At 44.1% G+C, this 72,089-nt stretch overlaps 1 protein-coding gene across 1 annotated transcript; it reads right to left on the reverse strand.

Moving 5' to 3' along the window:
• Window positions 1-10,836: 10,836 nt before the first annotated feature.
• Window positions 10,837-53,539, reverse strand: SPOPL (speckle type BTB/POZ protein like). The gene is made up of 10 exons (XM_040358046.1): window positions 53,144-53,539; window positions 43,628-43,749; window positions 43,373-43,524; window positions 41,369-41,496; window positions 28,353-28,530; window positions 28,205-28,260; window positions 25,517-25,639; window positions 22,742-22,884; window positions 17,157-17,210; window positions 10,837-11,666 (listed from the first exon to the last, which is right to left on the reverse strand). The coding sequence occupies exons 1-10, from the start codon at window positions 53,222-53,224 to the stop codon at window positions 11,522-11,524; spliced, it is 1,182 nt and encodes a 393-aa protein (XP_040213980.1). The 5' UTR covers window positions 53,225-53,539; the 3' UTR covers window positions 10,837-11,521.
• Between the last annotated feature and the right edge of the window lie 18,550 nt (window positions 53,540-72,089).

A 72,089-nucleotide genomic window follows, 5' to 3' on the forward strand; every position in this document is an offset into this window, starting at 1 on the left:
ACACTCCTGTGATCCACAAGAGAAGTATAGCCAAAAAAGCTTTGGCCATACTTCTATTTTAAAGGAAGAGACCTCATGAACAGGAATTCCACGCTTCTTGTTAAGGTAACAAATAACAGGATCTACAGCCTAAATGGACCACTTTGTAACAACTCCTCATTACAAGGGTAGAGTGACAACAAGCGTTTGGGGGACGCAAAAACCTTATCAGGGGACCTCCAATCTTCATACAGAATCAAAATGAAAAATAGGGTGCTAGTGGGAGGCTTTGGAGGTCTTAGGGGGCATGTAGGATGCAGGGCCAAATAGTACTGAAAAAATATTAAACCTCTTGAGGCTGGGTTCACAATAGAGAACGCAGCAGCTCCAAGCGGGAGTCCAGTGCGTTTTCATTCACCATTCCAGGTCAGAATTCAGGCCAAATTTTGAGCTGAATTGGGATCTGAAAAGGACCAAAAGATGCACAGAACTCCTGCGCTATTTGCACCGAAGCAGCTGTGGAGGTGTGAGCCGGTCAAAATCTCCTGCCAAGCGAATTGGATGCGTGGAAACTAGGTAGGACCAAAACAATCCCTTTTAATTTAGAAATTATAGCAAAAGGCTGCACCTCCTCATAGGAAAGCTTATTGATCAGCGATTTGGTATAAAAACTTCCATAGCCAAAGGCCCAAAAGCAGCCAGGGCTGAAAGCCGATCGGGCACCAAGTCTGCAGGGGAAACTGCAGAAGTGTGTCTGAAGCCTCTGTGGTCAGCATCACAGAAAACCTCATCAATCTGTGACAAAATCTTTCATAACTACAGTAGAAACTTCCTTCGAGAGGGGAGAAGGCCCAGCAACAACTGACAGAGCCAAAGAGCACTCCAACAATAATGGGCAACTTGATTCTACGCTACAAGTGTTGGCATCATCAAGGGGTACACTGCAGGCAGACCCTGACTTGTTAGTGAAGATGGGGACACCAGATACAGCTGGGACTATACCCCATGTGTCTAGAACCAGGCATTCTACTGCCGTAAGTGCTGTAACCTATATAAAGGCTTATGGTAGAAGGCAGGACTCAAATACTTAGGGAACTTGGGTAGCAGGTAAACCCTCCTGGAGGAAAACCAGAGGTGACCAAACATCACTGCAGGTTGGCGGTAGGAACAGATGAGATTGAAGTTCCATGCAGCACTTTTGGGCGCAGCAGTGGTGAAATGCTTCCTTAATCCTGTTTGATTGGAAAAAGACTGCCAATAACGTGACATGCCACCCAATGGAATGACATCAGCAATAATTAGTTAACCCCTTTTCTCAACAAGCCAGTAGGAAAAGGGCAAAACCAAAATAGGTACCAGGCAACTAATAAAAACAAGGGAACTCTTCAGAGACAGAGCAGAGCAAGTACGTAGGCAATCCTAACAGCTTTAGACTTGTAAAGTTAAGAATGAGGACAACTGTGCTGGTTAGCTGAGAGGAATCAAAGAAACCTCCTGCAGCTACACCGAGATTAACCTCAAGTGCAGATGAGGGGCCAGATTCATGTATCTGGCTGTATCTTTGTGCGGGCGTAGCGTATCCGATTTACGCTACGCCTCTGCAACTTGGACAGGCAAGTGCAGGATTCACAAAGCACTTGCTCCGCAAGTTGCGGCGGCGTAGCGTAAATTGGCCGGCGTAAGCCCGCCTAATTCAAAATAGGCTGGTAGGGGGAGTGTTGTATGTAAATGAATCGTGACCCCACGTAAATGACGCACCTAACGAACGGCGCATGTTCAGTATCACGTTGAATTTACTCCATAAGATACGCCAGGCCCAATGCCTGTAACGTGAACGTAACCTACGCACAGCCCCATTCACGTAAACAACGTAAAAAGATATGCTTGCCGACGTCCATACTTTGCGTTGGCTGCGCCTCATATAGCAGGGGTAACTTTACGCCGGACGTAAGCCTAACATAAACGGCGTAGCGGGCGCAAGTACGTTCGTGAATCGGCGCATCTACCTAATTTACATATTTGACTCGTAATTCTACGGAAGCGCCCCTTGCGGCCAGCGTAAATATGCACCCAAGATACGACGGCGTAGAAGACTTACGCCGCTCATATCTTGGCCAAATCTATGCGTAACTGATTCTAAGAATCAGGCGCATAGATACGACGGCGTACGTGGAGATACGCCGTCGTAAGTCCACTGTGAATCTGGCCCCTAGAGATTAAGAAGGTTAAGTCTTAAAATCAGAGCCAAGAAAAGATATTCATCCTCCTAGAACATTTACAAGAAACAGAAGCATGCTGGTCGTAAATGTATCAGGGTAGGTCAAAAGTATTTTTGTTTGCCAGCGTTTAATCCTCCTGTGGGTAGCAGTATAACCAGATGTTTTTAGATTTTGTGTCCCTAAATGAACAAGAAAGAAAAATAGTGATTAACACAAATAACTGAATGACGTTATGTTGGTTAGTCCCCATATTGACCTTGCAGAAGTATACTTAAAATATGCTAAGAGCACGGGGGGGGGGGGGGGAATCGACACACTAACATCCCAAATTACGGGGACTTCACATTTTGTTTTCGTTCAGCCTTCTGGGTTGAACTGAAAAAAAAAAAACATGTATCCAGGCTTTAAGGTCAGTCTTCATTTCACTTACCATCGCGAAGAGGTGGGATGGCTTAAATTTGGTCTCGAGTTTAACAGACAAATCTTTTTTTTTTTTTTTTTTAGTTCTGGATAGAGTGGCAAAAAGGTAAATCATTGACCCAAGCCAAGTTTTTGAGGCAAACTTCCAAATGGGGATATTTCCACTTTTGTTGTCTCCTGGGCCTATGAAACGAAGGAAAACATTCTTTTAACTGGAAAATTTAGCTGCTTACTGTGGGAGCACTCAGCAGGAGGGAGGGACCTGGAGCACCGGTGAGGAACCCAAGGAGGATCTGGGTTGCTCTGTGCAAGACCACTACACAGAGCAGTTAAGTACAAAAAAACAAGACTTTAATATCAATTTAAGTGAAAAAAAAAAACATGAAAACAAGAAACCAAAAGCAGTCACCACATCTAAGAATCAGTAAACTGACATATATTAAATGTGTGTTCTTAAGTATAGATACACTTTAAACATAATACTTAAATAACTGGAAGAACCAGTTGCAGTAGCTATCCGCTCCTACTCTTTTTCAAAGCATTTCTTTACTACTTTAGTAAAAGGTTCACTGTAACCACCGGTAAGAACAGTTTTGCAGTAATGCACAAAATAGTGTTCACCTGCTTGCAGCATAAAGTTGTAGCTTGTCACATATGGTCATTCTATCAGACTGAGAACACTTCATGTCATTTGAAATGCTGCACACAAGCTAAAACAATGTCACAAAATGCAGAAAATTCAATACCATCCAACAAGCCATATATGTACATATGCCTCGTACAGCACATATTAACATCATATTGCACCAAAAAGCAAGTATATTTTTAATATCAATAAAAAGCTCAATTTATTTTATTTAAAGTGCTTCAAGTAGAACTTCAGCCAGGCTACGGACATTCAAGTGGTTACACATTCTTCACAAGCAGAAAAACTTTAGAACAAGTCCTTATTGACTTCTGTAGCTGCATCCTCAAAATTTCTCAGGTTAACTTTCACTTTCTCTCTATAGACCAGATCCCTGCTGCCAGCAGCGAGTTGGTAATTTGTCAACACAGAGCAGAGAAAAAGTGATCCAACCTGGACAACTTCATTGCTTCTGTTGTGAATTTTAAACATGAATTGCTTAACAGTAGCTGTAATTACAGAGGTTAGTGAAAGATTACTTTAAAGCGGGGGTTCACCCTAAAAACGATTTTCTAACATTACATCCAGCTCACTCTCTACATTGACAGTATGCCGTTGTTTTTTTTTTCTGTACATACTTCGTACAGCTATTTTCTTCCCCGGCTTCCGGGTAGGGCCTCCCGCGGGAGTGGGCGTTCCTATCCAGCAGGTGATTGACGTGATGACAAAAACGACCTCCACCCATCGCATAAGGAGCGTCACGGGTTGCCAAAAGAAGCCGAACGGCGAGTCAGCGCTATACGGCGCCTGCGCACCGATGTTCGGCAACCGTGATGCTCCTTATGCGACGGGTGGAGGTCGTTTTTGTCATCACGTCAATCACCTGCTGGATAGGAATGCCCACTCCCGCGGGAGGCCCTACCCGGAAGCCGGGGAAGAAAATAGCTGTACAAAGTATGTACAGCAAAAAAAAAAAAAACTAACGGCATACTGTCAATGTAGAGAGTGAGCTGGATGTAATGTTAGAAAATCGTTTTTAGGGTGAACCCCCGCTTTAAAAAGACAACTGTACCTTTGTTACAAGATGTAAGGCATGGCACCACCGCTACCTGCTGCACTCCACCTGGTCTGATACCTACCTCTATCTCTGTGCCAGGCGGTATTGCTTTTCTTCACAAAGCATCTTTGCCAGATTCTCTTCATCCTGCTCATGCATGTTGCAGCCCCATATATTCTTACGGAAAAGCAAGGCTGCTGACAGCAGGAGGCAAACACAAGCATTGCTTCCCATAGGAATAAATAGGGCAGTAGGATGCAAGTGCAGAAAGTAGAGGAACAGGCCATTCAGGAGAAAGTACTGTGCAGCTCTTAAAACATAGGTGCTCAACCTGTGGCCCTCCAACTGTTGTGGAACCAAAAGTCCCATGAGGCATTGCAGGGCTAGTAGTTACAAGCATGATTCCCAAAGACAGAGGCATGATGAGACATGTAGTTCTGCAACAGCTGGAGGGACACAGATTGAGCACTCACATCTTAAAAGGATATGTTCACTTTTTGCAGGTAAAGAAAAAAAAAAAGTGCATTTAAGTTTTTAAATTATTATTTAAAAGCCTGTAAAGCAGTGGTTATCAACCCTGTCCTGCAGGGCCCACTAACAGGCCAGGTTTTATGTATTACCTTGGGGAGATGCAGTATAGAATACTACAACCACTGAGGAGCAAATGATATCAGCTGTGATGTATTTCAGTTATCTTGCAAACCTGGCCTGTTAGTGGGCCCTGCAGGACAAGGTTGATGACCACTGCTGTAAAGCATTGTACCTGTGATCAGTAGATTGCAGGTGCAATTTCAGACTCCTGCACAGTCAGTGTAGCTGTCTGAGGTACAGGAAAGCAGCTAATGAATGACAGGAAGGATCAATGAACTACCTAGAATGCTCATCGGCGCTCTGGTAGTTCATCGAGAACCAAGTCATCAGCCGCAATGGCTGACGGTAGTGGTAGTACTCCTATTCACAGAACTTGGTGAATGAATGACACGGCCAGGTGGGCAGAGCCCCGCACGGCTGTGCCATTTTAGAATTGTGACAGCGGGTGCAGGGACTCGGGGGCTGCTCAGTTAGTAACAGGTTAGATCCTAACAACATGTGCCTAAAAACATGAACAAATCCTTAAACAGGGCTGCACACTGAATAGGGGCAGAGGTAAGTACCAGACCAGGAAGGCTGCACTCACGGGGGTGTAGCCATGCCTTTTAAATGACAACCTGCACCAAATCTACAGTTGCCCTGTTAAGCTCATTTAGACTCGATTCACACCAATGCGTTTTTTGGTGCATTTTGCAGAAAATCAGGGACATTTTTTAACATGGGTTCCTATGGAACATGTTCACATCAATGCTTTTTTGTGCCTCTGCGTTTTTGGAAAGGGTCGGGGACTTTTTTTCCCCCAGCAAAAAGCAGCGTTTTGCATGTAATAGAAGTCAATGTACCCGCATCCAAAACGCAAGTATCGTGTTTTTGACGCGATTTGCGTTTTTATTTTTTTAACCTGGTTTTTAAATGAAATGTAAAAAAATTAAAAACTCAAAACGCGGCAAAATGCACTGCAAAAACGCTCAAAAACAACATGCATAGGTGTGAATCGAGCCTTACTACTGATTACAACAAAATATTGTAAGATTCTGTAAATAATTGAATGTCCATAGCCTGGCCAGAGTTCTACATTAATGTTGCCTGGCCTTGGGGGGGAAAAAAAAATGTGACTTGGTAGTTTTGAGACTACAGAAAAGAATGAATAAAATGAAACACTGGTATAAAGCTCAGTTTGTAAACAAAACAAACAAAAAAAATAACAATTTTATTGTGTTTCTTTTAAAGATTTAAAACAACTTGTACACAAACAATCGTGCTATAAATAATATAACGAGTGACCATCAGGAAGAAAACAAACAACGCTGGCCTACTCATTGCGCTTTGGACCAGGGTCTTGTGCGTTTTCACCTTCTAGGCCATCAGCAACACTTGTGCACAGATTTTCTCTCTATGACAAAAAGGTTTCAAGTGCTCTCTTACATCTTAGATCAAGCCTTCAAATGTTAATGTACTTGGGTACCGCAGGCTTAACAAAAAAGGAATACAACTGCATGACCCAATAGCAACCCTTAAAGCAGAACGAAACTTGGTTTGTTAAAAAGTGCATTATTCTTCTGTCAGCTATTTTTACCTGTCTGCACTTTTTTCTGTTACTGTACACTGAGCTGTGCATGTGCAGTTAGGGGACATTCCAGTTAAGTCACATGGTCCAGGGCAATCAGGATGGCTGAAGACTCCGAACCCAGAAAAAGACCGGGTCAAGATAGAAGCACCAGCCATGGAGGGAAGTGTTGCTGAAGGGGTCAGTGTTGCTAGGCAAGTCTGCTATAATATGCAAATATGACGTACATACTTGCATATTATGTCAAAGGGCTCCTGCAGGCCCCAAATTTTTTAAATTTGGTTTGAAAGTTTAGTTCAGCTTTTAAAATGGTTCTCATGACATCAGAGGCAATAAATCTTCTTGCTGGCTGTAACATACCCAAGGTCCCAAGTGACTCCACAGATGTTGCCCCACTATTATCCCAGTGTGCATTGCCTCCCAGGGCCTCTGTTCACCAACCATGTTTTAGAAACCATGGGCCAGATTCACATATCTTTGCGGCGGCGTAACGTATGTCCTTTACGTTACTCCGCCGCAAGTTTTCATCGCAAGTGCTTGATTCACAAAGCACTTGCGGCGGCGTAGCGTACAGCCGTCCGGCGCAAGCCCGCCTAATTCAAATGGGCCGGGACCATTTCAATTAGGCGCGTTCCCGCACCGAACGTACTGCGCATGCTCAGTTTTGAAATTTCCCACCGTGCTTTGTACGAAATGACGTCGCCCCGACGTCATGTTTTGAATGGCAACGTGCGTAACGTACTTTCGTATTCCCAGACGACTTGCGCAAAAAAAAATTGAAATTCGACGCGGGAACGACGGCCATACTTTAACATGGGCTGTCTATTGTTACACCACCTAAATAGCAGCCGTAACTTTGCGACGCAAAAAGCCGACTAGCGACGACGTAAGAGAATGCGACGAACGCGCGTACCTTCGTGGATCGCCGTAAACAGCTAATTAGCATACCCGACGCGGAAAACAACGCGATCTCCACCCAGCGGCAGCCGAAGTATTGCATCCTAAGATCTGAAGGCGTACGAAGCCGTATCCCTGTCGGATCTTAGCCAAATGCCGTCGTATCTTGTTTGTGAATTACAAATTAAGATACGGCGCGGCAAATTTGAAAGTACGCCGGAGTATCAGCAGATACTCCGGCGTACTTATTCTGTGAATCTGGCCCCATGTTTCTAGTGCAGACTGCAGAATCAAAGGGGAATCTACTTGCTATGGCAACACTGAATAGGCTTCTGTAAGGCCTACTGGAATGGAGCCAAAAGTAAGCAGTTATTCATGACAACCAGAATACTACGCATTTTGTAGAGGAAGTCTTTCAACTTTGGTAGGGCCAAAAGCAGTCCAACTGAAAGGTGTGCAACAAATGCTATCAGGCCAAAGAAAAAAACAGAACTGCACATTCCACCTGTTGTGAACAAAACACCAGATGGTAGCCTTTCAAATGTGAGGTATAGTTGCTTGATGCCAAAGAGCCTATGAAGCACCCACAGATCCATTAGGGTGCACCTGGTTGATGGAAAAGAATGGATGGAAACAAATCCTTGGTTATAGTTTAGATAGTGGTCAGTCTAAATCATCTAGGGAAGAAAACCATCAGGTTTTTAGGAAAAAACTGAAGACCCGCCTCTTCTGAAAGACCTGTACAACTCTGGATGCCAGCGCCTTGAGGCGATTAAGTTCACATTTGTTTGCGCTATACAAGTTTCTCACTCACTCACTAGGAGCTGGTGTACCTTTACGGAGACCATCCGCTATAACAAGGGAATCAGTCTTCCTGAAAAGAAGTAGTGGCTAAGAGATAGACTCTTAAAGCCCAAACCAAACCCAAAGAAGTGAAAATTTACTTTTGTCGAACTGGAGCCGGATAGAGGGACAGAGTAAAAATTTCCTGGTTTAGGTGAAAGGCAGAAACTAGATGGATAAGGCAAGAAGGAAGTCATGGGTCTAAACACCACCTTGTCCCTATGCAACCGAAAAGGTGTTTTTTTTTGGTTCTACCAGCAGGCTGAAGGGAAAAAAATGAAATAAAAATAGCCGACCCGATTTCCCCATCCACACATTCAAAGTAATGGGGGAATCCTCTCAGCTGTGTGTTTATATTCTCACATTGGGGAAGAGTTCCTGCCCTCAGAATACACTGATCAGTGTGACAGCTTGAGACACTTATGAGGGTCTTCTACAAGTACTCCCTGATTTCAAAGATGGATTTGTTTTGAGCCACCTGATCAGGGACAACCTGGGCCTCCTTGTCAAATAAATCTGCCTGTCCAGGGACTTGACTGACTTGGCCATGACAGAATAATGGGTTGGGGAGGTCTGAAGAAAAACTGCCTAAATGGGACTGCCTTGAAAGAGAACACAATCAGGCCCAAGACTATCATGCAAAAGCAGAGTTGTCCCAACTCCTGGTCTGGGGATCTTGAATCTGAGGAATGTCTGAAGTTTCTGAAAAGCCTCCAGCAGGCGATTTCTGTGCACTGCATCTATAAGAACTGAAAACAAACAGTCTCTATTTGGAAGTGATCGCAGTGGACTGACTCCTCATGGGCAAGCTCATAAGCCAAAGACTCATGATCAAACAGTTTAAGTGCCTGATGGCTCAGAAGCTGCCAAGGCCACAAGTAAATGAGAAACCTTTTAAATGGATGGCACAGGAGAGCACTTGTGGCTTCTGCTGTCAGAGTCCACAAATTACTGAGTGATCTACTCAAAGCCTTGCATGATTGTAGAGTAAAAGCCTCAGTTGACAGGGCAGAGGGAACAGCCACACCTGACAGAGCCATTGAGGATTTTGATACAATAAACTATAGGAGCAGATGGCAAAAAGATTCCAGGTTGCAAATGTTGGCATCCCCAATAGGCATGCTGCAAGCAGCCCTAGAGCCTTTAGTAGAGCGTGACCTGAGGCACCTATTACAGCTGTGACTGTGCGGCAATAAGACAAAGGAAGGCTCAGAGCAAGAGGCAAGACCTTGGGTACCCACAAAACCCAGGCTCGGTTAGCAGCTGGGGGTAGGTTGGTCAAAGGTGACCATAGACACTCTACATGGGCAACAGGAATGGATCAAAGCTCCACGTAGCTTTTTTGCAAGCAAGAGCAGCAGTGGGGCGGGGGGGGGGGGGGGGATGTTGCTTCCTTGAAGCTGCATAGTGGGAAAAAGAGTAAAAAAAAAACACATAGGGAAAAATGTGAAAAGAAAAAAGTCCACTGGTTTACTTACAAAGTCTTCAGGAGGCACCGCAAGAGCCGAGACAATGCCTGGGGCTCTGGACCTGGAAGATGCTCTGCAGTTAATTTTACCAAAATGAAGTCTCCTTCACAGAAACCCAGTGCCTGAGGGTCATTTCCATACAATGTCAAGTCAGGTCCTGAAGCAGCATTTCAAAAGCCAGATTGAGGATGGCCACGCCGGATAAAGAGACAAGCTCTAGAAACATTGTAGAGAATAGTCTTGATTGACCAAGAAATGAAAGGTGCAGCAAAAAATATATCTACACATCGTAGTTGATCCTCTTAGGACACTAAGTACAAAAAAAAAAAAAAAACACTGAGGCATTCTGATAGTAAATTGGGTAATCCTGGGCTGGCCTGCATGATCCAATCCTTCAGTAGGGAGTATAACCTAAAAAAGGTGAAATTTTTCTGTGCCCCTCAAGGGACAAGGAAGAAAATTAATTTTTGTTTTTTGGCTCCAGTTTTATTAAAAGCCCATCACTACAACCCAACTCCAACATGTTTATTGCCCTGCAGTTTAAATTAAAAAAAAAGGGGGGGGGGAAGGAGCTTTAACCGCAGTACTCAACTTCTAACCAGCGTCATCCCTCAAAGACTCGCTACTCTATGGTTTATCGTTGGACTAATTGTTGGCCAGCATCAATCAGCCCACTTCCTGTGAGCCACTGGGAAGGGAGTTATCCCATCACCCTGCAGAAACCAGTGCAGATTTAGGTCAGTGCTGCACTCTGCCTCATTGAGGAACATATGTCCCTAGTCAAAAAGATAGGCGAAAGAGGACCCTACGTGTCTTTTGACCGGCCAAAAGACATCCAAAAAAGGCAGGATTATGACCATCAAAAAAATATATATACACATTATTAAATTTTCCTTTCTATCTTGACAAAATTGCTTCTGCATACTTTCAAGATCTACCAAACCTGGGTGTAAGCTATACATAAACCACAACGTCTGGACAGAGCTGCAACCAGGTTCCCCATCCACAGAAGGATGTACATCGTAGCTCTCTGCTTAGGCCAAAATAAAATTCAAGAGATTAACACGCTCCCCGAAAAGGTCTCAGGTATACAGAAGCCCCTTTGTCAAAAAAAGAAAAAAGGATATGTGCAAACAGCCTGAAGTGTGCTAGACTAATGACCAAGTATGAGAGGTGGTGACGTGTTTACTTTAACCAGTAATAGGTCCAATTAAATAATTGTCTAAGACATTCTGTGCTGACCCACGGCTCTAATCAGATTCTTTCAAAGCTCAAGTCACATTTTCAGCCTCCCCTTTTCTTAGTGCAGTATGGGAGTGCAATATAAAAGCAACCCACTGATGGCTAAAGGCAACGCAACATGCTGGTTTTTGTAGTCTCACAACATCTGGAGAGCCAAAAAGGTTTCCATCTATGACACGGAACATGGACAAAGCAAAACAAATTTTTTTCCACAGAACAAAAAAAAACAACAACTATCCTTCTGAAAAACCAGAATTCAGTTATTACCGTATTATAGAGTTAGTGCAATCCTGCATAGCCTGGTCACACGACAAGGCACAGTTTATTTATAAAAACAAAGAAAAAAAAAAAAAACACGTAAACTGCCGTACGTAACACAGTATAGATGGGATCTGCTGAGGGTAATTTAAGGCCATTCAGTGAGTCGGAGATCAACCAGTCCAATTTAAAGCTGTGGATCACATCATCCATCCGCAATGCTAGCGATGTCCTCAGTCCCCCGTGGGCACGTGAAGTGGGAGAGAACGGATGCCTCAGCTTGTGTGGTACTCAGTTTGGAACACTGAGTGTCCTATCCTTTATTGGTGGAAATACGCAGTTCATGAGCATGTTTCAGGACTGTTTTAGTCGCTTTCTGGGAATTCCAAAGGGCGGACATTGTGCGGACGCCAGTGCTCGGAAGGCCTCTGCCACTAAATGTGGGTGGGACTGGATCATGGATTTCCAGCCTGCAGTCTCCATTATGTCGGTTGCTTGACTGAAAATAGAATACACCAAAAGAGCTTAGTGCGGGCATTGTGAACAATGTAGCTGCACTGCATGTACCATAAAAAAAGCATTTGTTCCCAGGACTTCATGCTTTCCTAGTCACACATGAATAATGATGTAATTTAATATAAACCCAGCCCCCTCACGGGGCACCAGATATTGCTAATGCTAGAATGCACTGCAGGGGGTTCAACACAGATCTACTCTTAAAGGGGTTATAAAGGTTAGTTTTTTATTTTCTACATAGGTTCCTTTAACCACTTCAGCCCCGGACCATATTGCTGGTCAAAGACCAGAGCACTTTTTTCGATTCGGCACTGCGTCGCTTTAACGCACAGTCGTGCGACGTGGCTCTCAAACAAAATTGGCGTCTTTTTTTCCCCACAAATAGAGCATTCTTTTGGTGGTATTTGATCACCTCTGCGGTTTTTAGTTTTTGCTCTATAAACAAAAATAGAGCGACAATTTTGAAAAAAAAAATGAATATTTTGTTTTTGCTATAATAAATATCCCCCAAAAATATATCAAAGCATTTTTTTTCCTTCTACATTTTTTTTTTTTTTTAACGAAAAATAAGGCAATAAGCATTTGATTGGTTTGCGCAAAAGTTACAGTGTTTACAAAATAGGGGGTATTTTTATAAAAATTTTTTTTACTAGTAATGGTGGCAATCAACGATTTTTTTCGGTACTGCCACATTATGGCGGACACTTGACACATTTTTGAGACCATTGGCATTTTTATAGCGATCACTGCTATAAAAATGCATTGGATTACTATAAAAATGCCACTGGCAGGGAAGGAGTTAACACTAGGGGGCGGGGAAGGGGTCAAGTATGTTCCCTGGGTGTGCTCTAACTGTACGGGGGGGGGGGGGGGGGGGTGGCCTCACTAGGGGAAATGACTGATCGCTGTTCATACATTGTATGAACAGACGGTCAGGCATTTCTCCCCTGACAGGACCAGGAGCTGTGTGTTTACACACACAGCTCCCGGTTCTCGCTCTGTAATGAGCGATCACGGGTGCCCGGCGGTGATCGCGATCGCGGGTGCCCGGCGGTGATCGCCTCCGGCGGCGCACCCCTATTGGCTGCTTGGTGAGATCACGTATAGCCATCGTATAGCTATGTGATCTCGCCCAGCAGAGCCGACCTGCCGTCGTATAACTGCGGCTGCTGGTCGGCAAGCAGTTAAGCTAGAGCATTGTTAGTTCACTTACCTTTTTCTTAAATTTCCCTTTATCTTAGTCTGAATTTCTCACTTTCTTTTCCTTCTCAGTAAGCTGTTCTGGCTGACTAACCCCCAGCCAGAAAAGCTTGGATGGGGGCAAGCTTACTGAGGAGAAACAGGAAGTGAGAAATTCAGACAAAGAAAAAAAACATTTAGAAAGGAAAAAAAAAGAAGAAGTGAACCAACAATGCACTAGCTTAAAAGGAACCCATTTAGAAAATAAAAAAAACAAACCTTTACAACCCCTTTAAACTGTACAGACCAGTAGACCAAAAGCAATGATGGTTTCAGGTTTCCCAAAATACAGTGCCTTGAAAAAGAATTCAAACCCCTTGAAATTTTCCACATTTTGTGAGGTTACAACCAAAAATGTAAATTTTATATGGATTTTATGTGATCAGTGGCAAATAATTGCCAAGTGGAAGGAAAATGATAAATTGTTCAATTTGTTTTACAAATGAATATCTAAAAAAGTGTTGCATGCATTTGTATTCAGTCCTTGGGGTACTATTCTGTCTGATATGAGCCACTATTCCTGCCACTGACAGCTACAGTGGGGCATAATTCCTGCCACTGATATTAATGATGGTGCACTATTCCTCCCGCTGACACCAACAATGGAGCATTATTCCTCCCACTGACACAGATGATGGGATACTATACCTCCTCCTACTGATCACCAACCCGTAGGCCATGTTTTTCAACGATATTGGGCCCAGAACATTTTCGGCTCCCCTAAAGCTTGAAGGACAGTAAACTGGCCATTTGTTTTAGTTTGGAGACCCCCTGCTCTAGACACAGTTCTGCTTGTTCCTGTCACACTATAAAGACAGCACTAGGAAATGACAAACAAGATTCATTTCAGTTACCCCAAGAGAACCAGTAGGTGGAATACTGAAGAAGCATCCAAAGCAGCTAAGGACTTGTACAAAAAATAGCATTTGATATACCCTTTTGCTCCAAAACATAATCTGCAGTTCCAAACAGAATGGCACAACAATCCTAAAAAGGAAGAAAAGCTTGATCGTACTAAAAGAGTATCATGCTGAAACAAGGCTTGTAGGATTTGCTGGAGCCGGTGCTGTGGCCCCTGCTCCCGAAATGTCCAAGCCTCAGTGCAGCAGTCTTGCCAATAAAGAAGCTGCATTATTTTTGCCTACAGAATACTGTGAAGGAAAAGCTCCGAGTCCACTAGCCAACTGTGCAAAAGAAAAAACGTTCTGGATTCTGGTGTACAAGATGACCCATGCCCAAAAATTTAGAGTAAGACACTTTTTTTTTTTTTTTTTACAGAGTCTGAGCACTGCACACAGAGAGGAGCGGACTGAGACAGCTTGAATTTCCCAACAGCATCCACACTGACCTGCATTGTGTGTAGCTGCAGCCTTTTCTCTTTTGGGTCACACTATGGAGAAGGAATAGTCTGATATGTGAAACTGAGATAAGGTGAAAATATACCCTGGAATCCTGGATCTGGCAGTTACGGTTACATGCTTGATTAACTTATCATTTTGGTAAGCAGTTAGGATTTAACGGTGGAGGATACTTTCATCTGCTATACAGATTCACTGGATATTATCTGGATACCTTTCACACATTCGGAGAACTTTGTCATCTTGATTTTCCCTGAGATACATCCATTCATATGGACTCTGCACCTTTCACTTGTTTATTTTAGATTGCACTGATTTGTGTGCATCACACACACACACACACATTATAATTTGACTGTTATATTGATCTTTTTACATTGCAGCGCAGCTTTTACCAATTATTACTTTTTTTTTACAAGCTGCTTGAGATGACATGCGAATGTCCGATGTTGCTTTGGGTCTTTTTTCTTGTTTTGTTATTTGAAATACACACAATTAGAATCAAGCAAATAAGCTAAGCTTTTTCAAAATAAGAAATCAGTATTGGCACCCTCCAGGAAAAAAAATTCTTCTAGATTGTTAAAGTGGATGTAAAGCCACTCTCATCCTTTCTAAACTACTGCCATAGTGCTGATCTATAAGGATATAGATGCCTCTTGCATGTATCCTCACCTGTCATATATCTCCCCTCTGTCTGTTATAAGAACCGAAAAACTACAGATTCTGTGGGTGGGTCTGTTGTCTGGAGCTCTGTGGGTGGAATAGTGATGTCAGTAGACTCTCCTCCTCTATATCTATCTATCCATCTAAATTTATACCCAACATGTCATGCTTCGAAATTGACCCCGTTCGCAGAATGGCAACAAACTTTGGCACTTAAAAATCTCCATAGGCGACGTTTAAAAATGTCTACAGGTTACCAGTTTTGAGTTACAGAGCAGGTTCTGTACTAAAATCAATGATCGCAGCAATACCTCACATGTGTAGTTTGAACACCGTTTTCATATGTGGGCGTGAGCTCGGAAGGACAGTGCGCTTTAATCTTTGAATTTTTCTTCATATTTTTTTTTATTATTATTTTTTTTATTTTTATTTTTTAAGGCCAGTGTTAACCACTTCCCACCCTGTGGCCAACTATATACGGCCGCAAGGTGGCTCTGATCTGCCGGGAGGCAGTCTATATACGGCCGCGCGCAACCGGGGGAGCGTGCACGTGCCTGCCGCCCGCGATGTCCGCCAGGCAACCGCGATCGGCAGTCACATAGCCAGGGACGTGGAGCTCTGTGTGTAAAGACCAATGGTGTGTCCCTGGTACATAGGGACACCCATCGGTCAACTCCCCCAGTCAGTCCCCCTCCCCCCACAGAAAGAATCACTCCCAGGGTACATATTTAACCCCTTGATGCCCCCTTGTGTTAACCCCTTGCTTGCCAGTCACATTTATACAGTAACCAGTGCATTTTTATAGCACTGTTCTCTGTATAAATGTGAATGGTCCCAAAAATGTGTCAAAAGTGTCCGATGTGTCAAAAAAAAAAAAAAAAATATATATAATAATAATAATAATAATAATAATAATAATAATAATAATAATACAATAATACGATAAAAATAAAAAATTTATAATTCTATCCCCTATTTTGTAGGCGTTATAACGTTTGCGCAAACCAATCACTATACGCTTAGTGTGATTTTTTTTTTTTTTACCAAAAATATGTAGAACACGTATCGGACTAAACTGAAAAAAATATATATTTTTAAAATAGGATATTTATTATAGCAAAAACTAAAAAAATAGTGTTTTTTTCAAAATTGCTCTATTTTTGTTTATAGCGCAAAAAATAAAAAAACCGCAGAGGTGATCAAATACCACCAAAAGAAAGCTCCATTTGTGGAAAAAAAAAAAAAAAAAAAAAAGACGTAAATTTTGTCATTCAAAGCGGGACAGTGCCGAAAGCTGAAATTTCGCCTGGGCAGGAAGGGGGTATATGTTCCCAGTAAGCAAGTGGTTAAAATAAGAATTTGGATCACTTGTAAACATCCCTTGCAACAGAAAAAAAAAACATGACAGGACCTCTTTAATGTGAGATCTGGGGTGAGATCAGATCTTACATTTACACTTAAAAAAGGAAAAAAAAAAAAAAAAAAACACTAAAAAAATATGTTTTGTCCCTTTAAGGCCGTTGGGCAGACGTGACATTTGACTTCCCTGCTGTCATCCAATGGCATAGAGTCGAATGGGGGATATCATTCCCTCACTCAAGGTTGCGATTTCTTAATCCCACTCATGCGCAGACAAGTTTTTAGGAACTGACAGAGCCTTGTGGTGCAGACATGCCACAGGGCACTCCGCCAGGTCCTAAATAATGCAATTCTTGCGCAGAAGAGAGAAGTACAGTTTGTTGGTGAAGGTCCGCTTTGAACATTACCTTCGGAGAACTTTACAATTATCAGCTTTGAGTACACCATAATTTCCTAACCAAGATGCTAAATGTATCAGCACAGGGTGTCTGGGGGAGTCAGGGCTACCAGTTCACAATAAACTGAACCTATTCACACAGACACAAAAAATGTGTTATCGCAACCAATAGTAGTTACACTTAACTCTGGATTACCAGGGGCTGGCTGTTCAAGCATGACCAGAGTGACGCTAGGCAGAAATCATTCAAGTAAATGCATCACTCTGCTTTGTACAGTATATACAGACCCACCCTCAGTGTTTAATGCCAAGTACTCCGCTTCATCTACGTGACATTTTCTTATTTTTAATGACGCTCCTAAACGCACACAGGCGCAGCTGCTTTGTTTACTTTTCAGACGGAAGCAGATTTCTGTACTGGATGGAGACACCATGGAATAAAATTACAAGCACTTACCTGCCATTCCAGTTTTTGCCGTCCTTGCAACCTAGTTGCCTGAGAAGACTACATCTGTAAATAAAGAGCGTTTAGAAGCAATGTCAACAGGATAATGCACAACATATATGTAGATAAACCTGAAAACCATCTTCATAAGGGAATGCTGAATCCCAATAAAATATGGAGGGGTCTTCAAAAAGTTTTCCCACTTTTATAATTTTCGGTGCAAATGGCCAGGGCAGGAAAAGTTTTGCTTGTGGCATTAAAAGTTGGCACGACACTTGGAAAAAACGCATAGCAAAAGAAATAATTTGTTTTTGAAATTAATGAACCGTTTAGAAACGAGAAAAAAAAAAAAAGGAAAGAGAAAAAAAAAAAAAAAAAAGAAAAGAAAGAAGAGAAAAGGAAAGAGAAAGAAAAAAAGAAAAGGAAAGAGAAAGACGAGAAAGAAAGGATGAAGAAGAGTATGATGAAGAAAACACAACACATTTTGAAGACCCCTCATATAAAAGTGACATCTCGTCTTAAAAGAAACGTCTATTTCCTTGAAGAGATTCTTGTCAAGCTTTCCTTGCATACACACTGTCGAGACAAAATCTCGTCGTTCTCAAACGCGGTGACGTACGACGGCACTATAAAAAGGAGAAGTTCGATTCCACTGGCGCCACCCTTGGGGCTGCTTTTGCTAATCTCATGTTACTGCGTGTTAAGGAAAAGTTTGGTGAGAGACGATTTGCGCTTTTAGTCTGTTACAGCGTGACAAATGTGCCATCTCCATTCCGAACGCTACTTTTACCGAAGGTGCGCTCCCATCTCATACTTTATTCTGAGCATGCGCGGGTTTCTAAGCATACACACAAACGTATTTCTAGTCGTAAACCAGCCCGACGAGAACCACAATTAAAAAATTAATGTGAAAGGTCTACAGCGCTACTAAAGTGAAAGTAATTATATTACTTAATCAATGAATAAATGATAAAGCAGCAATTAAAAACGGTGAACTAAACCAGACAAAATAAGTGAAAAGGATAATGCGCTAAAATCAACTGATTAAATAAGGTGTCAACACATCAAAGTTACTGGAGAAAAAAGAGAAAATGATACAAAGAATAGAGTTCCAAATTCCATGTATATCGTCCCTAGTTGCTGTGATCCTGAAAACAACTCAGAGGCACTTTGCCAGACCACACACACACAATGTGTGAGAGATATAATCAGCTTGATGATGTAGTGATCAGACCTGTCAGGTCAAAGTGCTTTTCACCAGGTATTCACATGTTCATATATACAAAGAAAGGGAGAAAAAAGAGACCAATAGTGTGATACTGTAAATGAAACACCAACGTCTCACAACACTCAGAACATCACTCACGAATCCCCGATATTAAATAGGCTTCAGCGTGTATGCATGTAAACTGCTCAGCTTGTCAGGCTCCTCATCCGGCACCTCCGTGCGTCCCGTCACTCAAGCTCCTCCCCTCAGGGGAGGAGCTTGAGTGACGGGACGCACGGAGGTGCCGGATGAGGAGCCTGACAAGCTGAGCAGTTTACATGCATACACGCTGAAGCCTATTTAATATCGGGGATTCGTGAGTGATGTTCTGAGTGTTGTGAGACGTTGGTGTTTCATTTACAGTATCACACTATTGGTCTCTTTTTTCTCCCTTTCTTTGTATATATGAACATGTGAATACCTGGTGAAAAGCACTTTGACCTGACAGGTCTGATCACTACATCATCAAGCTGATTATATCTCTCACACATTGTGTGTGTGTGGTCTGGCAAAGTGCCTCTGAGTTGTTTTCAGGATCACAGCAACTAGGGACGATATACATGGAATTTGGAACTCTATTCTTTGTATCATTTTCTCTTTTTTCTCCAGTAACTTTGATGTGTTGACACCTTATTTAATCAGTTGATTTTAGCGCATTATCCTTTTCACTTAATTAAAAAATTAAGACTCCCCCCCAAAAAAAAAGAGCATGTTCTCTTTTTTCTCGTCGAGATCCATGACAGTTTTCTCACCGAAAAACATACACACGACCGTTTTTCCTCGGCAAAAAAGCTCTGCCAGCATTTTTCTTGATGGTTTTTGCCAAGGAAAACGGTCGCGTGTACGAGGCATTACTGTAAGATGGTGAAGGTGGAAAATGACCCTTGGAGAGCCAGGTCTGGCACAGATTCCTCTGTGGATATGGCAATTGCCAGGAAAGTCTAACACCAGATAGGAGGGTCAGGTAAGTAAAACTGTTTGTACTATTCCCTAGACAAAATGAGGTATACAAGGTTGGTACCTTATACACTACGGTTTTCCCCTTGTAAACAGTTGCTCGTGAGTAAGCCATTGCTGTGGAGGTACAAGCTTGAGGACACAGGTAGTGCATGTCCAGACCCGTCAGCGGAGGGATAAAGAGGAGACCCTATCAGACCGTTGTCCGAGCGGTGCAGCACTGTCGAGAGACAGAAGTCTGTATGGACAGAGGGACGGAGCCTGAGGCTCAGCCAACAATCCAGACTTCGGCTGGAACCAGAGCTGTGTAATGAATAGTCAGAAGGCTGATAAAATTCTATATGGTGTTGAAATAACCACTTGCAAGGGTAGATCTTTGTATTGTCCTTCATTGATAAACATAAATGAACATAAAGCCCTTAAAAAAATAAAAACCCGGACAACTGGATATAACTGTACAATACTCCTGAAATTATATCCACATGTATACAAAGGATAATTCCGGATTATCTTCCTTTTCCTTACGCCCTGTACAGTACATATTGCTAAGCAAACAATGCTGTAAGGTGATATATGACCTATTTTTTGGAGTTTATAACTTACCGTACCTGCTGCCATTCTCATTATGATCCTTTCTAAAAGGTACCAATAGGACTTTAACCACTTGCCGACCTCCTCATGTACATATACGTCAGCAGAATGGCACAGACAGGCACATGAACGTACCTGTACGTCCTCTGCTAGACGTGGGTCGGGGGTCCGATCGGGACCCCCCCCCCCCCCCCCTACATGCGGCGGTCGGTAAGCCTCGGGGAGCGATCCGGGACGACGGCGCGGCTATTCGTTTATAGCCGCCCCGTCGCGATCGCTCCCCGGAGCTGAAGAACGGGAAGAGCCGTATGTAAACACGGCTTCCCCGTGCTTCACTATGGCGGCGCATCGATCAAGTGATCCCTTATATAAGGGAGACTCGATCGATCACGTCAGTCCTACAGCCACACCCCCCTACAGTTGTAAACACACACTAAGTGAACACTAAATGTTACAGCGCCCCCTGTGTTTAACTCCCAAACTGCAACTGTCATTTTCACAATAAACAATGCAATTTAAATGCATTTTTTGCTGTGAAAATGACAATGGTCCCAAAAATGTGTCAAAATTGTCCGAAGTGTCCGCCATAATGTCGCAGTCACGAAAAAAAATCGCTGATCGCCGCCAATAGTAGTAAAAAAAATAAATGCAATAAAACTATCCCCTATTTTGTAAACGCTATAAATTTTGCGCAAACCAACCGATAAACGATTATTGCGATTTTTTTTACCAAAAATAGGTAGAAGAATACGTATCGGCCTAAACTGAGGAAATTTTTTTTTTATATATATGTTTTTGGCGGATATTTATTATAGCAAAAAGTAAATATTGAATTTTTTTCAAAATTGTCGCTCTATTTTTGTTTATAGCGCAAAAAATAAAAACCGCAGAGGTGATCAAATACCACCAAAAGAAAGCTCTATTTGTGGGGGGAAAAAAAAGACGCCAATTTTGTTTGGGAGCCACGTCGCACAACCGTCTGTTAAAGCGACGCAGTCCCGAACTGTAAAAACCCCTTGGGTCTTTAGGCAGCATATTGGTCCGGGGCTTAAGTGGTTAAATGTAGTGCTTATTCCAGTTGTTTTCACTCTGAGAATATAAGAACAGCTGATCGGATAGATAGCCAATGCGCTCACCTTAAAGTGGTTGTAATCCTCAGACATGAAATATGAAGAAAGCCCATCACTCTATAATGTAAACTTGCCTCAGCGATTTTTATTGTGACTGCGACATTATGGTGCACACTTCGGCGGTGATCGCACACGCCCCTAGTGGCTGAAATGCAAAATCATGTAGTGTTTACGTGATTTTGTGCAGCCGAGCCGACCTGCCGCCGTGAAACGGCGGCGGCTGGTCGGCAAGAAGTTAAACAATAATGTAAAGCACAATTTTTACTTGTTCAAAAGAAGTCAGTGGTACACAACCCCCTTGAGGCACTTCCACAAGCTAAACACACACACACACACACACACACACACACACAGCCATAACATTGAAGGGGTTGTAAAAGGTAAAAAAAAAAAAAAAAAAATCCTAAATAGCTTCCTTTACCTTAGTGCAGTTCTCCTTCACTTACCTCATCCTTCCATTTTGCTTTTAAATGTCCTTACTTCCTGTTCTTTGGACTGTAACTCCACACAGTAATGTGAGGCGTGTCATGCTCGCCCCCTCCCTTGGACTACAGGAGAGTCAGGACGCCCACTACCAACACACAGCTCCTTTCTCTATCTGCAACGTAGAGATCGTCCTGACTCTCCTGTAGTCCAAGGGAAAATCTAAACTACAAACACGCATTCTCAGAAGCAATGCTAACCATAACACAACATTAGCAGAAAGTGCCCAAAGGGTGGCGCTGAAGAGCTGAAAATCATGTAGTTTCGTATTTGTTGGCTGACAAAGTTCTGCCGTCTGTATGCAGAACAAGTTCACGGCCAAAAGACCTTCAGACAAAAATTCCACGGCTTTGTCCGATGGAAATCCGATCGTGTGTGCGAGGTTTCAAAGTAAAACTCAGCCAAGAAATTCTTCCACTAAAGCTAGTAACCAGAAAACCAAGGCAATCCTCAGTAATCAGCCACTTTTTCCACCGGAAAACCAGTTACTGTTGCATTCCCACTGCTACCAGTCAGACACACAATCAGGGCCGCCATCAGGAATTATGGGGCCCCTTACACAGCTTCAGGCATGGGCCCTCCTGGAGCAAAGAACTGGGGGGGGGGGGGGGGGAGATGGGTGCTGCCGCCTGAAATTGAGAAGGAGGGGGCCTTTACAAAAAAAAATATATATATATAAAAATAAAAAAAAGGGGGGTTGCCATCTGGGTCTCCAGGCCCCTGGGAACCTCTGGAACCCTAAAAAAAAATAAAATAAAAAAAAGGGGGTTGCCATCCGGGCCCCTGGGGACCTCCCGGCCCCTTACAGGTGTACTGCCTGTACCCCCCCTGATGGCGGCCCTGCATATAATAACATTTCATAAATGTGGAGCGATTAGCTCTTTACCAGCATGGACACAAGACTCCTCTCACCGACTTCCGAAAATGTAATTACTGTAGGGGGGGGGGGGGGGGGGTTTAGGAAATGATCTACTTTACATCATGTGTCACATCTCCCCAGCTTGTGGAACAAAAATTTACATTTGTAATCATTTTTCATCTGTAGATCTCGGCCAAGAGGCTCCAGGGAAAGAATAAAGGTTTTGTTTTAAGCCGGGTGTTGGACTCGGGTCGTGTCTCAGAAGCACCGAAGCCGCATGGTGTGGTGAACGCGGCACAATTGTACTTGCCTGTTAATAAAGTCTATTGCTTGTGCTTTCAGCTGCTCGGCACTGTGCAAATCTGCCAAGATAAGGACATCAGCAACATTTTCCGCTGAAAGGCTACTGCATAAAGCTTCTTCACACAGGATTTTTAATCGCTCTAATGCATACTGTCAAAAGAAAGACAATATCAATGACAAAGTGTTAGGGGGGGGGGGAAAAATGTAATAAAAAAAAATAAAAAATAAAAAGCACTGAACATGGTACAAAAAATGGAGAACAGTGACAAGGACAAAACCCACAGCAATCGGGAGTCATTTTTCATCCATTAAAGGCTGGTTCACACCACAAAAACGCACTCCAGATTCACGCGGCATGCGTTCCTGCATCCATGTCCAATCGCCCACACCAGCCTGACCTGCGTCTGTTTTACCCTTTCACACTGGGGCGTTTTTCCAGGCAAGTTGGGGTTAAAAAAAGCGCCTGAAAGAAGCTGCATCTGCAATCCCAATGTGAAAGCCTGAGTGCTTTCACGCTGGCAGGGCATCAAAAAAAAGTCCTGCAAGCAGCTTCTTTGCAGCGCTTTAGGAGCGTTGAATACACCGCTCCTAAAGCCCCCTTCCCATTGAGGGAGCTTTTTTTTTAAAGCCAAATCGCCTGAAAAAGCCCCCAGTGAGAAAGGGGGCTTAGCGGCGCTTTACCAGCGTTTTTCCAGGCGCTGGCAGTGTGAAAGGGCTTTCACATTGGGATTGCAGATGAGGCTTCTTTCAGGCGCTTTACAGGCTTTTTAAAAGCCAAAGCGCCTGAAAAACGCCCCAGTGTGAAAGGGGTTTTGGCACTGTCATATTCCCCTACACATAGTTCCTCATACACACACCGATTTGGTCATCTCACTAAATTTGCTGTCACATATTCATTATAGGACTGTTCTGTGCGCCCGGGTCCTGCCTGGGTTGCTGCCTGTGATGTGTGCCGTCGCTGGACATGCCTCCTCGGCTCCCGTCCCTGGTGATTTCTGGGTAGCCAGTGATCTGATACCACTCCTACGACTGCACATTCACTTGTAAGTGATTTATAGGTGGGTTTTTCTAATCTCCTTCCCCCTTTTTGATACAAGTTAATTAAATTAGATATAAAATGTCCTACTTCTAGATAAACCATGTGCTTGCTCCTGATGAGTGGCACCAAGCCGCAAAATGCGTTGAGCCACCAGATGCTGTGTACCCCAATATTTCAGTTCTAATACATGCTTTTTATCCATATGACTAGACTTTGTGATAGGATCAGAAGGGTCATAGGCCATGCAGTCGTTTGTGTAATATACACACACATATATATACATACACACCCCATCAAAATCAACTGGTAAACAGTCTGATAGTTTCTTAATACCGTATGTCACCATATATGCTCCGTTTACCGTTAAAAATTGTGAAATGCAAAACGTTGGTGCGTTTAACAAGATGTCCGCTTGCCCCCTTCTTGGTGCATCATTACTGTGGAGGAGTGGGGGGTGTAGCAAGATGGCGGCGATGGAACATCACTTCCGTTACAAATTCCGACGAGTCGCCAAACCTGACGAAACACCGGCTATTTACCGTATTTAACTGCATATACCGCACACTTTTTTCCCCCTTAAAATAAGGGGAAAATCGTGGGTGCTCGATATACGCCGATACCCGCACTCAGTTTGAATGCCTGCGCCGACATATACAGAGTGCAGTACACTCGGCTACATTCGGCCAGGCTCGGCTTCGCTCGTGCTCACGCTCTGCGACGTTTATGCGTGAGCACGAGCGAAGCCGAGCCTGGCCGAATGTAGACGAGTGTATTGCACTCGGTATAGGTCGGCGCAGGCATTCAAACTGAGTGTGGGAAGCGGCGATTCGACGGAGAGACAGCGCGGGAGAAGCCGGGAGGACACCACCGAAGCCGCAGACGGACGCCGGACCCGACGAGGCCGCCGCGCAAGACAAAACTAAGTACTAAAATGATTTTTTTTTTTACAGGAATTGCAGGTCCACATTAGGGGTGCGCGCTATACGCCGGAGCGCGCAATACCCTGATAAATACGGTAATTTAAAACAGCTACAGGACCTACGGCTGTCTGGAAATCCGCACAGTGACTGCATGCGATAGGATGAAGTCATTGTTGAGCCGACAATTTTATCTCCTCCTGCAGACCAGACATTGTCAATTATCAGCTCAATTATCAGCTCTGCACTCAGACAAGACAGCATTTATAAGGGGTCTTACATCCTGACCTCATTACCTTTTTTTATTAGTGGCCACCAGTGCATAGGAGGAGTCCCTTCAGTTCTCCCACATTAGAGGAGTTTGGCTCCCATGGTTAAGACGCAGGCTCTCTCATTCTATTACTAGTGTAGGACCCGCTAATTCGGGGTACTTTGTCGCAGTTAGTGGGCTTAGCACTATATGAACATATAGTGCGACCAAACCCCCGTATTTTTGAATATGTTCAGGTGTTTTAAACTAGCCTTGCAGGATAAATGTCATTTTTGCATGTTTGCACTGTAATCTGTTTTGTTACATCCTGACCGTTCTGCCCCGATATGGAAATAATACAACAGCACACAATTCTAGGCCTGAGAGGCAAGACAAATAATAATCATAACAATCACCATGTAACCCCTTGCTGCTTCCTCTTTAATATGAGATTGTGGTGTTGGGAAGACTTTCTTGGAAATGACACTATATAAAAGGCTGTCACAGGCAGTTCAACCATTTTAGTAAAAGGTGTAAAAAAAAAATGGAAATACTTTAAATTGGCGAAGGACTTACTTTATCTGCTGCTGCCATCAAGTTATCAGCCATCTTGTCTAGATTGGGGGCTTTTCCCGTATACATAAATCTCAGTATTTCTTTAAATACTTCAGGTTCCACATCATGAATGTCTACTCTATTCTGTACAAGAAAAAAAAAAGTAAATACACAAAACAGTGCAAGCTTAGCAAATAACTAAGACCTTAAATAAAAAAGGAAAAAACAAATAATAATTAGTCCAGCCAAGCATAGTTTAAATTCTCTCCTGGCTTTGAGTGACAGGTTATTTACATATCTAGCTTGGACATGTTTATCATATGTTATGTTAATCATAATATGAGGTGATCCACAGGTCATTGTATATTACCAGGATGTGATGTGGGGGAGGGGTGGATTTCTCACTTTTTATACTGTGGATCACCTCATATTATGATCAACATAACACAGGGGTTGACAAATTTGCTTGGAATCTAGGAGCCAGCTAAAAAAGTTAGGAGCCAGAAAACGCACCCCGTCCCGACGAGCTTGCGCGCAGAAGCGAACACATACGTGATCAGCGCCCGCATATGTAAACGGTGTTCAAATGCAATTTTGAAGCGTGACATGTTGGGTATGAATTTACTTGGCATAACATTATCTTTCATAATATAAAAAAAAAAAAAAAATGGGGATAACTTTACTGTTGTCTTATTTTTTAATTAAAAAAAAAAAGTGTAAAAAGCGCAAATACGGCGTGACAGAAAGTATTGCAACGATCGCCATTTTATTCTCTAGGGTGTTGGGATAAAAAAATACATATAATGTTTGGGGGTTCTAATTAGAGGGAAGAAGATGGCAGTGAAAATAGTGAAAAATTACGACATTAGAATTGCCGTTTAACTTGTAATACCAACGGCCACCACCAGATGGCACCAGCTCACAAAAAAAAAAAAAAAAAAAAAGAAGAAGTTTTTATTTTTTTTGCCCACCTTCCAAGCCAAGTCGCCAGGACACTATTTCTAGTCGCCATGGCGACCTGGCGCCCGGGATTTGTCGATCCCTGACATAACATATGATAAACATGTCCAAGCTAGATATGTAAATAACCTGTCACTCAAAGCAAGGAGAGAGGCTTTCAGACTTTGTATTTAGACAGGGTTTCGTCTGGAAGTCTTAATTTTCACTGAATAAAAAGAGGATTGCTCAGAGCTGGATTAACTCTGTGTGGCAAGACTGGGCACAGAGCATAGGGAATCGTATTCTCTACATTGTAAACCCCCCAAAAACTTGGGGGGTTTACATCCACTTTAAGGTGAATCTCCGTCATGCAATTGTCTATTAAAGTGAGGCATTTTTCTAGAACGAGGTATTGGTCCTTTTTGTAGTTTATACGAAAGTATAGTTGAGTGTCGTCAGCGTAGGAATGGTATCGTAGGTCCTGGTTACTGATAATTTTGAAGAGTGGGCGAAGATAAATATTGAATAGCACGGGCGACAGGGGTGACCCTTGAGGGACTGCACATATCACGGTACGTGCTTCAGAAGTGAAGGGTCCTAGTTTCACTGTCTGGGATCGATTTTCCAGGAATGCCGAGAACCAGGGTAGATCCGAGTCAGCGAGCCTACGGTGGGTAGAAACGTTACACACATATTCTGTATCTACGACTGTTGGGCTGCATTCACACCTGAACGCGGCGTATTGTACCGCGATTTGCCGCGACAAAACGCTGCGTATTTTAGCTTACAATACGCCGGACGGGTGAATTAACATTGTCGGCTATGCCGAACGCCGAAAGCCGCCTGAAAAAAAGGGTCCGGGACTTGTTTTGAGCTTCAGGCGTACGGCGTTTGGCGTGGAGATGTGAACCATCTCCATAGCCGACAATGTTAAAATCACCTCTGCAGCGTATTTCAGGCTGCAATAGCGGCGGGCGTAAAAACGCCTAGGTGTGAATGCAGCCTTAGGAGCTGGGAAATTTATTTTGGGTCGTTCTTTGGCGACAGGTTATAGTCATAGCAAGAAATATACAGCCAAATTTAAATATACATATAAACACACACACACACACACACAGGATAGATAATCTGTGAGTGTGTGTGTGTACACACACACACACACACACACACTGTACTTTTTTGCGCCAGTTTTCTTGCCATTTACCAACAAATGAAAGCCCAATTAGTAAAAAAAATAATTAAGATAACCCATCAGAATACATGGTATTAAGGTAAGGCGGGCTGAATGACAAGTTTCATGTCACATGGTTTCTACTGCTCCTGAACTTGATAATGAAGCACTTGCCAATTTGTACATAACCCATGCACAAAAAAAAAATAATTCAAATGCATATACTCCAACATAAATTATACATACAAGCCATATAACATTACTGTTGCCATTTTTCAGCTGAAGTGGAGTGAACTCCTTTTAAACTCACACAATCTGACTTTGGTAGACACCAAAAGCCTATAAATATATCACTGCAATGATCCAAAAACCAGAAGATATTTCACGGAACCAATGAAAACATGTCTGGTGTTATGTAACAGAAGAAGCAATACAGAAAGTACAATAACAATGAAAGTGGAAGCACAGCTGTAAATAACACGGGATGCCGACTGTAAAAAAAGGTTTTCCAGTGAAATATTAGGAAACAAAACCAAAACAGAACTAGAGATAAAAAGACAGATTTATCTCCCTGCTAGGAAACAGTAAAACATTAATACCTTTTTATTTTCCTCCATCTCGTGTTCAAACATTGCACTGAATACGGGGGAGCGAGCTGGAAGAAAGCAGGAGAGAGCGGTCAGGACATTGGCGATGTTTTCATGGAAAGCAGAAGAAGAGATATGGGAATGATTAGGGAGCAATTACCTGCTAGGATAGATTTATGAGCTTTAAATTCCTGACCTCCTACATAGAGGCTGCAATCTGTGAATCGGGTCGTCTCCCAGAGATGCCCCAAGTCTTCCGCCAGACGACATTCTGGAACCTTCAAGTTATTGTTGCTGAACTGGCCTGACATGTTCACAGAATCCTGAACCACACTCACCTAAAAAAGTGGGGAAAACAAAGATAAATACATTTCTTAGAGCAGAGGTCTTCAAACGTCTCGGTACGAGAGCCACTGACATAAGACCCCCCCCCCCCCCCCCAGGGCCCCGGGAATGGATACCAAGCGCCCAGAGGCGATTCAGTTTGCATGTGTTGCGCTATACAAGTTTCTCACTCACTAACCCTGCTTTAAACTTCTCCACAACTTTATCCCTGACCTGTCTGGTGTGTTCCTTGGCCTTTATGATGCCATTTGTTCACTAAGGTTCTCCAACAAACCTGAGGGCACCACAGAACAGCTGTATGTATACTGAGATTAAAAATTACACACAGGTGGACCAATTAGGCGACTTCTGAATTGGTTCCACTAGAATTTAGTTAGGGGTATCAGAGTAAAGGGGGGCGAATACAAATGCATGCCACACTTTTTTTTTTTTTTACAAATATGCGAAAAGTAAAACCATTTTAGGCCCCATGCACACGAGAAGCAAATGCAAACTCATCTAAACACAAGTTTTCAAACGCAAAAACCGGCGTTTAAAACGCCCCTTTTTGCCGCGAATTTCGCGGCGTTTTACCGCGTTTGCGTTTATAAGCATTTGGTTAAGAAACATCATAAGACCCTCCCTAAGCTCAAAAAACAATATTATTTAACCATTTCAGCTATTTTGTGAGACCAGAGCAGCTGAGAGCAGCAGTGTACGTGTATTTAGCGTGTCACTTGCCACGTCACCTGGCCACGTCACCTGCCACGTCACCTGGCCACGTCACCTGCCACAAGTTGTGGATTGTCCACTGGCCACGTCACCTGCCACATCAACTGGCCACGTCACCTGCCAAGTTGTGAATTGTCCACTTGCCACGTCATCTGCCATGTCACCTGGCCACCCCACCTGCCACAAGTTGTGGATTGTCCACTGGCCACGTCACCTGCCACATCACCTGGCCACATCACCTGCCACATCACCTGGCCACGTCACCTGCCTCAAGTTGTGTATTGTCCACTTGCCACGTCATCTGCCATGTCACCTGGCCACCCCACCTGCCACAAGTTGTGGATTGTCCACTGGCCACGTCACCTGCCACATCACCTGGCCACATCACCTGCCACATCACCTGGCCACGTCACCTGCCTCAAGTTGTGTATTGTCCACTTGCCACGTCATCTGCCATGTCACCTGGCCACCCCACCTGCCACAAGTTGTGGATTGTCCACTGGCCACGTCACCTGGCCACGTCACCTGCTGCAAGTTGTGGATTGTCCACGTCACCTGCCATGTCACCTGGCCACATCACCTGCCACGTCACCTGGCCACAAGTTGTGGATTGTCCACTGGCCACGTCACCTGCCACATCAACTGGCCACGTCACCTGCCACATCAACTGGCCACGTCACCTGCCAAGTTGTGAATTGTCCACTTGCCACGTCATCTGCTACGTCACCTGGCCACCCCACCTGCCACAAGTTGTGGATTGTCCACTGGCCACGTCACCTGCCGCAAGTTGTGGATTGTCCACTTGCCATGTCACCTGGCCACGTCACCTGCCACATCACCTGGCCACAAGTTGTGGATTGTCCACTGGCCACGTCACCTGCCATGTCACCTGGCCACGTCACCTGCCACAAGTTGTGGATTGTCCACTTGCCATGTCACCTGCCACGTCACCTGCCACAAGTTGTGGATTGTCCACTTGCCACGTCACCTGCCACAAGTGGATTATGCACTTGCCAAATCACCTGGCCACATCACCTGCCACAAGTTGTGGATTGTCCACTGGCCACATCAACTGGCCACGTCACCTGCCAAGTTGTGAATTGTCCACTTGCCACGTCATCTGCCACGTCACCTGGCCACGTCACCTGCCACAAGTTGTGGATTGTCCACTGGCCACGTCACCTGCCACATCAACTGGCCACGTCACCTGCCACAAGTTGTGGATTGTCCACTTGCCACGTCACCTGACCACGACACCTGCCACAAGTTGTGGATTGTCCACTTGCCACGTCACCTGCCACAAGTGGATTATGCACTTGCCAAATCACCTGGCCACATCACCTGCCACAAGTTGTGGATTGTCCACTGGCCACGTCACCTGGCCACGTTACCTGCCACAAGTTGTGGATTGTCCACTTGCCATGTCACCTGGCTAGGTCACCTGCCACGTCACCAGGCCACATCACCTGCCACAAGTTGTGGATTGTCCACTGGCCACGTCACCTGCCACAAGTTGTGGATTGTCCACTGGCCACGTCACCTGGCCACATCACCTGCCACGTCACCTACAACAAGTTGTGTATTGTCCACTTGCCACGTCATCTGCCATGTCACCTGGCCACCCCACCTGCCACAAGTTGTGGATTGTCCACTGGCCACGTCATCTGGCCACGTCACCTGCCGCAAGTTGTGGATTGTCCACTTGCCATGTCACCTGGCCACGTCACCTGCCACATCACCTGGCCACGTCACCTGCCACAAGTTGTGGATTGTCCACTGGCCACGTCATCTGCCACGTCAACTGGCCACGTCACCTACCACAAGTTGTGGGTTGTCCACTTGCCACGTCACCTGGCCATGTCACCTGCCACAAGTTGTGGATTGTCCACGTCACCTGCCACAAGTTGTGGATTGTCCACAATGCAATACAAGCAATTACATTTTTTATGGTTTTTCATCATTTGCCATAATTTTTGAGATTTCTAATGTAAAAAAATAGGTCACCTTTAAAAACGCCTATAGACGAAATCGCGGCAAAACGCCGGTACCGCGTTTTGCGTCTAAAACGCGAAAGCTGAATGCTTCTGAACCCAAAATTTTGGGTTTGGAAAAACAGCCCTAAACCCAACTGCTTTGAAACGCCAAAAAAACGTGATTGTGTGCAGGGACACATAGGATAACATTAAATGTGTTCAGGAGCAGTTGAAAAAAATGCCCAAATGCCTCTGAACTCGAGTTTAGCAGCGTCTCGTGTGCATGGGGCCCTTATCATTTTCCTACCACTTTGTGTTGATCACATAAAGTCCTAACAGAATAAAAACGTTTTGTTGCAACATGACAAAACGTGGAAAATTTCAAGGGGTATGAATACTTTTTCAAAGGCACTGAAAGCAGGTAACATTACTAATACTCAGGCAATATATTGTACCTTTTATAATACATGTCACGTTTGTCTTCCTATTTTGATGCAAGCAACAATGGACTGCATAAAATCAACAAATGCCCGTCTCCCTCTGTATCTGCTAATAACATCCTAAAGATTACCAAAATTACCAAACGGTTAGGCCATTAAGGGGAAAGAGCGGCCGTCAGCGGAGATTGTGCTCATTCCGAGACAGACAGACGCTACATCCTCTTTGTCAGCCCCTTAATTGTATTCATAACAAATTCATTGTACAGCTCATTTCACTTGTCTAAATGGAAATCGGATGTGCTATATTTGCACCATGTGGTCTCAGGGGCTGTATATCAATTATTCCCTTGCACACAATAATATCATATAATTAAGTTGCAATCTTGCCAATTTTACACAATTTTCAGGAGATGCCGACCACAAGGAAGTGTATTAACCATTAACACGTTCACAAGCCACACGAGCTGCTAATCAAGCAGCGCTGGAAGCTATGGGGGGGGGGGGGAATTTATTTAAAAGCATCCAACTTCTGAATCTTCCCCTCCGCTTATGATGGGGTTACAAATCATTCTGCAAGCTACAGCCATGGCAGAGTATTGCTGAGCAGCATACAACCAAGAAATTACAATCACCTTACACTATATACACTGCATTCCCTATAAAAACAAAAATTATTAAATTATAAACCTCTGACTTGAAAAACTAACAAAGCTTATCCCTTCATAGTGTGTACGTGCCTCAATCCAAAGCACAGAGTGCGATTTCTGTCTGAGGTCTTATTCCTCCAGCACACAATCTGATTGACAGCCTTAGCTGTGCATGATTTCCAATGAGACTGTGGGGCTAAAAGTTAGCCCAAATTTTATTTGTATTTTTTATTTCCAGATGGTATAGGACCCCCATCACGATTGGCACAAAATGTTCCCAACAGAGTAGGCTAAAGGGGAGGGGAGGTCAGCAGGGTATGTTTCATTCACCTTTGGTGGCCTTGCCCCAAGATTAGGACATTTTGGAGGCTATAACCCTGTGGATTAAAAAGACAACATCGCGAACCATAGAGTGTTCCCAATTACACTTTTCCACAGGGGTTCCATCCTCCCTAAAGCTATACAAAAAGGAGCATTGCACCTCATTTTCTCAATGACGCCAAATCTCCAATTCCCAGGTTTTGGAAACAAGCCACCTGTCCTTTTTAGATTGGAAGAAAGGAAGGAGATGCAACTAGGGTTGTCCCGATACCACTTTGAGACAGAGTACCGATACTCCTCCCCCCCCCAAGTACTCGCCGATACTTGTTTTTTAATGTCCTGTGACAGTATTATTTTTTTTGCTATTTTTTCTTACTATTTTTTTTTTTTTGGGGGGGGGGGGGAGTGAATTGTTAGTGTTTTTTAAATTTATTGCAATTTTTTTTATCAGCCCTGTTGGGGGTCTTTGGTGAGATATCAGGGGTCTTAACAGACCTCTGAAATCTCCCCTTTAAGACAGAGAAAGGGACTAAGGACACAGATTCCCCAGTCCCTTTCTCAGCAGCCTCAGCCAAGAATGGAGAGAAGCTCCTCCATTCATAAACAAAAGCATCGTAAACACAGGTTACGATGCTCAGTTATGTGAATAGACAGAGTCCGTGATAAGAGCGGCACGGACGGGGGTGGGGGGGAGAATAGTGGCACTGACAGGGGGAGAGAAGAGCGTCACGGACGGGGGGGGGGGGGGGGAATAGCGGCACTGACAGGGGGAGAGAAGAGCGGCACGGACGGGGGGGGGGGGGGGGGAGGAGAATAGTGGCACTGACAGGGGGAGAGAAGAGCGGCACGGACGGGGGGGGGGGGGGGGAGAATAGCGGCACTGACAGGGGGAGAGAAGAGCGGCACGGATCACGGGGGGTGGGAGAAAAGACTGCACGGGGGGGGGGGGGGGGGGGACTGCACAGAGCACGGGGGAGAAGACTTGCAACTCCCCTGCCTGCCCAGGTATCGGGTGAGGCATCGTAGCATTTTCCCCCAATACTCGGGGAAATGCTCGGTATCGATACCGATACTAGTATCAGGACATGCCTAGATGTAACTATGGAGGCAGAACGCTGGATATATACATCTAGAGAATCCGATAAATAAGGACATTTGGTCAGGATGGATAGAATATTGCCTAGAGATTGCCACAAATTATATATTAGTACACCTATATGATCTCTGCTACCAAGGTGATCTATACTGCGCATTTAAAATACCTCACCCTACTTCCCACCCCATTTTCTGTTTTTGATGTTTTTTTTTGATCCATTTGATTTTTTTTTTATTTGCCGTTCTGTGGTTCCTAAATAGAGCACGCATATCATACAGGCTTTGATTACACTCTGGGTCTATTCAGATATGTGGACATTGATGTAACGTGTGTAATGCTTGGTCTACTTCCCCCTGCTCTGCTCCTGTATCAATGATGGCATGGGGAAAGAGTCGGATCCAGATTTTTCTCTTTATCGAGTCTCCTACAGGTCTCAAATTGATCTATAGATGTCCTGTTAGGTAGTTGGGGGGAGGGTGGGGGGAGGGGGGGGTGATTGGATACAGGGTTACAAGACTTAGAAGATATCAGGTACATCTGATTATACAGGCTAAGAATATGTTTAGCACCGATTATAGTATGTTGTCTTTTTTTTCTTTTTTCTGGTTGTATAATGCTAGATGGTTACCTGTTAAAATAATTGTCTGATGTATAAGTAATCTTAAAATCAAATAAAAAGAAATTAATTTAAAAAAATAGATGTCCTGTTGCTTTGTCCACCTTCAATAAGCCCGATATTGATTGCTCGTATTATTCACTTTCTGTATCTGCTCATTTTTACTTCTTTTGTTTGGAAAAAGAATACAAATGTTGATTAAAAGAAGGTTCTACACCGAGCAACCGAACCCGTTGTGCATGTTTTTTTTTTATTATTTTTTCTCCCCCCCCCCGTTCTGCAGACCGTCCGACTTCGGGGGGGCAACTTGAAAGACATCTATGTGGGTTCATGCACAGATCGATGTCCATTGAATCCGCCCCCAAAGTCACCAAAAGTCGGCATTGCGCAGATTGGGACGCTCTTAATGCTGGTAATGGGCTCCGATTTGACCAGTCAATGTGAACGTGGGGGGGGGCTTAGTGCTCTTCATTGAAACAAGGACACACTATGGAGGTTTATGCTTTGTTTGCATTTCATGTCTGGAGGTTTACAACCACTTTAAGACTTGAACAAAAAAATAAAAATAAACTCCAGTAATGCTAGGCTACACATACACCTTTCAATTTTGACAAACAATGCAGACAAATAGAAAGTCAGCAGGAGGATAGAAGACAACAGGGCATTTGATCTCCCCGCTCACCCTGCGGACATCTCCACCAACTGACAGCAGAGCGCCGTGCCATCACTCATTAGCCCATATAGTACCTCCTTTCTCTATGGACATTACGGATCTGAAGAAACAGCAGAGGCTGTGAAACGCGTCATCCCATTGGCTGGCTCTGTGTTCTACGCCACTTCCGTTGCGACGGAGCGCTGCGCTCCACGCTGATACGCACGCAGTCTTGATCGGCACTTCCCGTTTCCTGCTTCCCCGTGGCTCTCAGTGACACTGGCTCTCCATCAAACCCAGCTCTCCTGCCTGCCAAGGATTTCTGTTCAGGACCAGGGACCACCTTTAGTGACACCGGACCTGCTTTTACCATTACCATGCCTTGTAACTCTCCAGCTTTGCGAGTAGCCATTTGGCTGTATGCGATACATATTCCTATTAAGTTTTCTATTTTTACTGCACTTAGATTGGCGCATCTTCTTCTTTACATATTTGATCACAGCAAGTCTATGGGCCAGAAATCTCTGGATAGCTTGAAAGCCAAACCTTAAAGAACTAGGCAAGCGTGTACAGTCACAGAAATCAAAAAGAAAAAGTAAAAACAGACAGATTTCTCCATTTCAGATGGAATGGAGTCAAATAATTGATCAGTCTATAATTCTAATGGCAAGTTCATTTTAACAAAACAAAGACAAATCTCCTGCGCTCCGGTATTTTTTGGAAAAGTGTTTGAAGAGATGGTGAAACTCAATTACAACTCAATTAAAAGGTATCTTCCAAAGTCTTGCAGCCCTCCTCTGAATTGTTGGAATTCATAGAACTAAAAGAGACAAAAAGAGGAAACCGGAGGGCGCACCGACCTAGTGTGATACTGATTGGTAGATTATTAAATTAGTAAAAACAAATCATAATACTCACAAAGGGAGTGTTAAAAACAGGCCTTGAGTAACAATGCAGCAAAGAACCAACACCATCAATGGTGTTGGTTCTTTGCTGCATTGTTACTCAAGGCCTGTTTTTAACACTCCCTTTGTGAGTATTATGATTTGTTTTTACTAATTTAATAAAATCTAAGTTCATTTTAACAGTCAGACAGAATAAAAAAATATCCAAACACATTAAATAAAGAAATTAGATGAGTGAAATAAGTATTTGATCCCCTATCAATTAGCACGATTTCTGGCTCCCAGGTGTCTTTCTTTACAGATAACACGCTGAGTTTAGGAGCACTCTTAAAAGGGAGTGCTCCTATTCTCAGCTTGTTACCTGTATAAAAAGACACCCATCCACAAAAGCACCCATCCACAAAAGCAAATCAGATTCCAATCTCTCCACCATGGCCAAGACCAAAGAGCTGTACAAAGATGGTCAGGGACAAGATTGTAGACCTTCACAAGGCTGAAATGGGTTACAAGACCATCAACAAGCAAGCTTGGCGAGAGGGTGGCAACAGTTGGTGCAATTATGCGCAAATGGAAGAAACACAAAATAACTGTCACTTTCCCTCGGTCTGGGGCTCCATGTAAAGATCTCGCCTCTTGGAGTTTCAATGATCATGAGAACGGTGAGGAATAAGCCCAGAACCCAGGAAAATCTTGTCAATGATCTCAAGTCAGGTGGGACCATAGTCACCAAGAAAACCATTGGTAACACACTACGCAATGAAGGACTGAAATCATGCAGCGCCCACAAGGTCCCCCCTGCTCAAAAAAAGCACATGTACAGGTCTGTCTGAAGTTTGCTAATGAACATCTGAAAGATTCAGAGGAGAACTGGGTTAAAGTTTTGTGGTCAGATGAGACCCAAAAATCGAGCTCTTTTGCATCAATGCAACTCGCCGTGTTTAGAGGAGGGGGGAATGCTGCCTATGACCCCAAGAACACCATCCCCACCGTCATACATGGGAGGTGGAAACATTATGCTTTGGGGGCGTTTTTCTGCTAAGGGGACAAAACTACTTCATGGCATCAAAAGGGACAATGGACCGTACCGTCAAATCTTGGGTGAGAACCTCCTTCCCTTAGTCAGGGCATTAAAATGGGTCGTGGGTGGGTATTCCAACATGACAATGACCCAAAACACATGGCCAAGGCAACAAAAGTGGCCAAGAAGCACATCAAGGTCCTGGAGAGGCCCAACCAGTTTCTAGACCTTGATCCCATAGAAAATGTGGGAAGAGCGGAAGGTTTGAGTCAGCCTTGAAACCTTAATGATTTGAAGAGAATCTGCAAAGATGAGTGGGACAAAACCCCTCCTGGGATGTGTGCAAACCTGGTGGCCAACTACAAGAAACATCTTACCTCTGCGATTGCTAACAAGGCTTTTGCCACCAAGTCATGTTCTGCGAAGGGGTGAAACTTTTTTTACTCATTAAAATGCAAATCAATAACTTTTTTGAAATGTATTTTTCTGGATATTTGTTGTTTTTCTGTCCAACTTAAAATAAACCGACCATTAAAATTATAGACTGATAATTTCTGTCAGTGGGCAAACAAAATTAGCAGGGGATCAAATACTTGTTTTATATTTATGTATAGGTTTACAGATTGTGTGCTCATGAAGGGATAAGAGGAAACTTCCCCACTACCTACAATGTGAACAGCACTAAAGTACTATCACCACTCTATGTATATATTTTTTACACACATACAATAATAGAAATTAAAATGCTCAATTCTAAAAGTCCAATTTGAATGAAAAACAACATTTTAATAATGTCTGGACACTTGATATATTTTGTGACCGATCATAAAAAGCATGCCAAATCTTCTAGATGATCACATATGTCCTCAATGAGAACCCCTTCAAAGTGCTCACTCATCAAAAAATGGTCGACCTCTTAATAAGCAGGTCTAAACACGCTCAAAGCAGAATGGGTTCTTCAGCTCCCCCCCCCCCCCCCAACCTTTTGAGATGTACAGAAGCCTCCTTCTTTCTTACAATACTTAGGTGGACTTTAATTGCACCATAGGGCAAACTGATAATCAGCCAGGGATGCAGTATAAAATAATTTTTATTACAAAGAGAAAATTGATGTACAATAAAATAAAAATAATTTTAGTGCGACAATCATGCAATAGCTCATTATAGACAGGCATTCTATCGTTGCCAATGAAATATCCACTTAACAATACAAAGTACAGAGGCTCTACATGTTTCGTGGTTTTATTCATGTACATATGTATTTACAGTCTTTGCTCAATACTTTGTTGAAGCACATTTGGCACCAATTACAGCCTCAGGTCTTTTTGAGTATGAGGCTACAAGCTTGGCACACCTATTTTTGGGCAGTTTCTCCCATTCTTCTTTGCAGGATCTCTCAAGCGCCATCAGGTTGGATGGGGAGTGTCGGTGCTCAGCCATTTTCATATTTCTCCAGAGATGTTCAAGTCAAGGACATTCACAGAGTTGTCCCATTGCCACTCGTTATCCTGTTGGAAGATGAACCTTCACCCCAGTCTGAGGTCCAGAGAGCTCTGGAGCAGGTTTTCATCAAGGATGTCTCTGTACATTCACCTTTCCTTTAATCCCGACTAGTTTCCCAGTTCCTGATGCTGAGAAAAACAAACACACACACACACACACACACACACACACACACACACACACCACGATGCTGCCACCACGTTTCTTCTTGGTGAGTAACTTATTAGCGCTACAAATGCGAACTAAAATCGCCTCAAGGTGCTTTTTACATCCAGTGCCGCCCAGTGTCTTCAGAAGAGGTGGGTCTTACGTTTTTTTTCTGAAGGCCCGATGATTTTCTTCCATACGGATGTCCATGGGTAGAGCATTCCATAGCCATGGTCCTTGGACTGCAAATCTTCATTCTCCTTTAGATTTGTAGCAGAGGTTTTGGTTAGTTGACCAGAGGGCCCGACTACGGGTCTAGTGTCCCCCCCCCCCCCCCTCGCATAGGTATTGAGAAACGCTTCCTTGTGTGCATTTGTGAGTGAGGCAGAGGGTCTTGAATGTAACCCCATCCTTCACGGCTAGCCAATGAGGATCCACAGGGATGGGGTGATTGATTGCCCAGGTTTCCCCCCGCCCGTTACCAGTCTGGCTGGTGTGGTCTGGACGAATTGTAGATGCAAATTTTGGTCTTTAGGGAGTCAGAGGTAGATGGAGTTTGCGTAGTCGAGTCGGGAATTGATGATTGTTACAACTACTACTGCTGTGTCCTCTTCTGGGATGAAGGGGATCAGTCTACGCAACAGGCGAAGGTGGTAGTGAGATCCGCTGACTACTGATCCTATTTGTGCGTTCATAGTCATGTCTGAGTCAAAGATTACTCCAAGGTTTTTGACTTTGGTCCTTGGGGTGATGATTTGCCCAAGGATGGTGGGTGGTGTGCATGTTGTCCTAGATTTTTTCCTTTCTGTTTGCGTGGAGAAAGAAGTTCTGTTTTGGATCCATTAAGTTTGAGGGAGCTCTCTGTCATCCAATTATCGATCAATAAGAGGCAATTTTCTAGTGCGTGGTATTGGTCCTTTTTGTCGGTGATGCAAAGGTAAAGTTGAGTGTCATCAGCGTAGGAGTGATAGAGTAGGTCCTGTTTGCTGATGATTTTGAGGAGTGGGTGGAGGTAGATGTTGAAGAGCATGAGCGATAGGGCCGTTCTCCCCCGATCGCTCTGTTTGGCTGGGTGGTCCTCTCTAGCAAGAGTCCTGGTGGTTCCAAACTTCTTCCATTTATGGATAATGGAAGCCACTGTGCTCATTGGGATTTTCAATGCTGCAGACCTGTTTCTGTACCCTTCCCCAGATCTGTTCCTCAATACAATTGTGTCTTGGAGGTCTACAGACAATTCCTAGGATTTCATGGCTTGGTTTGTGCTCCGACATGCACCATTAAATGTGGGACCTTATATATAGACAGGTGTGTGCCTTTCCAAACCATGTCCAATCAACTGAATTTACCACAGGTGGACTACAATCAAGTTGTAGAAACATCTCAAGGATGATCAGTTGAAACAGGATGCACCTGAGCTCAATTTTGAGTGTCATGGCAAAGGCTATGAATACTAATGCACATTATTTTTTCGTTTGATATTTTTCGTCTTGTATTTTTGAAAAATTTGGAAAGATTTCCAAAACAAAAACTTCTTTCATGTTGAAATTAGGGGGTATTTTTTTATAGAATTTTGAGGAAAATAAATTTAATCCATCCAGCCTTGGAACAAGGCTGTAAAATGACATGTGGAAAAAGTGAAGCACTGTGAATATTTTACGGATGCACCGTATGCTCAAAGGATGTAGACAGAAGACCAGAAATATCATCACATACCAGAAACTGGTACTGCATGTTAATAAAATAGTGAATGTCCATAGCCTGGCCACAGTTTACTTTAACCACTTAAGGACCGGACCAATATGCTGCTAAATGACCCAAGGGGTTTTTACAATTCGGCACTGCGTCGCTTTAACAGACAATTGCGCGGTCGTGCGACGTGGCTCCCAAACAAAATTGGCGTCCTTTTTTCCCCACAAATAGAGCTTCCTTTTGGTGGTATTTGATCACCTCTGCGGTTTTTATTTTTTGCGCTATAAACAAAAATAGAGCGACAATTTTGAAAAAAATGCAATATTTTTTACTTTTTGCTATAATATCCCCCAAAAACATATATAAAAAAAAAATTTCCCTCAGTTTAGGCCGATACGTATTCTTCTACCTATTTTTGGTAAAAAAAAAAAAAAAAAAAAAAATCGCAATAAGCGTTTATCGATTGGTTTGCGCAAAATTTATAGCGTTTACAAAATAGGGGATAGTTTTATTTTTTATTTTTTTTACTACTAATGGCGGCGATCAGTGATTTTTTTTGTGACTGCGACATTATGGCGGACACTTCGGACAAATTTGACACATTTTTGGGACCATTGTCATTTTCACAGCAAAAAATGCATTTAAATTGCATTCTTTATTGTGAAAATGACAGTTGCAGTTTGGGAATTAACCACAGGGGGCGCTGTAGGAGTTATGTTTCACCTAGTGTGTCTTTACAACTGTAGGGGGGTGTGGCTGTAGGACTGACGTCATCGATCGAGTCTCCCTATAAAAAGGGATCACTCAATCGATGCAGCCACCACAGTGAAGCACGGTGAAGCCGTGTTTACATACGGCTCTCCCCGTTCTTCAGCTCCAGGGAGCGATCGCGATGGGGTGGCTATAAACGAATAGCCGCGCCGTCGTCCCGGATCGCTCCCCGCGGGAATCCGACCGCCGCATGTAGCGGGGGGGTCCCGATCTTTGGGCACAAAATGAGAGAAGAACTTCGTAAAAACTATAAAGTCTACTGAATTTTATTAGCCACGGAACCATTCCACACATTACAATTGCAAGCAGTGAAAACATTGAGGAAAGAAAAATTCCACCTACCTCACAGAACAAGGTAAGTTTATCATCCGGTAAGAGACCATTAGCTTCGTCAAGTAAAAAATCTCGCCGAATAAATTTCTTAAAGCCCCAGTCTTTGCCTTGAACAAACCGGTAAGCTCTTTGACTTTCTGAATAAAAAAAAATAAAAAAAATAAAAAATAAATAGAAGTGAATATTAAAGCTTTCATGAGTGCAAAGTACTGCAAGAAAAGCATTCAAAGAAGGGAAGAAAAAAAGGAGTGGTTTATCTAGGAGCAGGGTGGATTACAATTTATTTTTGATTTTTATTAAATTAAGTTATAATAAAATGCCTTTGGCGTAAAAATCTATCTAAAGATAGTTTTCTATTTAAGATAGATTAATAATTTAGTTTATTCAGCATGGAGTGGAGCTTCGTTATGTATCATGAGGCTGTATATTCTGCAATATTTACATTTTTGGCAAACTTATTCAATGAATCCAAGCTCTGCAAGCTGAGAAAATGAAAGTGAAACCTAAAGCAGCTTATAAACCTTGTGATCTTTCTGCACATAGCCTGAAGTGCTTTATTCTTCCCTTGAGGAGAAAAATGGCAGCAGGCCATAAAACAGACCCAGTTTTTTTAAATACCAAAGTTATGTCCGATATCTTCATACACAGTGGGGGAAATTTGATCCCCTGCAAATTTTCTAAGGTTGCCCACTTACAAATAAAATAAAGTGTTTAATTATCACAGGTGGACTTTTAATGATAAAAACACAATATCAGCCCAAAAAAATCCAGAAAAAACATGATACAAAATGTTATGAATTGCAGTTTAGTGAGTAAAATAAGTATTTGATCCCCTACCAACCAACAATTCTGGATTCCACAGACTGGCTACAGCAGGGGTAGGCAACCTGTGGCCCTCCAGCTGTTGTGGAACTACATTTCCCATGAGGCATTGCAAGGCTGGCAGTTACAATGACTCCCAAATGCATGATGGGACTTGTAGTCCTGCAACAGCTGGAGGGCTCCAGTAAGTAGTACACAGATTAAGCCTGTCACTTTAGGAAGGTGCTCCTAACCACAACTCGTATATATATATATATATATACACACACACACACACACACACACACACACACACACACACACACACACACACACACACATATATATATATATATATATCCCGCTTTTAAGTACACAACTGGGTTTATTTACTATCGTTGGAAAGTGCAAAATCGGGCTCACTTCTGCATAGAAACCAATGAGATTCCAGGTTTTATTACCAGGCTTAATTGAACAAGCTGGGGTAAGAAGCTCATTGGTTTCTATGCAGAAGTGAGCCCGATTTTGCACTTTCCAGCAATAGTAAATAAACCCCATTATGTACTTAAAAGCGGGAGATATATATATAAAAAAAAACACAACAACACAACACCTGTCCACAGAATCTCTTTCTTCTATTCCAACCTTGCCATCATGGGCAATACCAAAGAGGTGTCAAAGGACATCAGGGACAAGATTGTAGACTTGCACAAGGCTGGAATGGGCTACAAGACCATCAGCAAGAAGCTTGGTGAGGAGACAACTGATCGAGTGATTACTTGCAAATGGAAGAAATATAAAATAACCATCAGTCGCCCTCTGGAGAGCCATGCAAGATTTCACCTCATAGGGCAAGGATGAATATGAGAACAGAGGGATCAGCCCAGAACTACACAGTTGGGACCACAGTCACCAAGCCATCCATCGGTAACACAATACGCCGCTATGGATTGAAATCCTGCAGCAACCACAAGGTCCGCCTCAAGAAGACACATGTACAGCCCATCTGAAGTTTGTCAATGAACATCCAAATGATTCAGAGAAGGATTGGGAGAAGGTGCTGTGGTCAGACGAGACCAAAATTTTACTTTTTGGCATCAACGAAATCAGTACTAAAATATGTAAATGTCATTCTGTTCCGGTGTTGTGTTTGCAAATGATGAGACCCCGTTGGTACAACATACAATCCTTCAGACATCAGCAACAACTCACCCATGGCTTTTGTTTCTTCCCTTTTTGCATTTAATAGAGAAAATTTAAACTTTGCTCGAACTTCACTCTTCGGACAGCTAACCAGTAGCAGGTATAAAGATAGGTAATCCTTGCTCTCATCATCCAGCCCTTTGGGGTTCACCCGCAAACACCTAGAAAAGGAGGAACGTTTTTTATTTATATACATTAATACAAGACTGACAGAGAGGAAGAAAACATGCGCTTCCCATAATACGGTGAAAGAAAGCCGCTTACCATTTCATCTTATCATTTGGCCCCGAAGAGAAAGTAGAACTTTTTAAAACTTCTCCCATTTCTTCTCGGCAAAAACTAAAATTATTTATGGTCCACATATAGGAAAACTTCACTACTTTAACCTGATGGAAAGAAAACAAAAACAAAAAAAACCTCACTAATAATCTAACATTAAATGAAAAAAGTGATCTGTAAACAATGAGGGACAGAAAACTGTAGGGGATGTGGAGAAGAAACACACATGGAAAGAGAAAAACATAAAAGCTGCTTTAGCAAAAGACAAAGGGGATTTCCTTTTCGGCAAGAGAATGGAAAACCTTCATCTGTGGGCCAAAACAAATGGGTCTCGGAGGGCGATGTACAGAAAAATGGGACAACAAATTAAACCAGAACTCTAAGGGCCAGATTCATAAAAGATACGCCGGCGTATCTCCTGATACGCCGTCGTATCTCTGAGATACGAAGGTCGTATTTATGCGCCCGATTCATAGAATCAGTTACGCATAGATGTCCCTAAGATCCGACAGGTGTAAGTGACTTACACGTCAGATCTTAGGCTGCAATTCTAGGCCCGCCGGTAGGTGGCGATTCCATTGCGGTCGGCGTAGAATATGCAAATGATTAGTTACGCCGATTAACGAACGTACGCTTTGCCCGTCGCTGTAAATTTACGTAGTTTCCGTAGACATACGCGGCGTAAAACTAAACCAGCCCTCTAGGTGGTCTAGCCAAAGTATGGCCGTCGTCCCCGCGTCGAAATTTGAAATTTCACGTTGTTTGCGTAAGTCGCCCGTGAATGGCGCTGGACGCCATTTACATTAACGTCGAAACCAATGACGTCCTTGCGACGTCATTTAGCGCAATGCACGTCGGGAAATTTTCGGGACGGAGCATGTGCAGTACGTTCGGCGCGGGAACGCGCCTAATTTAAATGGTCCCCGCCCCATTTGAATTAGGCGGGCTTGCACCGGGCGGATTTACGCTACGCCGCCGCAAGTTTACAGGAAAGTGCTTTGTGAATCAAGCACTTGCGCTGAAACGTTGCGGCGGTGTAACGTAAATGAGTTGCGCAACGCCGCAGCGCAGGTACATGAATCTGGCCCCAAGAATGTTGTCGCCCCCCCCCCCCCCATCCTAAGGTACCTCCAATTAACACACCTGCAACAACCCCAAGTGTTCTTGGCGGTCCGCAACTGTTTCTAACAGAAGCAGAATTCTTTCTAGACTGAGTGACACTCATATAATGGAATGTAAGCCCTGCCCTCCTAAGGGGGCCATGAAAATTACCCTCTTCACTACCCGGTCATTTTTTGCCATTCAGCACTATGCTACATTCACTGGTTATGCAACCCTGTACACAAGTTTTTTTTTTTTCTTTTTAGAACTATTAGTGGCATTTGCACATTCCAGCCTTGTGTAGATCTACAATCTTGTCCCCAAAATCCTTGGACAGCTCTTTGGTCTTGGCCATGGTGGAGAGATCGGAATCTGATCGATTACTTCTGTGGACAGGTGTCTTTTATACAGGTAACAAGCTCAGATTAGGAGATTAACCACTTAACCCCCGAACCATTTTGTAGCTAAAGGACCTGGCCACTTTTTGCGATTCGGCACGTCGTCGCTTTAACTGACAATTGCGCGGTCGTGCGACATGGCTTCCAAACAAAAAGGATGTCCTTTTTACCCCCACAATAAGAGCTTTCTTTTGGTGGTATTTGATCGCCTCTGCAGTTTTTATTTTTTGAGCTCTAAACAAAAATAGAGCAAAAATATTGAAAAAAAATTCAATATTTTTTACTTTTTGTGATAATAAATATCCCCCAAAAAAAAAAAAAAAAAATGTTTTCCTCGGTTTAGGCCGATACGTATTCTTCTACATATTTTTGGTTAAAAATTAGTTTATCAGTTTAAAAATTTGTTTATTGATTGGTTTGCGCAAAAGTTATAGTGTCTACAAAATAGGGGATAGTTTTATAGCATTTTTATTAATATTTTTTTTTATATACTAGTAATGGTGGCGATCTGCGATTTTTAGCGTGACTGCGACATTCTGGCGGACACATCAGACACTTTTGACACATTTTTGGGACCATTGTCATTTTTACAGCGATCAGTGCTATAAATGCACCGGTTACTGTGAAAGTGACACTGGCAGTGAAGGGGTTAACCACTAGGTGGTGCTGTAGGGGTTAAAGGGGGTTGTAAAGGTAAATGTTTTTTCACCTTAATGCATCCTATGCATTAAGGTGAAAAAACATCTGACGGTACCGCCCCCCCCGGAACCCCCGTTTTACTTACCTGACCCCTCGAAAGTCCCGCGCGCGTCCACGTGATCCTCTTAGGTTCCCAGCCTGGCCGTTGATTTGCTAGGCTGGACGGATTGATAGCAGCGCAGCCATTGGCTGGCGCTGCTGTCAATCACAGTGGATGACGCGGCACGCCGGGGGGGGCGGGGCTGAGTGATACAGTCAGCGACTATGCCCGCTGCTGTATCACGGGAGCGCACTCGCAAAAGCTTTCCACCATGCAAGCTCGCTTGCATGAAGGTGGAAAGCTTTTGCGAGGAGGAGCCGAGACAGCTGCCGAGGGACCCTAGAAGACACGGTACGGGGACACTCTTTGCAAAACGAGCTGCACAGTGCAGGTAAGTATAACATGTTTTTTTTGTTTTTCTTTTATAAATAACAAAGTTTGCCTTTAGTGTTCCTTTAAGTCTTCCCTAGGGAGTGATTTACTGTAGGGGGGCATGGCTTGCTGTGACACGTCACTGATTGCCTTCCAGATGACAGGGAACACGATCAGTGACACTAGGCAGAATGGGGAGATGTTTTGTTTACACTAACATCTCCCCGTTCTATCCCTCCATGAGATGATCGCGGCGGGCGGATAAGGGAGTGCTCCTAATCTCAGCTTGTTACCTGTATAGAAGACACCTGGGAGCCAGAAGTACTTGTACTCGGGGCAAATGCTCTGATGCTTCACCCCGATACCTAGGCAATCAGGGCGATTACTGCTGACTGTCACCATATACTCCTCCAGCCCCCTTCATTCTGCTGCTGTCCTCCTGTCCATTCACATAACTGAAACATTGTAAACTTCTCTCCATTTATTTTCAGCGCAGCTGAGGCTGCCGAGAAAGGGACTGGGGAATCTCTATCCTCAGTCCTTTTCCCTGTCTCAAAGGGGAGATTTCAGGTCTGTTAAGACCCTTGATATCTCAAAGCCCCCCAACAGGGCTGATAAAAAAGAAATTGCAATAAATAAAAAATGTAATGGAAAAAAAAAAACACTGACACTGTCCATCGCCACCTTAAAAAAAAAGCAATGGAAAAAATAAATATAAATTGTAAAAAAAAAAAAATTTAAAAATACTGACACATGTGCCACTGTCACATGAGATTAAATAAATCGGTATTGGCGAGTACTTGAAAAAAAAAAAAAAAATAATGTATCAGTACAGTCTTAAAAAAGTGGAATCGGGACAATCCTAATAATATTAATAATATAATATTATTATTATCATTATAATAAAAAAAGTTAGTTTTTTTTAATTTTCCGCTATAAACCATTTTTATACTAGCATTGGCGGCAATCAATTGGACTGCGATAGCGCAGCGGGCTATCTGACATTAAGCCCAGGTTCACACTGGGCTGCGGGAATGAAGCCGTGCGAGTTCAGCTTGCATGATTTCACTCCCGCTTGTCAGTCCCGATTTTGGCCGCGATTACAGAGACATCTGTGCAGGTTTCGCAAAAAGTAATACAGAAACTACTTTTTGAAATTGAGTTGTGCCGCAGGTGCTACTGATTTTTTTGGGCCCCACAATAATTGTGCAAAATGTTCATTATATTGCTTTTTTCACAAAAAATACACTAAGACCCCTTTCACACTGGAAAGTTTTTCATGCGCTTTAGCGCTAAAAATAGCGCCTGAAAAAAAGCTCACACTGCGCTGGCAGGGTGTCAAAAAAAGTCCTGCCAGTAGCTTCTTTGGAGTGCTTTAGGTGCAGCGAATACACGGCTCCTAAAGCGCCCCTGCCCATTGAAATTAATGGGCAGCACTGTTGAACCGCCACTTTGAACCCTTAATTACTAGCGGGGGTTAAAAGCGCTGAAAGTGGCTGAAAAGCGACACTTTACCACCGACGCTCATAAACAGAATATTGCACATAAACAGAATGTAACTTACAAAATTCCTGCTAAATTAGTACTAAAGCATTGTTCACATGTGGCATACTAAAGTGTATGCCCGTGGAGGGCCACGTTTACCCGCTCAAGTGTTCTGTGCAACCCCCGTACAGGCAGTGCCATTTATGGGAATTGGGATGCAACGGCTGCACAGGCATAGCTGCTGTTCCCAATCTGACATCGGTGTGGGTACATGACCCTGATCGCAGACAGTGTGAGCTCTGGGACATGCATGGATGTAAAATTGGGAGCAACGGCCCTGCGCATGCAAGAGCTACATCCCAAATGGCATCAATGGGATTGCCTGCACAGAGATGCATCCCTGCAAAGGTACGCTGTTTATGCCCTGTGTGAACAAGGCCTTAGGCAGTGGGAAGCTCTCTTCCAAGGGGGTTAGCTTGCGGGCGCGTTCCCGTGTGATACAGTGGCAGCCATAGCCACCAAGTGTATCACTCGGCCCCGATTTGATTTGATTGACCGCAGCGGGAGCCAATGGCTGCACTGCTATCAATCTCCAATGAAGAGCCGCCTCAAGCTGGGGGTAAGCATCGCGCCCACAGATTTTTGTGGCTCAAGTAAGTAAAAACGGGGGTGGGGGGGGGGGCTGGGGGGCCCGAGAGTGCAAGGTGTTTTTTAACCTTAATGTATAGGATGCATTAAAGCGGTTATAAACCCTTTTTTTTGTTACTTCTACCTATAGGTAAGCCTAGAATAAGGCTTACCTATAGGTAGTGGAAATATCTCCAAAACATGCGCCATTTAGAAGATATTTCACTTGTAATCCGCCACAAATGTTCACGGCGCATGCGCGAGGAAGAAAAGAGCTTCGTGACGTTTCTTCCCTAGCTTGTGCCATTATCGTGTGCATGCGCGGGAATGACGTCACGCGGCTCCGGCGAATCACAGAGCCGGAGTCCGTGGCCCGGAAGGAAGAGGGGCGAGAAGATGGACGCAGGCAAGTGTCAAATCGGACACTTGAATAAGTCGCGTGTCTAGTGATGATACGCGTGGGGGAGGAGCCGAGTGACGCGACCATCCACCTGAGGAGATCGTCTAAGCACTGAGCGGCGTTCGTACTACTTTACAGCAGAGCCTAATGTGATCGAGGCTTCCGTGAGTGCAATCGCTGTATTGCATTGGTTTTCTTCCTTATTCATACGTTATTTGCACCATATCTGTGTTTTTCTCTTTTTTGCATGAGCGGCACTGTCCTGAAGTGAAAAGTTACATAGGAGAAAAGTCTGTAAACTTGGAACTATCCCATGAATATTGGACTGTGGTGTGTCTATTTTTTCCATGTGACAGAGGTTGTACTGACTTGCTGCAGTTGCCCATGAAGATTGCATGCTGGTCTTAATAGGGATTTATTCCTAGCACTTCACTGGCACTTTACTGGATGATTTATTATATTGTCTATTTTTTGCACTTGTGATCCCTTTTGTATTAAGGTTTACAAGGGGGTCTCTCTTCTTATGTAATTTTGTACGTAGAAATAAGTTATTATCAGCGCAACACACCTAATTTATCACAAGTGTCAAATCGGGCTTTCACACTGAGAAGCCTGGGCAGGAGTTTTTGCAGGCGGTATTTAGGCGCTATTTTTATCGCTGTACCACCTGAAAAACTCCTCAGTGTGAAGGGGGCCCAACACTAGAGCTGCACGATTCTGGCCAAAATGAGAATCACAATTGTTTTGCTTAGAATGAAGATCACGATTCTCATGGCGTAAAATCTTTTACATTTATACAAAAAAAAAAAAAAAAAAAAGGGGGGCTAACTTTACTGGCCATTTTTTTTTTTTTTTAATCCATTAAAGTAATTTTTTCCCAAAAAATTGCATTTAAAAAGACTGCTGCGCAAATACAGTGCAACATAAAATATTGCTACAACCGCCATTTTATTCTCTAGGGTCTCTACTAAAAAATTATATAATGCTTGGGGGTTCCAAGTAATTTTCTAGCAAAAAATAAATAAAAAAATAATGATTTTAACTTGAAAAGGTTTGGTGTTTAAAGGGGAGGTTCACCCTAAAAACTACTTTTTTTTATTACACTGCCCCCCCACATTACAATCCGATTAAGGCTCTTATTATTTTTTTGATGCTGTACATACCTTTGTACAGCATATTCACCCGTGGCATCCGGGTTGGCATCCCCGTCGCGTAAGCCGCGTCACGATTGGCGAAAGGAGCCGAACGGCGATGCGCAGTATAGCGCCGACTCGCCGTTCGGCTCCTTTCGCCAACTGTGACGCAGCTTACGCGACGGGGGGAGCTCGTTTTTGGGCAAAACGTCAATCACACACGTTAGGAACGCCCACTCCCGCGGGACTCGCAACCCGGATGCACGGGTGAATATGCTGTACAAAGGTATGTACAGCATCGAAAAAAAAATAATAGCCTTAATCGTATTGTAATGTGGGGGGCCAGTGTAATAAGAAAAAGTAGTTTTTAGGGTGAACCTCCCCTTTAAGTGGTTTAACGTTCCTAATTTACATACAGAAGTTTATTCCTTTGATGTAAAAGTCAATGTGATACAATGTTTAGACTTAACTTTCCACTGATAAAGAATGTTTTCAAAACTTGGCAGGCTGCCCAGACTTTGACTTTTGGCTGAGAGCAGAGAGGAAATTATTTTCATGTCAAAGATCGTGAAACCCTGTGTCAAGATCGCAACGGGAAAAAGATTGCGATAACGATTCTTGACAATTAATCGTGCAGCTCTACCTAACACACAGGTGCTTTATCTGCAACGTAGAGAGCGTCCTGACTCTCCTGTAGTCCAAGGGAGGGGGCGAGCACCACACTCCACACCAGGGGGAAAGCCTCGCATTACTGTGTTGAGTTACAGACAGAAGAACAGGAAGTGAGGATTTCTCAGAAGAAATAAGGACATATAAAAGCAAAATGGAAGGATGAGGTAAGTGAAGGAGGACTGCACTAAGGGAAAGGAAGCCATTTAGGGGGGAAAAAATTGTACCTTTACAACCCCTTTAATAAAAGAGGAGGAATCAGCGGGCTCCACCCGTGAGCTTACAATCTAGAGGGGACGTGCAAGCCATACAACAGGTGAGAACTGTGTGCAGATCAGTTGATGAAGAAAGTAAACGTGATAGGTGGAGATGGAATTGGCTTCCCTGAGGGGACGAGTATTCAGGGATCACCTAAGAAGACACATTAGGAGATAGTAAACCCCACTGGGGTGGAGTATTATTATCGCCCTAGTAGTAGGAGGAATATTAGTATATATTAGAATTAAATGAGAGTTTTTAGGGGGGTGTATTATGTTGGCAGTATTAGGGAGATGGGTTTAATATTACTATAGTATGATAAGCAGGCTCCCAGTAACTAGGTGTAGTAGTATTACAGTGAGTAGTAGACGGGGTCTTCCAGTCACCAGGCTGTAGTAGTATAGCAGGAGGTGTCTGGGGAATAGGATATCCGATTACCTGGGTTTATTATCATTCTAGTATGGGGTGTATAAGGAGGGTCTCCTCACAACCCGGGTGTAGTAGTAGAGTATGACATACAGGTTTCCTCATTACCTGAGTGGAGTATCAGCAGGGTGTATATGGAGTTTTTCCTAAGTATCCTAGGTGTAGTAGTAAAGTATATTTTGGGGGGGTATATGATATTGGGGGTCTCTCTATTACCTGGGTGTAGTAGTAGGGAAGTATATGGGGAGGGTCTCTCCATTACATGGGTGTAGTAGAGAAGTATAATATGAGGGGGGGGGGGCGCACCTTTACCTGGGTGTAGTAGTAGGGAAGTATGATATGGGGAGGGGGGGGGGTTCTCCATCACCTGGGTGTAGTAGAAGTATATGGGGGGGGTCTCCCCATTACCTGGGTGTAGTAGTAGGCAAGTATGGTATGGGGGGGGGGGGGTCCTCCCTAATACCTGGGTGTAGTAGTAGGGAAGTATATGGGGAGGGTCTCTCCATTACATGGGTGTAGTAGCTTAAAGTATAATGTGGGGATCTGCCCATATCATAGGTGTAGTAGTAAAGTATATTTTGGGGGTCTCCCCATTACCTGGATGTAGTAGTAGAGAAGTATAACGTGTGTGGGGGGGGGGGGGGGGTTCTTTTTACCTGGGTGTTGTAATAGAGAAGTACAATATTGGGGGGGTCTCCCCATTACCTGGGTGTAGTAGTGAAGTATATGGGGGGGAATTATATTGGGGGGTCTCCCCATTACCTGGGTGTAGTAGTAGAGAAGTACAATATTGGGGGGGTCTCCCCATTACCTGGGTGTAGTAGTGAAGTATATGGGGGGGAATTATATTGGGGGGTCTCCCCGTTACCTGGGTGTAGTAGTAGAGAAGTACAATATTGGGGGGGGGGTCTCCCCATTACCTGGGTGTAGTAGTAGAGAAGTACAATATTGGGGGGGTCTCCCCATTACCTAGGTGTAGTAGTAGTGAAGTATATGGGGGGGGGAATGATATTGGGAGGGGGTCTCTCCATTACCTGCGTGTAGTAGTAGTGAAGTATATGGGGGGGAATTATATTGGGGGGTCTCCCCATTTTCCTGGGTGTAGTAGTAGTGAAGTATATGGGGGGGAATTATATTGGGAGGTCTCCCCATTACCTGGGTGTAGTAGTAGAGAAGTGTATGGGGAAATGATATTGGGGGGGTCTCCCCATTACCTGGGTGTAGTAGTAGTGAAGTATATGGGGGGATTATATTGGGGGGTCTCCCCATTACCTGGGTGTAGTAGTAGAGAAGTACAATACTGGGGGGTCTCCCCATTACCTGGGTGTAGTAGTAGTAGAGAAGTACAATATTGGGGGGTCTCCCCATTACCTGGGTGTAGTAGAGAAGTGTATGGGGAAATATTGGGGGGGGGGGACTCCCCATTTTCCTGGGTGTAGTAGTAGTAGAGAAGTGTATGGGGAAATATTGGGGGGGGGGGTCTCCCCATTACCTGGGTGTAGTAGTAGAGAAGTACAATATTGGGGGGTCTCCCCATTACCTGGGTGTAGTAGAGAAGTGTATGGGGAAATATTGGGGGGGGGGGGGGACCCCCCATTTTCCTGGGTGTAGTAGTAGTAGAGAAGTGTATGGGGAAATATTGGGGGGGGGGGGACTCCCCATTTTCCTGGGTGTAGTAGTAGAGAAGTACAATATTGGGGGGGGTCTCCCCATTACCTGGGTGTAGTAGTAGAGAAGTGTATGGGGAAATGATATTGGGGGGGGGGTCTCCCCATTACCTGGGTGTAGTAGTAGAGAAGTACAATATTGGGGGGGGTCTCCCCATTACCTGGGTGTAGTAGTAGAGAAGTGTATGGGGAAATGATATTGGGGGGGGGGGGGGGTCCCCATTACCTGGGTGTAACACCAGCTCTCAGCCACAGGTCCTCCGGCCGCCACCGGAGCGGAGGGGGGCGCTGTGGACCCGACAGACATGGCGCCTCCTATCGGTGATCAGGCGCAGCACACACAGTCCTGGCTCTCTGCGCCGGGGGGCTCTCAGTCCCGACCCTCCATGGCTCCATGGGCAAGCCTCGGCACACGCGGGCTCCGGGAAGGTCACATATTGCAGTCGGGACGTGTCCGGCTACTTTCCGGCTTGTCCGCCGTTACTTCTTCCCAGCTGAGTACCGGCACCTCACAGAATTCTCCGTTCACTTCACGCATGCGCCGCTCAACTCTCGTCCCGCCGGGTCTCCCTGTTGACGCGAGATGTCAGAGCGCAGGCGCCCTGGGGGTGCATAGGGGGGTAGGGTCAGGCGGGGAACATGCGCACTGAAATAGAGGAGCTGTCAGAAAGTTGGCAATGTGCGCATGCGCGGAAGCTGCTGTCTAGTTTACAGTTGCAGCCGGAGTTTTATGGGCTGGTCATGTGCAACATGTTACTCTCAGTGAGGAGAAATCCTGCCCAATGATAATAGCCTATTAATACAATATAATGCCTATTAAATGTTTATGTGCTTTATTTTGTATTTAGCATCACTGGTACTGAAAAACTCCAATTATATTTTTTACAACTTCATGCAGGTGGGGGGCGGAGGTAAAGTGCTGCATTGTGTGTAATGGGTAGTTGGTGGCCTTGGTGATACACTATTTTACCAAAAGTATTGGGACGCCTGCCTTTACACGCACGTGAACTTTAATTGCATTTTGAATGACAATTGTGCGGTCATGCAATACTGTAACCAAACAACATATATATTATATAATTTTTTTCCCCACAAATAGAGCTTTCTTTTGGTGGTATTTTATCACCACTGGGTTTTTATTTTTTGCGCTACAAATAAAAAAAGACCCAAATTTTGGGGGAAAAAAAAGGTTTTCCTTGTTGCTGTTACAAAACTTTGTAAATACCGTATTTATCGGCGTATACCGCGCACTATTTTGCCCTGAAAATCAGGGCAAAATCGTGGGTGCGCAGTATACGCCGATACCCGATTTCCCGCCATGAGTTTGAATACTGCGCCCGCATATAGCGAGCGCAGTACACTCGTGAATCTTCGGCCAGTCTCGGCGCCTCTCGTACTGACGTCCTGACGTCCTGAGCGTACAGGACGTCAGTGTGAGAGGCGCCCGAGCCTGGCCGAAGATTCACGAGTGTACTGAGCTCGCTATATGCGGGCGCAGTATTCAAAGTCGTGGCGGGAAACGAGCGGGAGGACGCCGAAGATAGACGCCGGACCCGCCGAAGATGGACACCGGACCCGCCGAAGATGGACACCGGACCCGCCGAAGATGGACACCGGACCCGCCGAAGATGGACGCCCGACCCGCCGAAGATGGACGCCCGACCCGCCGAAGATGGACGCCCGACCCGCCGAAGAGGACACCCGACGAGGCCGCAGATGGACGCCGCGCAAGACATCAAAACTGTAAGTACAAAATAACAAAAAATCTTTTTTTCCCACAGGATTGGGGGCCACTTTGGGGGTGCGCGGTATACGCCAGAGCGCGTTATACCGCGATAAATACGGTAAGTACTTTTTCTCCTTCACTGATGGGCACTGATGCCGTGCTTCTGAAGGGAACTGATGCTGAGGCACTTATATGCTGCACTGATAGGTGGCACTAATATGTAGGGCCGAAACAACTAATCGATTATGAAATTAATTGATTACAATTTTCAGAATCGATTAATCGGCCAGTAACATAATGGGGTTAAAACAACTAAAATTAGCCCTTTATAGTACAAAAAAGCAAATCGCTGCTGTAAATATTACTTTCACTGTCCCACAGTAAAAAAATGAACCCCTTACAGCAGCGATTATTTTCTCTTTTTGTACTTATTTTTGTTTTTTTAAACCCCATTCTGTTACTAAACATCTCAGGCCCGGAGTCACACCTGTGTTTTTGGTGCTTTTTGCAGAAACGCACTACAGTTCAGTTACATGTTTTCCTATGGGACACGTTCACATCCATGATTTTTTTTCAGCTGCTGCGTATTTGGAAAGGGCAAGGACTTTTTAATGCAAAACGGGGCTTTTTTGTTTTTTTTGGTTCAATATACTTCAATGGAGAAGCTGCAGGAAAGCATGTAATGTGTTTTTGCTGCAATTTGTGTTTTGTAATCTTCCCAACAACAAATTGGCCCAAAAAAATTAAATTCAACATTTTTTTTGTAAGGGTTTTATACGATTAATCGAATTAATCGAAACAATAATCGGCCAACTAATCGATTATGAAAATAATCGTTAGTTGCAGCCCTACTAATATGCAGAACTGATGGGCACTGATAGGTGGCACTGATGGGCACTCATAGGTGGCATTGATGGGCACTCATGGGTGGGACTGATAGGTGGCACTGATGGGCACTCATAGGTGGCACTGATGGGCACTCATGGGTGGCACTGATAGGTGGCACTGGTGGGCACATATAGGCGGCACTGATGGGTGGCACTGATAGGCAGCACTGATCAAAAGGCACTGGCAGGCATCACTAATGGGCTCAGAGTGCCATCCCTAATGGGCACTGATTGGCATCCCTGGTGGGCTCTAGTGGGCATATTTGCTGGTCTCCAGCGGGCATGTTCGATTGGGTCTTCAATGATAATAAATGCGCTGACCCCCCGTCAGGAGAGTAGCCAATCGGCTCTCCTCTACCTACGCCTGTATGCGCGAATAGAGGAAAAGCCGATAAACAGCACTTCCTCGTTACCATGTAATGAGCTGTGATTGGACACAGCTAATCATATGGTAAAGAGCCTACACCATAGGCTTTACCTAGATAGGAGATGCAGTGTGTCAGACTGACACACCACATCACCGATTGCCTCGCTGTGCGCCCACTGCAGGAGCACGCTATCGGCTTATCCTGCTGGACATAATATGACATCCAGGCAGGATAACTCAACCACTAAGTGTCCCTCATTTTGCTATATGGTGGGCAGGAAGTGGTAAAAAAAATATATTTTTTCAAAAAAATTGACATAAAATATTTCAGCGATCACCATTTTATTCTTTAGGGTCTCTGCTAAGAAATATTTATATAATGTCTGGGGATTCTAAGTAATTTTATAGCAAAAAATACTAGTTTAAACTTTAAACTGTAATCAAAAAGTTCCAGAAAAGGCTTAGGCCCCATACACACGAGAGGATTTATCCGCGGATACGGTCCACCGGAGTGTACTCACCATCGGATCGAAATCCGCGCCGAAATCCCATCGCGATGACGTGTCGCGCCGTCGCCGCGTCATCATGATGACGCGGCGACGTGCGCGACGCTGTCATATAAGGAATTCCACGCATGCGTCGAATCATTACGACACATGCGGGGGATTGATTCGGACGGATTGATCCGGTGAGTCTGTACAGACCAGCGGATCAATCCGTTGGGATGGATTCAAGCGGATAGATTTGAAAGCATGTCTTCAAATTTTTATCCGCTGGAAATCCATCCCAGGGGATAAAAATCAGCGGAAACAGATCCGCTGGATCGTACACACCAGGGGATCTATCCGCTGGAGCCGGTCCGCGGATCAATTCCAGCGGATGGATCCTCTCGTGTGTATGGGGCCTAAGGCCCCATACACACAAGAGGATCCATCCGCTGAAAAATCTTTCCGATTTCCAGCATATTTCCGATTTCCAGCAGATAAAAATTTGTAGACATGCTTACAAATCTATCCGCTGGAATCGGCACCAGCGGATCGATCCGGTGGTCTGTACAGACTCACCGGATCGATCCGTCCGAACCCTTCCCTCGCATGCGTCGTAATGATTCGACGCATGCGTGGATATCCTTATATGACAGCGTCACGCACGTCACCGCATCGACGGCGACGGCGCGACACGTCACCGCGATGGGAATTCGGCGCGGATTTCAACCCTTATAAAACTAGATCCACTCCAGAATCCTTCCAAAACTAGATCCGCTCCAAAATCCATCCAAAACTAGATCCACTCCAAAATCCATCCAAAACTAGATCCACTCCAAAATCCATCCAAAACTAGATCCACTCCAAAATCCATCCAAAACTAGATCTGCTCCAAAATCCATCCAAAACTAGATCCGCTCCAAAATCCTTCCAAAACTAGATCTACTCCAAAATCCTTCCAAAACTAGATCCACTCCAAAATCCATCCAAAACTAGATCCACTCCAAAATCCTTCCAAAACTAGATCCACTCCAAAATCCATCCAAAACTAGATCCACTCCAAAACCCTTCCAAAACTAGATCCACTCCAAAATCCTTCCAAAACTAGATCCACTCCAAAATCCATCCAAAACTAGATCCACTCCAAAATCCATCCAAAACTAGATCCACGCCAAAATCCATCCAAAACTAGATCCACTCCAAAATCCATCCAAAACTAGATCCACTCCAAAATCCATCCAAAACTAGATCCACTCCAAAATCCATCCAAAACGAGATCCACTCCAAAATCCATCCAAAACTAGATCCACTCCAAAACCCTTCCAAAACTAGATCCACTCCGAAATCCATCCACGAGATCCACTCTAAAATCCATCCAAAACTAGATCCACTCCAAAACCCTTCCAAAACTAGATCCACTCCAGAATCCTTCAAAAACTAGATCCGCTCCAAAATCCATCCAAAACTAGATCCACTCCAAAATCCATCCAAAACTAGATCCACTCCAAAATCCATCCAAAACTAGATCTGCTCCAAAATCCTTCCAAAACTAGATCCACTCCAAAATCCATCCAAAACTAGATCCACTCCAAAATCCTTCCAAAACTAGATCCACTCCAAAATCCATCCAAAACTAGATCCGCTCCAAAATCCTTCCAAAACTAGATCCGCTCCAAAATCCATCCAAAACTAGATCCGCTCCAAAATCCATCCAAAACTAGATCCGCTCCAAAATCCTTCCAAAACTAGATCCACTCCAAAATCCTTCCAAAACTAGATCCGCTCCAAAATCCATCCAAAACTAGATCTGCTCCAAAATCCATCCAAAACTAGATCCGCTCCAAAATCCTTCCAAAACTAGATCCACTCCAAAATCCTTCCAAAACTAGATCCACTCCAAAATCCATCCAAAACTAGATCCACTCCAAAACCCTTCCAAAACTAGATCCACTCCAAAATCCTTCCAAAACTAGATCCACTCCAAAATCCATCCAAAACTAGATCCACTCCAAAATCCATCCAAAACTAGATCCACTCCAAAATCCATCCAAAACTAGATCCACTCCAAAATCCATCCAAAACTAGATCCACTCCAAAATCCACCCAAAACTAGATCCACTCCAAAATCCATCCAAAACTAGATCCACTCCAAAATCCATCCAAAACTAGATCCACTCCAAAATCCATCCAAAACTAGATCCACTCCAAAATCCATCCAAAACTAGATCCACTCCAAAATCCACCCAAAACTAGATCCACTCCAAAATCCATCCAAAACTAGATCCACTCCAAAATCCTTCCAAAACTAGATCCACTCCAAAATCCATCCAAAACTAGATCCACTCCAAAATCCATCCAAAACTAGATCCACTCCAAAATCCACCCAAAACTAGATCCACTCCGAAATCCATCCACAACGAGATCCACTTTAAAATCCATCCAAAACTAGATCCACTCCAAAATCCTTCCAAAACTAGATCCGCTACAAAATCTAAAATCTGTCCACTCCATCCAAAACTAGAAAAACAGTTTTGCCTTTAGTTATACTTTAACCTCCGTATGTTAACCCCTCAACGACCGCCCCCTGTATATACAGTTGCAATAAAAAGTATGTGAACTCTTTTGGAATGATATGGATTTCTGCACAAATTGGTCATAAAATGTGATCTGATCTTCATCTAAGTCACAACAATAGACAATCACAGTCTGACCATTCCTCTTTACAGAACTGTTTCAGTTCAGCAATATTCTTGGGATGTCTGGTGTGAATCGCTTTCTTGAGGTCATGCCACAGCATCTCGATCGGGTTGAGGTCAGGACTCTGACTGGGCCACTCCAGAAGGCGTATTTTCTTCTGTTTAAGCCATTCTGTTGTTGATTTACTTCTATGCTTTGGGTCGTTGTCCTGTTGCAACACCCATCTTCTGTTGAGCTTCAGCTGGTGGACAGATGGCCTTAAAGGGTCACTAAAGGAAAAACATTTTTTTACTGAAATGACTGTTTACAGGGTATAGAGACATAAAAGTTAACTGATTCCTTTTAAAAATGATTAAAAATAGATTAAAAATTATAAAATGCTCAAGCAAAGCGCGGTGACGTACAACACGTACAACGGGACTATAAAGGGGAAATTCCATTCGAATGGCGCCACCCTTTGGGCTACTTTTGCTGATTTTGCGTTACCGTTGCATTGCTTTTCAGTCTGTTACAGCGTGATGAATGTACTATCTCCATTACAAATGCTAGTTTTACCAGAATGAGCACTCCCGTCTCATAACTTACTTCTGAGCATGTGCGTTTTTTTCCTCCTCGTTAAAGCCTACACACGACCGTTTTTCACGACATGAAAAACGACGAGAAAAAATAGAGCAGGTTCTAAATTTTTAGCGGGCATTTTTCTCGTCCAGAAAAAAGCTCTGAAGCCCACACACGACCGTTTTTCACTTCACGACCAATTTAAAAAAATGGCATTTTTCTCACCATGAAAAACGCTTGTGTGTACGCGGCATTAGAAAAAAAATGTATAATGTTTGGGGATTTCTAAGTAATTTTCTAGCAAAGAAACAGGCTCGGTCTTTCCACTTAAAGGGGAGTTCCAGCCATTTGTATGTTTATTAAAAGTCAGCAGCAACAAAAAGTGTAGCTGTTGGCTTTTAATAAACAGACACTTACCTGCTCCAGCGCTCCAGCGACGTGCCGGCCGGGGCTCCGCTCCTCTCCCCCCCCTCCCCGGCCGGCGTCTTCATTTTCAGTGTGGGCACCCAGCCGTGACAGCTTTCGGCTTCACGGCCGGGCACCCACGGCACTGCGCATGCGCGAGCGGCGCGGCCCGGCACTGCGCATGCGCGAGCGGCGCGGCCCGGCGCCGCGCCTTGTAATTGGCCAGGAGATCGCCTAGGACCTGTGACGTGTCCTAGGCGATCGCCTACAGCAGCCACTTCCTGAAGGCGATTAAGCTTAGTCGCCTACAGGAAGGAGGAAGTGGGACAGGAAGTCCCACTCGTGCTGAAGCCCCCACTCCCCCCCCAAAAAAATTACATGCCAAATGTGGCATGTAAGGGGGAGAGGAGTGGGTTAAGAGGAAGTTCCAAATTTGGGTGGAACTCCTCTTTAAGGACCTGCTCATGTATATATACGTCCTCTTTTTAAAGATAGATATCTCGGTAACGGCAGCAGCTGCTGCCACAACCGAGGTATCCATCTTTAGCATGAGCGGTCCTTTAAACGATAACGGCGGTCTCCGCGGCGGATTCACCGCAAGATCGCCATTATCGTCGGCGGGAGAGGGGCCTCCCGCCGCTCTCCCGCACCCTCCGCCGCTTACCGGAGCCGTCGGTAGCGGCGGAGGCGATCGGGTCCTTCAGCCTGCTGTGTAGGGATGCGAGTGAGGGCAAGATGGCCCCCACCCATCCCCATAGCCTAGCAGGGCGGAAGTTACGTCAAAATGTCAGTCCCGCCCATGTGTCTTAAAGGCACATTTTTTAAATGTAATTTTTTCAAATTACAAAATTTCCATATTTTTTATTTTTTTTGCATTTAAGTCTAAATATAAGATCTGAGGTCTTTTTGACCCCAGATCTCATATTAAGAGGACCTGTCATACTTTTTTCTATTACAAGGGATGTTTACATTCCTTGTAATAGGAATAAAAGTGATCACATTTTTTATTTATTTTTTCAGTGTAAAAAATAATAAAATAAATAAGAAAACCCCCCAAAAATGTTTTTAAAGCACCCCGTCCCGACGAGCTCGCGCGCAGAAGCGAACGCATACGTGAGTAGCGCCCGCATATGAAAACGGTGTTCAAACTACACAAATGAGGTATCACCGCGATCGTTAGAGTGAGAGCAATAATTCTAGCCCTAGACCTACTCTGAAGCTCAAAAGATGCAACCTATAGAATTTTTTAAACGTCGCCTATCGAGATTTTTAAGGGTAAAAGTTTGACGCCATGCCACGAGCGGGCGCAATTTTTAAGCGTGACATGTTGGGTATCATTTTACTCGGCGTAACATTATGATCTTTCACAATATATAACAAAATTGGGCCAAATTTATTGTTTTCTTGTTTTTTAATTTAAAAAAGTGATTTTTTTCCAAAAAAAGTGCGCTTGTAATACCGCTGCGCAAATACGGTGTGACAAAAAGTATTGCAATGACCGCCATTTTATTCTCTAGGGTGTTAGAAAAAAAAAATATATATATATATATATATATAATGTTTGGGGGTTTTAAGTAATTTTCTAGCAAAAAAAAACTGTTTTAGTCTTGCAAACACCAAATCTGAAAAACACCTAAGGTCCTTAAGTGGTTAAGTGGTTAATATGGGAATAGATGGTGGTGATGGACATTTGCTTTGACCAATAAAAAGTTCCACATTTATACAGTCTTTGTAGGTGAAGTAGATACATGGAATAATGATATCACTGTGAATTCTGGAACTTTCATGGAAGATCTCAGGATGACCTTTACTGGAAACCTTTAACTTGCTTCTCCTTCCAGCCGCATCCTTTCTAACGTTCAGCGACCTTGTCACAGCTCTACTTCTGAGTCTGGTCTATTGGCCAAACCGAGAGGAGAGGACCTTTCAGATGGTACCATGTGTCTGTCCTTCCATGTCATGGCTGGTGCACTGCTAAGTTTTTTTTTTTTATAGAAAAGGGCAGTGCAATCTGTGAGCCGTCTAATTGATAATTTCCTACCTGTATTCTCTTTTCAAGTATTTTTACGCAGTCATTGGTTGAATTTGTCGGTGTCCCGAATATTCCACTCCATTTTCTGTATTTTTTTTTGGAGTCACAATCAAACGCTTTACAGAAACAGAGCCTAAGGCCTATTTCACACGGGGTAGATCAGAAATGATCCGCCCCGTGCACCTCCGCTTGCTCAGCGGGGATCGCTGTGTTGATCCCCGCTGAGCCGGCGGATGACAGGCCAGTCCCCGCACACTGTGCAGGGACCGCCCTGTCTTTTCTCCGCTCTCCCCTATGGGGGGATTGGATGAACACGGACCGTACAGTATGTCTGTGTTCACCCAAACCGATCCGCTAGACGGATGGAGAAGTAGGTTTTTCCTCTGTCACACTTTGGCGGATCGGAGCGGGTCGGATGTCAGCGCCAGTGTGAAAGAGTCCTAAAGCAGTCTAAATTATTTAATCTTCTTTTCTTCCACCACATTGGAAAATCCGCTCGTCGCGCAAAATACCACGCATGCTCAGAATCAAGCAGAAGAGCCAAACTGCCTATTGAACTTCATTGATCTCGGCTCGTCGTACATCTTGTACGTCACCGCGTTCTTGACGTCGGAATTTCCGACAAGATTTGTGTGACCGTGTGTATGCAAGTTTGAGCCAACATTCCGTCGGAAAAAATCCCCAGTTTTCTTGTCGGAATTTCCGATCGTGTGTACGCGGCATAAGACTAGCCCATCTGGCACCAACAACCATGCCACCTTCAAAGTCACCTAAATCCCCTTTCTTCCCCATTCTGATGCTCGGATTGAACTTCAGCAAGTTGTCTGATTAGCAATTTGTGTTACCAAGCAATTGAACAGGTGTACCTAATAAAGTGGCCAGTGAGTGTAAATGTGCATTGCCAGCTGAAAAAAAGATACAGGGGTGATGCCTGTATAACCATAGTATACCATATCATATGACATTCTAAAGATGGGAAGTGGTTAACCGCTTAACGACCGCCGCATGTATATGTAGGTCCACAGAATGGCACCTACAGGCAGATGGGCGTACATGTACGTCCCTGCCTTTCCGCGGGTCGGGGTCCGATCGGGACCCCCCCTCCCCTGGTAAATGCGGCGGTCGGAAATCGTCGGGGAGCGATCCGGGATGAGGGCGCGGCTATTCGTTTCTAGCCGCCTCCTCGCGATCGCTCCCTGGAGCTGAAGAGCAGGGAGAGCCGTATGTAAACACGGCTTCCCCGTGCTTCACTGTGGCGGCTGCATCGATCGTGTGATCCCTTTTATAGGGAGACACAATCGATGACATCAGACCTACAGCCACACCCCCTACAGTTGTAAACACACACTAGGTGAACCCAAACTGCAACTATAAACAATGCAATTTAAATGCATTTTTTGCTGTGAAAATGACAATGGTCCCAAAAATGTGTCAAAATTGTCCGAAGTGTCCGCCATAATGTCGCAGTCACGAAAAAAATCGCTGATCGCCGCCATTAGTAGTAAAAAAATAAAATAAAAAAAAATGCAATAAAACTATCCCCTATTTTGTAAACGCTATAAATTTTGCGCAAACCAATCAATAAACGCTAATTGCGATTTTTTTTACCAAAAATAGGTAGAAGAATACATATCGGCCTAAACTATATTTTTGTTTATAGCGCAAAAAATAAAAACCGCAGAGGTGATCAAATACCACCAAAAGAAAGCTCTATTTGTGAGAAAAAAAGGACATCAATTTTGTTTGGGAGCCACGTCGCACGACCGCGCAATTGTCTGTTAAAGCGACGCAGTGCCGAATCGCAAAACCTGGCCTGGGCATTTAGCTGCCTAAAGGTCCGGGGCTTAAGTGGTTAAGAACAGAAATATATTGATTAGTATATGAAGAGGAATGCACACTGGCTGTCTCATTTTTAGGGTTAACAGACACTAACGGGTGTATTCATAAAAGTCTTACAGAGCAATGTATAGCACTGAACTGCATGTACATTTGTTCTGTGCGAATTCTGGCAAAATAGAATATTACTAGGCTTTGTTCTCTGCAGGTTGGATGTTCTTTATTCAAAAGAATAATGTGAATTAGAAAAAAATACTGCATTATGACCAATAGATGGAGCTGATGATCATTGGAAATACATATGACTGCTCCATCTAGTGGCCATAATGCAGTATTTTCCTGATTCATACTATTCTTATAAATAAACAACATCTGACCTGGAGATAAAATAGCCTACTAACATTTGATTTTGCTGGCATTCACACCGAATAAATGTACATGCAATTTCTGAGTGTAGCACGGCCCCCTAAGGGACTGCCTGGAATTACCTGCTCATCTGCATGACCATGACTTGGTGAACATTCCAACCCACCTGACACTCTGGGTTCAGACATCCTTATATCACTGTAGAGTAATAAATCAGACAACTCTGTGTGTTTATGTTTTTGAGAATATTTACTTGAACCAATTAAAGGAGAGGTTGTCACAAAAAGGAGGTAATAGATATGCTGAGTTTTAGGCAACAGCGCCAGCTCAGCAAAGGAATCCCTTTGAAAGACACAAGGCAAAATATTAACAAATGACAATTTGATATACACACTTCCTTGCCGACCAGCGCACGACTATATACATTGACAGAATGGCATGGACAGGCAGAAGGACGAATATATACATCCCCTTTAAGAAGCCGGCATTGTGGCCGCGCGCACGCCCGCCGGAAGCTCCGTGACTCCGATCGCGGTTGCCCAGCGAACTCCATGTCTGCGGGCGTACCCGTGATCGTGTCACGGTGAGGAAGAAGGGGGAAATGCTGATGTAAACAAGCATTTCCCCCTAGTGACAGGACAGTGTACATAGCTTCCTGTAATTGGAAGTTGTGATCACTCTAGTGCAGCCTTTCTCAACCAGTGTGCTGCGGCACACTGGTGTGCCGTCAAAGGTTCTCAGGTGTGCCGCAGGGTCAGTGGAGAGAAGGCTGTCAGATGAGCATGCTCTCCTGCCGAACTGTGAGAAGATCTGTCGGCTTCAAAAGTGAAAGTAAAGTGCAGAGGAGTGTGCTGTGCTCTCTGCTTCCCCCTAGAGTGCAGTACCCGGCTGAATGAGGAATCTGGAAAGGTACTGAGCTAGAAGCTAGATTCATTTTAAAGTGGAGTTCCACCCATTTTTTATGTTTGTCTGTGCTGCATGCCCTAATCACATAGTGTTCAGAATGGACAATTTTTATTTATTTTGTTGCTTGTAAATACCTTTATTTTGTAGTCCTTCATTACTTCCTCCTCCTTATTAGCCTAGGCTATTAAGTCACATGGCTATTCGCAAGGGTTTCTGGGATAGGCATCATGTATCCCAGTAGTCCTTGCAAATAGCCTATTTGTATAGATAAGGGCGGCAACTTCCTCTGACACTCCCGTTGCTATGGAAACCTGACTGCAAGGCTGAAATACAGGAAGTCATACAGTCTGGCTTCATGATGCCCACACTTAAGATGGCCACTGTCTATTTCTAGATTATAAACTAAATGCTGTAACAACCTAACAAAACGGACCTTAGTTTACAGACTAACTTTACTAGACTACATTAAGCTTGTGTATTACAGGGGTATTTATATTTAAAAAGTGAAATTGTGGGTGGAACTCCCCTTTAAAATGGCTTTATACATGTGTCTGTGTGTGTGTGCACATGTGAGTGTCTGTCTGTGTGTGTGTGTGTGTGCATATGTATGTATGTGTGTGTGAAGGAAGAGAAGAGAGCTTCGCACAGGCTTTTGCTTATTTTATATCTACTCCCAGCAATCTTCCTAATGGTAGCAAAGATCCCTGGGATCTGTAGTCCAGGTACATAATCATGCAAAGCAATTATCTGATGAGAGAACTACTCATCCCACGATCCTTTTTGTTTGGCACACAAATATGATGTCACCTGATACACGACCGCTAGCGGGGGTTAATACCGCACCGCTGGCGGCTGAATGCCGCAGCAATTACGAAGGTATAGTGCCGCTATTTTTAGCGGCGCTATACCGCCAACGCGCCTCCTGCCCCAGTGTGAAAGGGGCCGTAGTATAACGGTTTCTCCTCTCCCCTGAACAAAGGGCCAAATCCACAAAAGGGATACGACGGCGTAACTGCTGTTACGCCGTCGTATCCCTGTTCCTAACTATGGAACTGATCCACAGAATCAGTTTTCCATAGTTAGGGAGAAGATCTGTCATGTATAAGGGACTTACACTGCCGGATCATAGGATGCAGTACCGCATCCGCCGCTGGGGGCATTTTGTGTCGAAATGCCGCCTCGGGTATGCAAATTAGCACTTACGGAGATCCACAAAGCTTTTCAGCTTCGTTTTTTCTCCGTAAGTTTTAGTTTGCAAACGCAAAATTAGGGCTGCTTTTACAAGGTGTAAAGTTAGTACACCATGTAAAAGCAGACCTTTCTGTCCAGCGACGCGATTTTTTTTTAATTTTGATTTTTTTTTTTCGCGCCGTATCTTTTTTTTTTTCCGACGCAACTTTATTGACCCGTCGCAATCCACAAAGCTCGGCGTAACGTAATTTCGCGCTATGCACGTCGGGAAAATGACGTCACGAGCATGCGCAGTATGGCCGGCGTGGGAGCGCGCCTAATTTAAATGGGAATCGCCCCCATGAAAATAGGAACGCCTTGCGCCGGCGGAATTTAAGTTACACAGCCCAACATTTCTAGGTAAGTGCTTTGTGGATCGGGCACTTAGGTAGAAATTTTAAGGCAGTGTAACTTAAATGGAAAAATTTACGTTACACCGGATCTTTGTGGATTTGGCCCAAAATGATTAATTGACCTTCGCAAATGGGCTGTCTGGAGTTGGCCTTTAAGCAAGGAAAATAAAATCAGGACTCTGATTGGTGGTTATGGGCAATTGTGAGACTTTTCTTTCCTCTATTCGCTTTTTAATGCGTTCCATTAATATTAATTAGCGAGAGCTCCGTGGATTCTTTGAATCTGAATAAATTATACTCACTTTTCCTTAAAATACAGCAATCGTTTACATTCCTTGCGTTTAAAACACATTCCATTAAGTTATTGACCTTTCCATTATTGATTTTCTGGTGAAAAAGTAAGGAGCGGCTTGTTTGCAGCAATTAGGGCTAATGAAATGTATTGTGTAAGTGCATACGTGATGTATTATAATGAGTGGGAGCAGCAGCCAATGGCAGCCATGTGCTGATGCATTGTGATGGGGATACACCAGCTCAGCTTTTTAATGTACCGGAACCCGCTTTATTTTGTTATCTAATTAATACTCCATTATTCTCTTCATCATGATCAAGATTTTCTGTTCAATAGCTAGTTAATAGTTTGAAAAAAAAAGCAATTTATTGCAAAAACATAATTTTTTATGTGTGCAGAAATAAAATTCACAAAAGAGGCATCATTAAAAAATATGTAGGAATTCATCTTAGGAGACCTCCAAATGTACCATATTTATCGGGGTATAGCGCGCTCCCGCGTATAGCGCGCACCCCTAAACTTGCCCCGAATTCCTGTGGAAAAAAGTTTTTTTGTACTTAAAGTTTTGGTGTCTTGCGCGGCGTCCATCGGAGGCCTCGTCGGGTCCGGCGTCCGTCTGCGGCTTCGGGTGTCCTCTTCGTCGGGTCCGGCGTCCTTTTGCGGCGTCCTCCCCGCTCGTTTCCCGCGCCGAGTTTGAATACTGCGCCGACATATACAGAGAGCAGTACACTCGTGTATCGTCGGGCAGGCTCGGCAACTCTCGCGCTGAAGTCCTGTACGTCCAGAGCGTCAGCGCGAGAGGACCCGAGACTGCTCGACAATACACGAGTGTACTGCGCTCGGTATATGTCGGCGCAGTATTCAAACTCGGCGCGGGAAAGCGGGTATCGGCGTATACCGCGCACCCACGATTTTGCCCTGATTTTCAGGGAGAAAAAGTGCGCGTATACGCCGATAAATACGGTATATGCATATTAACCACTTGCCTACCGAGCACTTTACCCTCCTTCCTGCCCAGGCCAATGTTTAGCTTTCACACTTTGAATGACAATTGCATGGTCATGCAACACTGCACCCGTATGACATTTGTATAATTTTTTTCTCCACACAAATAGAGCCTTGTTTTGGTGGCATGTAACTTCTGGAAGAAAAAAATAAGTGTTTTTCTTAGTTTCTGTTATTTTGCAAAACAGGTATTTTTTTTCCTTCACTGATTTGCGCTGATTAGGGTGCAATGATGGGCACTGATGAGGCTGCACTATTGGGCACTGATGAGGCTGCCCTGATGGGCAGTGATGAGGGGGCAGTGATGAGGCTGCACTGATAAGCGGCACTGATAGGCAGCACTGATGAGGAGGCACTGATGAGGAGGCACTGATGTATCCTGTTCATTTTGTAACCCGCACTAAATAAATAAAAGCTGCCATCTTCTTATTGGCTACTGATTTTAATTATTTATTTTTGCAGATAATGCATGTTAGGCCGCGTACACACGATCGGTGAAAACGATGAGAACGGTCCGATGGACCGTTTTCAGCGGTCCAAACCGATCGTGTGTGGGCGCCATCGGTTATTTATCCATCAGTTAAAAAAAAAGCCAACTGGTTTTAAATTTAACCGATGGATTCCTAACCAGTTAAAAACCGGTCGTTGGTAGGCACAACCGTCGGTTAAAAATCCACGCAAAGATTGGGGTAGTGCATTCCAGAGAATGGGAGAGGCTCTGGAGAAGTCCTGAAGGTGAGCATGGGATGGGGTGACAAGGGAGTTTAAGAGCAGGAGGTCTTGGGAGGAGCAAAGAGAACGATTAGGTTGGTATTTTGAGACTAGGTTAGTGATGTAGCTGGGGGCCAGGTTGTGGATGGCTTTGTAAGTTATAGTAAGTATCTCAAATTTAATTTGTTGGCTGAGTGGCAGCCAATGGAGGGATTGGCAGAGGTCCTTCATTTTTTGCTCCTTCTGCTGGGTCCTTCTTCTGATTTTCCTCCAGACACATGCACCAACATTTTCTATATGCCCTCAGAGGCCCAACCTGCATGACTCAGCTATACCTATATGCCCTCAAATGTCCAGTCCACATACACTAGCATTCTCTATATGTCTTTGGGTGCCCAATTCACATGTACCAGTGTTACCTACAGTATAAGCCTTTATATGCCCAGTTCACATGCGCAAGCATTCCTTTTTTTCCCCTCAGGTACCTGGTACACCTGGATGAAACTTCCTGTTTCAGCAAGCTTCAATGCATACTTACTAGTCTGGGTCCATTAGTAATAGCAACCTGTTCCACTCCCAAGCTGCCACTTGTAGAGTTTATGGGTACAACTATTTTCTGTTGCTTGGATTGTCTTACTTGGACCTTGAGAAAGTGACTACAACAAGTCTTGGAATTTTGGTATTTTGTTGGATTATGGCCAGTTAATTTCTATTTTTATTGAGCACTTCTTGAGTGCCGGTGGATTTGTGCAGTTTGGATAGAAAAGCTACACCCAGCTCATAAAGGTTTTGCCTCAGGAGGGCAGGGGATGGCACACTGGTGGGTGGAGCATGAAATTACTTTCTTTGATTGTTTAGACTAGAAGGCCCAGATTCTCAATGGCTCCTGGGCAGCGTAACGTATGTGATTTACGTTACACCGCCGCAGGTTTACAGCGTTAGGCCCAGATTCTCAATGGCGTTACGACGGCGCAACACCATTTGCGCCGTTGTAAGTCCTAATCTGGCCCCGGGTATCTATGCGACTGATTCTTAGAATCAATTACGCATAGATACCCATTAGATCTGACAGGCATAAGGCTCTTACGCTGTCAGATCTTAGATACAATTTTTTTTTTCCCGCCGCTAGGTGTCGCATTGTCGTTTTCCCCGTCGTCTATGCAAATTAGGTAATTACGCGAGATTCCCGAATATACGCGCGGTCGACGCTGAGAACTTACGACGTTTCCGTAGCTTAAGCGACGCGTAAAGTTGCCCCTGCTATTATGAGGGGCAACCAATGTTAAGTATGGCCGTCGTTCCCGCGTCGAAATTTAAAAAAATTACGTCGTTTGCTTAAGACGTCCGTGAATGGCGCTGGACGCCATTTACGTTAACGTCTAAGCAAATGACGTCGGGGCAACGTCATTTAGCGCAATGCACGTCGGGTAATTTACCCGACGGAGCATGCGCAGTACGCTCGGCGCGGGAGCGTGCCTAATTTAAATGGTGCCCGCCCCATTTGAATTGGGCGGGCTTGCGCCGAGCGCTTTTACGATACACCGCCGCAAGTTTACAGGTAAGTGTTCTGAGAATCAGGCACTAACGCTGTAAACCTGCGGCGGTGTAACGTAAATCACATACGTTACGCTGCCCAGGAGCAACGTAATTGTATGAGAATCTGGGCCTTAGTGCCTGATTCTCAGAACACTTACCTGTAAACTTGCGGCGGTGTGTCGTAAAAGCGCTCGGCGCAAGCCCGCCCAATTCAAATGGGGCGGGCACCATTTAAATTAGGTGCGCTCCCGCGCCGAGCGTACTGCGCATGCTCCGTCGGGTAAATTACCCGACGTGCATTGCGCTAAATGACGTTGCCCCGACGTCATTTGCTTAGACGTTAACGTAAATGGCGTCCAGCGCCATTCACGGACGTCTTAACGCAAATGACGTAATTTTTTTAAATTTCTACGCGGGAACGACGGCCATACTTAACATTGGTTGCCCCTCATAATAGCAGGGGCAACTTTACGCGTCGCTTAAACTACGGAAACTTTGTAAATTCTCAGCGTCGACCGCGCGTATGTTCAGGAATCTCGCGTAATTACCTAATTTGCATAGACGACGGGGAAAACGACGATGCGACACCTAGCGGTGGGAAAAAAATTGCATCTAAGATCTGACAGCGTAAGAGCCTTACGCCTGTCAGATCTAATGGGTATCTATGTGTAACTGATTCTAAGAATCAGTCGCATAGATACCCGGGGCCAGATTAGGACTTACGACGGCGCAAATGGTGTTGCGCCGTCGTAACGCCATTGAGAATCTGGGCCGAAGTCTCTAAACGATTCACTACGAGGGACGCATTATATCTTTTGGAAATAATTGTGGGCCAAAAGAAAAAAAACATCAGGGTCCTCTTAAAAAGGAGGTCCAGCCTCCTTCAGAAAAAAATAATATTAGAATACTTACCTGTCCAGGGATGTTTCCATTGGCTCTCGGGTGCTGCCGGCCACCATTCCTTCTAAGGGAAACTGGCAGTGAAGCATTAAAGCTTCACAGCCAGTTCCCTATTGCATTTTCAGAATGGCCCAGCGGCGGGGGAAGGAGGAGGTGGGCCGAACCTCTGGGTGATCACGCCACGGCCTTCTGATAGGGCCCCCATTACACCTGGATCCCCATTTGAGTCCCACCTTACATCAGGGTGCCCATCAGAGTTCCCCTTACATTATGACCCCTATCAGAGCCTCCTTACATTAAAATCTGCCTCCTTCCATCAGGTTCCTCATAATAGTCCCCCCTTCCAAAAGGGTCTCCATCAGTGTTCTCCCTTACTTCAGTGGAAGGCATAAACAACCTCTGCTGACCTTCAGGTGGACCTAAAAGCCGATTTTTTTAATAAATTCTCTGCATTAAGGCTGTGTTTAAATAAAAAATAAAAAAATATATAAAATGTAGCGCCAACCTATGTGAAAATTTTTTTTTTTTTTTTATCCACAAAGTGGCCCCAAATGGACAGACACCCTGTAGGGAAATATGTCCAAAAACTTCACTGGGTACACGATGGGAAAAAGATCATATATACCATGAACAAAAAACAACTGATGATCACGGTTAGATATGAATAAGTGAACCAACAAAGGTAAATAAGGTAATTAATAAGTCCTGTAAAAGTGTGTGACCACAAATACAATTAATAATTGAAAAAGTCCCATGTATATATGTGGGGGTGGTTCTTTATGATACATTCATAGCTTGTGACTACGTTCAGATATTTCCCTCAGTTGAGAAAACAACACCACTTCACACGGAAAGGCAAAAACCTCTTCTCATGGACATT

Source organism: Rana temporaria, chromosome 6 (assembly GCF_905171775.1).
Source record: "Rana temporaria chromosome 6, aRanTem1.1, whole genome shotgun sequence".
NCBI lineage: Eukaryota > Metazoa > Chordata > Amphibia > Anura > Ranidae > Rana > Rana temporaria.

What these genes read in the sequence shown, in the direction of transcription:
- SPOPL (XM_040358046.1), bottom strand. Translation starts at nt 53,224, where the DNA reads ATGTCTGTCGGGTCCACAGCGCCCCCCTCCGCTCCGGTGGCGGCCGGA. An exon ending in TCATAAATCTATCCTAGCAG is followed by an intron (nt 28,261 to 28,352) that starts GTAATTGCTCCC and finishes GCTTTCTTCCAG; the next exon opens with CTCGCTCCCCCGTATTCAGT. An exon ending in GGCAAAAACTGGAATGGCAG is followed by an intron (nt 11,667 to 17,156) that starts GTAAGTGCTTGT and finishes TTCTATTTTCAG; the next exon opens with TCAAGCAACCGACATAATGG.